The sequence below is a fragment of the Cygnus atratus genome, chromosome 2, assembly GCF_013377495.2.
Source record: "Cygnus atratus isolate AKBS03 ecotype Queensland, Australia chromosome 2, CAtr_DNAZoo_HiC_assembly, whole genome shotgun sequence".
Classification (NCBI taxonomy): Eukaryota; Metazoa; Chordata; class Aves; order Anseriformes; family Anatidae; genus Cygnus; species Cygnus atratus.
This window is the reverse complement of record NC_066363.1, coordinates 17,270,966-17,343,054: the sequence shown is the minus strand read 5'-3', so window position 1 is coordinate 17,343,054 and position 72,089 is coordinate 17,270,966. Positions and strand designations below refer to the sequence as shown.

Here is a 72,089-nt window from a genome sequence, read left to right as displayed (position 1 = left end):
ACTTCATTTCAGAAAATCACCATTAACATCATAGGGATATACATCCAAGAGGAATGAAACAGACTATGAGTTGTAGGTGAACTGCAAAATGTTTGCTCTTTATTGGAGAAGCTCTTCCTCTTCCTTTGAAAGTGTTTACTAATCACACTGTTAATTTAATAATAATAATAATAATAATAATAGAAGGTATCTTTCACATCTCCTTTCTCCAAAGTGGGGGAAAATTTTTAAGGACTTTAAGGGAAAATAAGTAGACATAAACCCCATGACTGCAGTCCTGAAATCTATATTCTGTTCTCAGTGTCTGTGGACAGTATCTATCTGGACAGTCTTTACCAATTCTGCGCTCAGACGACTGTCCTAAAAGAGCTGGAGACAGCATATAAATGCACCTTACTCGCCAGGAACTGTAGTCCCGCTGAGATCAATGTGTCTGGCACCCCCTGTAGGCCACGGGTATGAATTTTATAGCCAGGATTTAAACTGGAAGCAAAGCTTAAGCCAGGACACCTTCAAGACTCGTGAGGCAGAAGGAGTCAATTTTCTGGCAAAGAAGGGTCTGGAGGTGTGAAACCCAGATAGGGGGCGATGTGAAAGAAAAAGAGGAACGGATTTTGTAGGGCCACTAAAGAACAAACGGCAGCACCTGGAGCAACAATGAAAGGGCTTTTCAGACATGAAGAAAAATATGTACAACTCCAGAAACACTACCGAGATGCGTGAATTCTTCTTGTGCAGGGGAATATGCTCCACGTTTGCATTATAAAAGACAGTTTAAGGAGAGCTTGCACAGACTGACTCTTGGAGCCATTTTGACAGAGCAAATGAAGGAGTGATCTGAGCATATGCTCACGCTCCGAAATTGATGTCTCCATCCCAGCCGATAAGCGTGGGCTCCCCTTATAGTCACTTGTGACTGACACTATAAGGCATGATTATCTGATCCAGAAGGGGAGATCTACAATAGGTATGATGACACCCCTCTCTCAGTAACCTGCTTTCCCCACTGTAAGAGGAATTCAGTGTAGTTAGCTCACATGTTTGTTGTTCCTGTGGAGACAGCCAAACTGAATTTGTTGAACATTCAGGGAAATGCAGCCTATGTAGACATGGATAAAATATTTTTAGGCTTATGGCCTGCATTTGGCAAAAATCTAGGCAACTGGACAGGGGATTGTGCATGGGCAATGTCAGACAAAATGCATTATGGTGTTACTAATGTCAAGTCTACATGTGTCAGCCGTCAGCAGAAAAGTCGCTTTATTTACTCGTGACATGTCTGACAACTGAGGAAGCCACTTGGGCCCTTGTGCTGGTTTAGAAAAACATCCTTACATTTCTCAGAGTAGAAATAAAGGAAGACTTCATCCAGGTGTTGGATTTCTTTCCAATAATAAAGATCCGAAGAACAGGATCCTGTGCAGAACTGTAATTTCTCACCATCAGTTCAATTTATTGCTAAGCCATTAGGAAATCCAAATAACGCAGTGTTTCATATCGACACACTAGACCTTTACTTCACTATGTGAACTGAGGAGAAAATCTCTAGTTATTCTTCTTTTTCAGTAATTAATCCAATAGGTAGTGGAACTGACAATTTCCAGAAGCAGACACAATTCATATTATGGAAATGCTATTTGAAAGATTTAACGTCAAAATATTATGATCCAGGTAAGAACTACACAGGGAAAAATGTGCACAATGTGAGCTGTCTTCCTCATGACGAAATCTGTTACTGTGATCTCAAACTCTACATTAGATTTTCAGCATGGAGTGAAGCCTCCTGTTTTAAGCATCTCCACACAAATGAGAAGAAGCTAGAGAGTTTGGGACTGTAAAATAGGATGTGAGGAAACAGCCTCAAGTTGCACCAGGGGAGGTTTAGATTGGATATCAGGAAGAATCTCTTCATGGAAAGAGTGGCTGGGCATTGGAACAGGCTGCTCGGGGAAATGTTGGAGTTGCCATCCCGGGAGGTATTTAAGAAATGTGTGTTTGTGGTGTTTAGGGACACGGTTTACTGGTGGACTAGGTAGTTAGGTAGGCAGTTGAAATTTATGATCTTAAGGGTTTTTTCAAGCCTAAATGATTCTATGATTCTATGAGTACAGGCATGAGCTGTGCTCGGTTTAGTATAAACAATGTCTGAGAATGAAAATACAGGCTGCCCATCCCTCTAGAAAACCAATGGAATTATTTCTCCTTTCTGCACTTCCAGTTAATACTTCAAATTGAGAATAGAAAACACAGCTGAGCAGCTGAACACAAGAAATCAATCACTCGCTCTTGACTTGCCAAGTTGCTTGCCCATGGAAATGCCAAGTTTGCTAGCGCTTTTCAGAAATAATTGGCTTTAGCACTCAGAAAAAGAAATGTCTTTCTTCATTTTTACATGTCCCAGTTGTGTTCCACAACTTGAATCAAGTACTGGAAACTATGGAAAAAGAAAACTGAATTTAACACAACAGAATTGGATTCGATGCTGCCTGGGATGGCTGCAACTGCCGAGGAGGTCAGCAAGCAATGCACAAAAAAATTGAGGTTCTCTTGTTTTCAGACCAGAAATAGCACACAAATATAGAAGGAAAACAGAGAAAACACGTCCTCAAAGAGTGGGTAAGTGATATGTAATAGAAACTTGATGAAAAAAGATTACTCCTCCATGAACACTAACTCTGAATAAAAGAAGTCTGAGTTGGGAGGTAATCCTGATCGGCAGCATGTCCGTGCTCTTTACCTGAATCATTTCTGAGAGTGTGTCAGTGGCCATTCCAATGTACTGCTGTGATCACAAAAAAACTCATGGCCTGTCTGGACTTTTCTGCTGCTGAGGAGGACTGACTGCTGAACTGTCAAAGGCTCTTAGATCACCGGTTCTGGACTTCAAAGGTAGAGGCTGCAGCTGCAAAAATACAAAAGCTAAATAAAAATTGGCATTTTGCTTAACATAAATTCCATTACTGCATTCATCAAATAAAGAGAAATAACAGGTGCAGAACATCTGAATGTCAAAATACAATTTGTTGTATGGTTAGGGTGCTTTTATGGAACAGAAATGAAACCTGAAAATTTTCACTACTGCCAGTACTTGTAGCATCACCTAGATCTGTTTCCTGAAAACCTGATTTCCTCCACAATTTTTTCAGCATTCACAAAATCCTGCAGCTGCACCTGATGGACATAACAATGTGAACTAGTGCTGCCAAGAAGCAAAGTAGCATATGCGAGGCCAAGGTTTAGCTTGGTGTGCCAGGGTCTGAACCATGAAATTCCATGGACAGCACTTTGCTGGGCAATGCACAGGGAAAGCACGGAGATGTGGGAGGGTCAGGGAATGGGGGCTCAAGGGTAAACTGAGACTGCGTTAACATCACATCGTATATCAAACCTGCTGAAATGGTGGACTCAAATCTGGTTCTCACCCGTGAGTGAGATTTGCCTGGGCTGATGGGTTCATTTGACTAAGAACACAGGTATCCACTTCTGAACCAGGTTTCAAAGCTGCCTTCATGTTGATGGAGAGGAACTTCTATGGCAATGAACCACAAAGAAAGTTAATGTACAGAAACAGGCAGAGGGCTTGAAACTAAAACTCTCATTTCTTTCCACTCCACTGAGGAGCATAACGTGACCTGTTCGACCATGCACATCTTCCTTCCTCTTGTGATGCTTTCCTCATTCCTCTGGGAGATGCCATGCATTTTTGCTGTTCTCCTGGACACCAGCTTCCCTGTGTTAGTGAAATAACCAGCAGCAAAGGTGGCATGGCAGTGCTGGGTCTGGTGAACTACTTTCTGCTGAGTTGTCCTCAGCAAAACTGCCCAGAAACCTCGAGGAAAATTACTTTGGTAGTCCTGGAATTCACATACTCCCCATGGCACCATGAGATTTTAATTCCTGCATGATTCTGGACTGTCTTGCAAGGAAAGGCAAATTCTTAAAACCTGCTTTGCATCTGAAGCCTTAATATGTTGACTGTTTATCCATTTAAAATATATTTGGCTAACTCGACTTTGAAAAAGAACAAAAACCACAGAATGAAATGTTCAAAATGCAATAAAAGGGTAGGTCTGAGAAAAGGGGGGAGAGAGCGAGACAGATGAATAGACTAGCTTGTTTTGTGTGCCATGTTAAACAAAGTTAAAACCATCCCCGACTCCCAGCCCACTTGCCTGGAAAGGTCTGCGGGCGGACGTCTCAGCTGTGTGACCACGAGTCTGTCTTCCTCCAGCTCTCCATCTTATCTTTATCCTTGCTTTTTGTTCCCAAACTACCTTTCTGCCTCCTTGTTTTTATTTTTGTTTTGTTTTGTTTGTATTTTTCCTTTCTTTCGTTTGATTCATAGCTGGAGAAAATGTTGCCATCCATGACGAAACAATTGAAAGCTACGAAAGAAAATGATTTTAGTCCTCCTCACAATTAGGGGAGCATGGTGAGAGACTTTGAAGGCTGAGTTTGGGGAGCAGCTGGGACATCCAGCTGCTGACAGTGTGATGGAAGTGCTGAGAGGACACTTGAGCTGCATCATTTCCCCAGGGAAAACTTACAGTTTTGGACGGAAAATGCTGCTTTACCTGTTTGGAGGAGTCTGTTTAGGTCAGGGAGCCAGTCTGCTCGAGGAAAGGTCCCAGAGACGCCATGGTCCCGCAGCACAGCTATCAGGAGGCTGGTGCTTGCAGGTGGCACACAGAGCCTGGGGCTGGGTGCAGGCCGACGCCACTCTGTGAAGCTGCTGACGGAACCTTACCCAGCGCTGAACTGTGGCAATGGGCCAGGCAAACCATTCCCACCTCATTTTCCCCCTTAACTTTCCACTACAGTCCAACTCTTTTGCACTTCTTCCTCACACTAGCACTGGGCAGGCAGCCCATTATCTGGGCGTAAGAATGATGAGATGCTGGCTCGAGGAAACAAAGTTCCTGAAAACATTTTAGCTGTCAGTAGCTTGATTTTCTTTTTTCTTTATTATTATTATTATTTTTTCCATAACCTCTTTTTTCTGTTTTTAATTCACAATCTGATGTTTATTTGCCACTGAGGCCTTGGCAGCGCTTTATCTGATGGCTGAAGCTTGGGGTAGCTGTCATGAGCAGACAAGCCAGATGAAAAGTAAATACTGAAAATGTTGGCTAGAATCAGAAATGTCAAAATGGGGGAAACAAAAACAAGAAGGGAGGCTAGCAGGGCCTAGCAGGAGAAGCAACTATAAAACCTCTAACTAAAAGCAAACTCAGCTCTTGACAGTGTGTGGAAATGTAGGAGAGTTTTGTTCCAGGATTTTTTCTTCTCTTTAGCGTATAGAAGAAAATCAAAGAAAAGATCCTAAGAGAGAATCCAAAGCAGGATGCATTCTCCTGAAACCTTTCTTGACAGATACTTGTGTAGTTGATCCTTGAAAAATTCCAGCAATGGCAACTCCACAGCACCCTTAAGTAACCTGTTTCAGCATTTACACTTAGTGTAAAAACCTTTTCCTAGTACTTTGCACTCCTTCTTGATACCTTTTTGCTGTAATCCTGGCTGTTTTCATGGAATAGTTTAGTTCTTTATTTATGTGAAGCTTTGAAGCTCTGTATTTGATTTCTTAAAACATTGAGCAACTTGTTTTGTTTCATATTTACCACTTGCTGATGACTCAGTTCCGAAGGTCTTTTTTATTCACCAAAAATATTTTGCTAATGTATATTCATTACGAAACTATATGGGTTGCATGTTTCCAGAGCTGCTCATTGATATGAATATCTTATTATGGATCAGAGGCAGCCGTCTGTGAGCCACATTGATAAAATTAATATGGTAAAAGTTGTCCTCGAAGAATTTACATTGGCTGTTACACAGTCCACAGTTGCTTGCATTTTTCCCCAGTGACTTTCCTGATATCAGTTATAAATTCAGGGCTGGGTGAATGGCTTGGCAAAATATTCAAAGCTTTCTGACTTGGCAGACTGGTGAGCACCAAACCCAGATGTCCATCCTGATGTTCAAAGAAGTAGCAAATACACTTATTGCACAATGAGCAAAGGCAGCAGAAATCAAATTCTCCTCATGTACTGTGGATACAAAAACTAAAGTTAGAGGTGGGAGAGGACGTGTCTTCTTTTCCTCAATGACAAAGTAAAATGTTTAGAATTTTTTATTTTTATTTTTTTTCTAAAAAAGGAGCGCAATGTCACTCCCTTTGGCATTCCATGAGAAAAAAAAGAGGGCACACCGGTTCTGTTCACTCCAGTCAGCTCAGCAAAGCAAAAGGTATATGCATGGAAAGGTTATAAATGTCCTGCTTTATGAAGGACATGGAAATACCTGGAAACTGCTTATGGTGGGGATGGAAGTCCCAGTCTGAGATAGGAAGAATCATGACTTTAGATGTACAGTAACTCGCTTTGATGCTTTTGCTTCAAAGGCAGGAACATAAACCACTGCCAACTTAGAAATCAGAGGACTTTCCACATCAGTTCAAATAGGGAATGAATATGCCACTATTTTGTACAGGCTCCCTCTGATTGCATTTCAGGCGCAGAGGGGAAACATCTATTTTGTCTCATCCTCCAGGCTTTGCAATGACTTTGTCACTAACACCTGTAACCACTTGCTACTTAATTTTTTATGCAGCCACAAGCCCCTGGGATTTGTATTCTCTCTGCCTCTTGTTATTGCCAGCACTAATTCTGCCATATTGTTAAGAGATTGCATCATAGTGAATGGCTCTGCTGTATTAAGCACTATAAAGCTTTGCAACCTTCACCTTTCCAAATGGAGTGGTAACTCTTTGGGCTATGCTTTCAAACCTGCCAAAATGACTTGGGCCCTTAGGCCAGAAGTGACTTCGAGATGTATGTTTGTGGTGACAAAATCACTTTTGCCTTCATTCAGCCTCACTCAGTGTCTCTCTGCATCTTTCCGTGCCAAAGGGCAAGAGACAGGGTGACATCCAAACTTTCAGTTCACCCTTCTTTTAGTGCTGTTCAATTACCTTGCATGCACGGTGCGGGACAAGCGGAGAGGGTAACATTAGAAATACACACACATTCATCTCTCCCACACAGAAACATTTAATTCTTTGCAAGATTTACAGTGAGAAGAGCAAACATTTTGGTACAATGACTTCTGGTCTTCTACTGTCTTAATTCCTAGTGCCAAAGTCATTTATTTACAGTGCTGCTGAAACACACACACTTTCCTGCCAACAAAGGAGATGTTTCTCAGAGATGATTCAGCCGACTGGCAGGATGGTGTCAGTAGATGTTTCAGTAGATGTTTCCCAAAGGCAGCCCAGCTAGTTTGGCTCCCTGGCTGCCACACTGCAAGTTGATGTCCCACAAGAAAGGTCTGAGCTCCTCTGTCTTCAGATACCTCCTCCCAGGCCAGGCCATGGTGCATGGCAGGTCCCCCGGTGCTCCTCCACTAGGGCAGCAAGATGCACAGGGATTTTCAGCAAAGATGCAAGCAGACTTTTGACACTGAGTTGATCTATTTTATAAGGGTAACTGAATCTGTTTTCCTTCACAGCTGCACATACTTCATTGTAAGTTTATGTGCAAACACACACTTAGGAGTGAGAATTTCCTATCTTGACTTAATTAAAGCTACTTAAAAAAACCAACAACAAACAACTCCTTAAATTAAGTCAAGCCTCTTAATTTTGTCCTCACATAGATTTGTACCAGAATTGCTGGAAGTGTGAATTAATCCAGATGTAGTCAATTCAGTTCCAATGTGTGCACTGAGGAAACGCTCCTGTGAACTGATCATCTGAGGATTTTGCAATATATTTCTTGTCAGCAGTCGCAACAAAGCACTTCAAGGCCTAAGCTGCAGCAGCATGGTTGGACGACAGAATCCATAAACAGCTCGCCATGGCCTGCAATTAAATTAGAAAATGGCTGATTTAACATAAGGCACAAATCCCATCACAGAAGTTGGCCCAAATCCACACAAGTGTTTCCTGAGATCAGAGAGAATTTGCAGTGTGAGCAGAGGTCACAGCAATGCCTGGCCTCTTGCCATAATATTTCATCATAAAATAATTAAGAGTCAAATTGGTGCTGCTTACAAAGTGCCTTTAAGGACACATCAATTAGGTAGTGTGCTTTTAATGGTAGCTACTTCTGTACACAGAGAGCTGCCGTTTCTCAACCCACTGACAACACATTCTTCTAGACAGAAGCAACTCTTAGTCAAAGGATGTAATATTCCTTACATATTTCACTCTGTACGTAGCAAAAATCCTGCAGAAATGCAGTAATTAATATTTACTAAACTACCAGCAGGAGTTTCTCTCTTTTGGGCTCTAAAGGAAGGAGAAGGCTGAGAGGCCAGCTTCCTCAGGGCAGAATTTAAAAATGGTCATATATGTCATATATGTCTATGCATGCATTCACATGAGGAGATAATCCCATGTTTGCTCCTGAAACATCACATGAATAGCTATGGTATTTGTATCAACAAATTCAGTCCTTATAAACAGCCTTTATGAGTTTACACAAGCATTTTGAGATGTCTGCTCAGCAGGGCAGCTGGTGGCTGGGTTTCCTTGAGCAGTTGATTTTGGGATTGCCACAAATTTATTTGTAAAGCAGCTGTCTTCAGAAACAACCAACAGCTTCTGCAACAAGACTAAAAACATTTGCCATGTCCCTATGGGATGAATTTAACCTCTCCATCCGTCATACCTAGTTGATGACATTCATTTATTATTTGTTTTTCTCATTTATTAAAATATGCCAATCTTGGCCTCTGGACTCCTGTACAGAACCTACAACAAAACTCACATATTAAGTATCTTTTGAAATAATGACTCTGGAGTATTTTAAAGTAACTAAATACGTAAATAAAGAAGTTATTCGTGGCAAATTATCTGGGCTTCCTTTTGACTGTTTGAGGAAAAGTAATCCCAGTCCTCCTACAGAAAAAAAATGGTGGCCTGTTGTTTGGCAGCACTTATCTAGATAGAAGTCCTCTCTCAGTAGCAATACATGAAAATCATATTTCTTTTCATTATTGGACTTTGTGGAAGATGACATTAGATGATAGCTTTTCCTCAGATTACCCATATGTCCTTCCTGTCATAAACAAGCTTCCTCACCTTTCCTCATCATTTCTTGCCTCTCCTTATGATCTGTGCCTCTTCTCAAACTCAAAAGGATTTTTCTTTCTTACTTTCTCCTACCATCCTAAAATTCTCCAGTTAGCTAAGTTGTATAGTGACCTACTGGGACTAAACTAGTCAGCAAAATTTACCAAGCTAAAAGACCTAATGTGCATATGTGTTTTTTTTTTTTCTTTTTACTGTGATTTTCAAGGAGATGAACATGAATTTATCTACTGCCACCCAAAGGTCTAAAACTCTGAAAATAGGAACCTCACTCCTTTTCAGACATCTCCAATCTTCCACCATACTAATTCACCCCTTAGAGGTGCCACAGCCTCACTCTTGCACAGACCATTGACAGTGGCACCTCAAGGCTTTCCATTATCATGTCTTTGAGCTGAAATCAGAAGGTAGAGCTGAGGGACAGAGAAGAAGGAAGAGACGTATGTGAAAGCAAAATTATTTACCCCACTTTCAAACATACAGATGAAGTGTATTTCACTTAATTTCAGGCGTTTCACTTCATTTCAGAGGTTATGATTTTAGGAGGAAGCCCTGCTCCCACATTTCCATCACAGGGGAAAAAATAAAAAAAAATAGAAGTGCTGCTGAGAGTATGGTCAGTTCAATTTCCTGCTGGAACATCCCTTGCAGATGATTTCTAAATGCTTGCAAGACTACTGCACTGGAGACAGGAGATAGCTCAGCTATTACGTTCACATTTAATTCCAAAAAGTGGAGGTCAGTTGGAGGACATCGAAAGAGTATGAAGGGATATTTTAAGTCTTTGTATTTTACTCTGTGTATGTGTGTATGGGGGGTAGTACCATTAAACACTTAAAATACATTTTCATTAAAGGTATGGTAGAACTTTCCAAATCTGATGCTGATTTTTGAGCTTGCTAATTATGTTCCTCAATATTTATATGACTTGTAATAATTGGTATTATCTTTGAACTTCTGGTGGCCATTTTGTCATCTTTTATCACAAATATCATGGCAGTTTTGTTTCATTATTTATTTTATTTTTATTTTGGACAGCCTGAGTTTCTCGAATTGTAATGAATATGTGAGAATTGTAGTTTCTATTATTACAATAACAAACAAACAACAACAACAACAAAAAAAAAAAACAGTGCTTATTACTAAAGCCTCGAAAGCTGAAACGTGAGGACGTGAGGGTCTGACATTAACTTTCCCTCAAGAGGCCTTTCCACCACGCTGCCGGTGACACCGGGTCGGCAGGAGGGAGCCAGGCCTCGGCTCCGGCCTCAGGGCCCTCCCGTTCCCCACCGCGCCCCCCGGACCCTCGCCCCGGCTGTGGGGCCGCAAGATGGCGCCAAGAGCCCGGCGGCGGGCAGGGCGCGGTTCGGGCTGCTCGCGGGGGGGGGGGGATGGTGTCGATGACAACTCCTCGGCCTCTGAATTTACACCTCCGAGTGTGATAAATATCGCGAGGGGAAGGGTGCCGGGGGGGGAATGGAGGGTAAAGAGGAGGCTGGTCGCTGGGTTGAGGTCGGAGGAAGAGGAGGAAGGTGAAGGCTGGCGGTGTTATGAGGTTTCGCAGCGCCTGAGGAGATGTGCGGTGCTGCAAAGCTCCCGGGTCTGCTCCGAGGGCGCCTACGATACGGAGGGTGGTTTTTTTAGGGAAAGGTGGGCTCTGGGGAATTCCCTGCTGTGACTGGTTAGGTCGGCAGGTTTTGGCTTGCCAAAGGTGGTGTAAAACCTTGTGCAGACCCTGCAGCAAAGCTCTTCCTTGGGCAATGTGTGAAGTGCTTGGTTAATGTAAAGCACATATTTATAGTGGCTTCTTAAAGCATACTAGAATGAAGTAGTTGTAGTCTGGGTAGTGATGACAAGAGTGAATGGAGGAGAGCACACAAATATTAATGAGAATATTGTAATAGTCGTGGAGGAATTACGAAAATCCTTAGCTCCTACAGCACAAAGGGAGGGGATATTTCCTTTCATTTTTTCCTTTTTTTTTTTTTTTTCCCACTTTCTGTACAGAAAGTGCAGAATTCAAAGTGGAAAATCTAAGATTAAATCTAAAGCCGCTCACTTACAAGTGCAAGGTGAAAAAGTGACACTCTTCGTAGTAATACTATTCCACGTGGCAATCAACAGTATTTTCCATTCCTGTTTTTCTTTTTAAATGTGTCTTTCTGGTGCTGCTGCACTTCTTGCCCTCTTGAATGCTTTGCTTTCTGATACAAGTAGCACTGCAACTCATCCTTGTTGAAAGGGGCCCTTTATTCAGTGAAGTTTTTGTCAGACCACTTACGTAATTTCAAAACCAATCCCCAGTGCTTCACTTTTGCTGCCTCTTTGTGCGAAGCATCTGGATTCTTGGTTTGAATAGATATTATGTAAATGCTATATACTGGACTGCTATATCAACATCAGTTTGCTGCTGTTGGATCAGCAATGACATACAGCTGCAGAAAGGAAAAGGTCCTGACAAATAGGATACGTAGGATTTTTCCAGTACAGTATTTAGAAAGAGCTGCCACGTGAAATCCCTGCTAGGCAACAGCACTTCAAAGATAAATGGGAGCTGCATAAAGTGCCACAGCAGCAAACGTGAACCTCTCAATTTCTTACTGTATTTTTGCTTGCTGCAATCATCACCATGCCTAAGCAAAGAACACCAGAATGTACTGGATTATCATGCATAGGAAAGCTGATAGAGAACAGCAACTCCACTCCAAGGCATGGATGGGAAGCACATAGTGTCCTGAATTTGTCTGCTCTTCCTTTAGAGAATGACAAGTATTTAGCATTATAAGCCCCCTGGGTATGTATCAGCGTTGAACGTTGAACCACGAACGTTTGCTGCATATAACATTTCAAAGCAGTTGTACTCGTAGCACAATTACAAGTACACTTGATTAAACCATCCTGTACTATGAAAAGAAGTTACAAAAGCAATAGATTTGGGGCCAGTTTTTCTTCTTGGCATAGACCTGTTCAGAAGGCTTCAAGTAGGTCAATTTACTGGCATAACCCAGCAGAGAGCTAAATTGGTGCACAAACTGTGTTGTTGAGTGAGTAAATTATACTTCATTGCTGAATTATTTTTTCTTTTTCCATTTGTTTTCATAGGTACTAGGCAGTGGGCTTTGTGCTATTTGTACAAACTAGCAGGGAGCCTTTGCAATATAAAAGTCCTGACGCTACACAAATATGCAGTCACAGGCTCAGCCCACTCCATGCTCTTTCCACTAAGGATGATGGTACCCAGTTCAGTCAAATAAGCCATGCATGGCCTATTGCTAGTAAAAATACTCTTTCTCCATTAATGTATTCTGACAGGAGGGAAGAGAAGAGTCGGCTCCCAATCTACTGTCTTGAGCTTGCCATTGACAAAACATTTTACCTAAATATGTTCAGGCATTTGATGAGGATCCAGTATCAGATGGATTGTAAAAGGAATAGAAACGACAGGAAGATTGTGAAGACTTTTGGGAGAGACTTGAGAAATGAAAATGTCTTTTCCAGATCTTTCCAACATTCCTCAAGTTGGCCAAAAAAGGGAAGGTGTTTTGCATCTAAAGACTATTTTGGTAGAGAAACCAGAAAGTGCTACTAGGGAAAAAAGTTACCTTTGAAAACATCTTGGCTATCAAAGGAAAGAATTATGACTGTCACTTGGACTGGTAAGTTATTTGAAATATGAAGGATACTATTGAAAGGGGTATTGGAAATGATGGATTATACCTATTTGCTACACAGTGGCAAAAGAGATGCTTAGTAGTGTGTCTTTTTTTTTTTTTTTTTTTAATTTCTAATGATTTACTGGCAGAAGGCCTGTAAAAATGATGGAAAATCAAACAGCAACCAGTTAGTTCATCAATGCGCTTAATTTGTTTGAAAGCCTCATTTGTATTTTAAATAATATTAGTCACTTTTTAAACAGGGTATTGTGTGCTTTGTCTGAGGTCTGAGCAGGTACATGGTGTTTGCATAACTCTAAGACTACAGAGGTCTCTACATTCTAGGGAACCTGACCTGTTTCACATTTCATGTGTGTAAGACAGGAGCTCCAAAGTTTATAGTTATTGTTCCATGTACACACACTAATATTTTCAAAACATGGCCATAACATTTTCTTTGATCCCTGTAATGCGTTTTGCATGCACTTTGTTTGATATACTTCCTTTGTAACCAAGAGACGTTTCCTGAGGTCTCCAAGCAGATATTTCAATAGGCAGAATTAATCCAAGTTACCTCTTGGCTGGAAATTCTCTGGGGAACATGCCTAGGAAACGGCATGGGTGATTTGATATGTTGCATGCTACCATTAGAGCAAACCAAACTGGGTATTTGGTCTGAGGACTATTCTGGGAAGTGCTGCTCTGAAGAAGGCACTCGCTATATTTTAGATAAGGCATGAAACGGAAACCCTCCCTGCTCGTGGTCATCAGAGAGCTCAAACTGCTTTTGTAGTGTCAACACCAATGCTGAGGCGAAGAGCCCCTCATGTCATTACCTTCCACCTACCCAAATCCCCTGGCTGTTTCAGAGGGATTTGATACTTCTCTTTACTTCCGACTCTAAGCTCGTGCTCGTAATAGCTCATTGTTAAGCAGCTACAGCCTTCTCTCTTGGGGTGGCAGCCTCTAACTCTTGGAGCTACTGTATAACATTTAATATTTCATCCTTCAACAGCCCCTGAAGGAAGGAGATACAGAAGGCAGCGTACACGAATGTACGTGCGTTTTAAAGCTTGTTCTGTCACTCCAGAGCTGAGCACCACTTGTGGCTGGAAGCAGTTTAAATCCGGAGCAGAGCTTTGCAGGACACTCATACTAGTGATACAAACCAAAGTTCTGAAACCTTGCTGTTTTCCCTCCCCTTCCCTCAGAAGATAAAATAGGTCAGCTCTAGGCATGAGTGTAAATTTTGTGGTTTGGTCTCTTTGCACAGGAATAATAACAGGAGGTGCTTCCTAGGCCACGGAATCCAGTCCCATGGTGTCACCATCAACCACATCACACAGTCTTGGCTATAAATTGATCTTCAAAATCATCTTGATTTCTTCATTGTAACGCTACTCACAGCCCCTCCTAATTTTAGACTGGTTTTCCATCGTCTTGGGAGTTTATTCTTCCAAGGTCACCATAACCTCTGTGGGGGCTGGTAGCTGGATTTCTCTTACTGGATATGAGAGCACTGAAAGTAACATGCTAGTTCAGTGGCCTTTGGCAGATTGCTGCCAACTGTCTTTGTCTTTTTAAAAATTATTGTAACTTTTTGGATTTTTCAAGAAGAGAAGGGTGGATTGTTGTGGGTATTTTCCTGATTTATGTCATTGAGTTCACTGAGTGTGTATTTCAACTGTATCTTACAGAACTTTTGGACATTGTGTCCTCCAGGAGAACATGATCCCATAGGAAGCTCTTCCAAGCACCCAGTGATTACTGAAGTTTTAACTAGCAGGTAACTGGTATTCAGGGGAAAGCATATTTGCTCTGCAAGTAGATAGAGTTGTTATTTATTTCTAATTCCCCCTTTATTCCCCAATTCTTCTGCCCTTTCCAGTTATTTCTCTATTTCTGATGGAAATAAGCATGGAGTGGCTTTCTTTGCAAGACATCATAGCTACAGTTACGTGGCTGGAAACTTAGATGGATAGTTAGGAACCTTGCTTAAGTGGAATCCACGGTGGAAGACATCCAGGAAAATCTATTGGCTGCTCAGTGTGCACTGAGTAGTGTTAGAAGATTTAAGTCTCTCCAGAGATGCTTAAATCTCAACTAGATTCAGCAACTGCAGCATCTGCTGCAGCTCTTGTTAAAAAAATAATAAAATTAAAATAAAATAAAATAAAATAAAGTATCAAATAAACTTGAGATACTAACAAACCATACTAAACTGAAATATCAGTACTCATGTGAAAGGTAGAACTGGTAGCACAGAATCTAGAAAGGAAATGAGATGTAACTGAAACCATATCAGAAACAAATTTCACCAATGTCTGTCACCAGGCAAAGATTTCCAAACAGCAGAGGTCCTTGTACAGGTACATGAAGTACTGGCAAAAGAACCAGAAATGTTCAGCTGTGACTCAGTTTCACTGGGAGAGAGAGAACATTATTGATATCATGGACACAATGAAAACGGTTATGTTTCAGGACTGTCATCCACGTTTTTGTGCATCTGGAACATATTTTTCTTGGAGCACAAGGAGAGATAAATCCTGATTTGAAGCCCAAAGAAGTCACCATAAGTCTTTAAATTGACTTCAGTGGGTTTTTCACCAAGGCTTTGACTGGCACATCATATAATCAGAAGCCTTACATGAGAATCAAATTGATTCCTTGGGCTTGCACTGTTTTGGACACCTTTCTTAGCATTTTGGATAGGGAAGCAGCAAAATTTTCATGAAAAGTTTTTGCTTTGTTGCAATGCATGAGAGACTAATCCATTGTCTGTGATGAAGACAACAATGCCAGCGCCTTATGAAAAGCAAGAGGCAGCAGAGCCCAGGAGGGATGCAACTACGAAAGCTAACCCATGCGTTTAATTTAAACCCGGATCACTTTCTAATCTGGAGCCAGAGTGCCCAGTGCCAGGCATTAGAAAACCCTCAATGCCCAGTCATCAGGCGGGTGCCAAAGGGACTTAAAATACCAGTTTCAGGAGTTCAGAGGCTCCGTGGTATTATCCACTATAGTTTTACCTCATTCAGCAGTGCTTGAGTTTCTTTTGGGCTTTCCATGAGTAGGCACTGACCCAGTATTTGGCCTTTAATGAAGAACAGAAGCATTAAATGCTCTAAAGTTTTCCAATAAAGAAGCAAGCCATTACTGAAATTCACTCATTTTATCCTAATAACATTGCATTTCCTGCCAATAGCTTAAAATATGCCGTTATTCTCCCTGAAAAGAAAAAGGTCTTAACTCTAAAATAAGACTCTGGAAATGATATAATATAAACATGTGCTGACATTAATTACTGTAATATTTATCTATAAAACAGATGGTAGTGCTTTCAAAAATGTGTGAGCAATGATCAGAATGAATTCATTAGGCATTTATACTGCTGTCATGTACTTGCATAGGTGTTGCCTTGGACCCTGCTGTATGCTAAGGGGCTCTTTCTTTTAAAGTGAGGTTTTACCAAACAGATGGAAAGCATTATTAACTACTGTTTTCCTTTCTTGTCAAAGATGTTTTGTCTAATCATCGCTATAATTACACATCCACATTGTAGTAAATCATGCTGTATAAACATTTAGAACAGAGTGGATTATTAGGGTGAAATGCAAAGTATTCCAGACATTAAAACAAAACAAATATGGACTGGACTGTGCTGAATAATAACAATTTTCAACATCAAGGACAGACAAAACATAATTTAATACCTTTGGCTTTTCTTTTTTCCATTTATGTCCCATTATTCTATGTACAGTGTATCCTGGGTGCTTTCAAATGCCTTCCTCCCCTTTCTTTGTGCGAATGTTTTACTGAGGAGACGTTTTCCTTTATACAGCAGCTCCCTTCAACATCTTGCTGCCAGTGTTTTCTTCTTTTCTTTTAACAAAGGACCACAGAAGCATCCCAGGACACAGTGGACAACAATGAAATCTGACGTGGGTCCTTTGTTTGCTAAGATAGCCACAAAATTTCCATTCTAGTCGAAGCAAGTGTATTTGATCAGGGCAACAAACTCTTTTGGGGCTGGATCTGCAGTACTCAACCTTTCCACCTGCAGGTCCACATCTGTCAAGTTCACGATCACAAAATACTGGCATGAACAACTAACTGCATTTCTGTCAGGCTTGTAACAGGCTGCCGCAGACCCACTTTGGGTCACAACCTCAGTTTGGGAATTGCTGGCACTGCTGGCTGTTTGGTGCAGTGAGTGCAGCCAGAGTGGATCTGATTTAATATCTAAATCACATAGCCATCAGGAAAGATATCTGTTCAATTGCTACAGACAAAATTCAGATTTTATCAGGGATTGGAAGAATGTTTATTTCATCTACCATATGGTTCAAACTTGGGAAACAGCAAATACCTTGAAGCTGTACAATTTCAGGACCATTTTCAGGTCTTCTCTTTTAAGAGTTAGGCTGCATCCACATTTTCTCCTTCTAAGTTAAAGGCTATTGCACCAACTGGTTTTTGGATGATCAACAGTTTATGATGGCTACAGGAGCTATGGCCAAAGCACTGAAATACAAAAAGTTTTAGTTGGGTTTAGACATCTTTTTAAATACTTTTGCATTCACAATAGAATTGTTCAGTGTCTTGCTGTTTCTGAAAGACACCATGGAACAGAAGAACCAGGAGAGCATTAATGATACTGGGAAATTAAAGTTCCTTTATAGGGGAGCTGAAATATTGAAAAACAAACCAAACCAACCAACCAACCAAACAAAAAAACTGAGAGAAATAAGTAGCTTCTATTGAAAAGCAAACTAACTATATTCAGTTATTCAATGGGGGGAAAAATCTGTCTGTACAGAATCAATTCACCAGCCACTAAAGGCTTGATCTGTTGGTCTTCTGTGGTTCAATATCACTATCTAATTAAAGCTTAAAAATGCTTGGGTCTTCTTAAAAACAAACAAGCAAAAAAGCCAGATTTAACATTCATGATATTTCCAAAGAAACACGTTTTTCTTCCCTGCATCCTACTGTTTTCCTGTTTTTAAAAACCATTAAGCAGTACAAAACAGTGTTTTGCTGCTGCAGATTAATATATTTCTATCCACAAACATTTACATATTTGTGTCAGAAGTTGATCATGGCTTAGATCTAATCAGCAATGTTCTCTTTGTTGTAATTCCATACATTCCCTTAGGAAAACCAAGGGTACAGAGCTGTCTGTTTCCAAAAGCTGATTAAAAAGTCTGTGGCAAATTGTGGGAGCTTGGTTAGTGTCTACTACAACATAAAAACTCACACAAATTGTTAGCACAGCAAAAATGGTTGATCATCTGAAAGCCTGTTATACCTTTTCATAGATGCATTTTTTTACAAGTTTATAGGGTATATTGCAAAGCCTACCTTCCCAGTTCTCCTGCATGGATGGCAGAGTGCTCTCCTCAGCTTAGTTTTGCTGTGTTGAGATGACCCCACAGGGCCCCATCCCTGGAGGTGCTCAAGGCCAGGCTGGATGGGGCTTTGAGCAACCCGGTCTGGTGGGAGGTGTCCCTGCCCATGGCAGGGGGTTGGAACTGGGTGGGCTTTAAGGTCCCTTCCAACCCAAAACGTTCTCTGATTCTGTGATCCTACTGCAGTGCCATTAGCTGGCAAGGCAGTAGGTATTTAACGTTGCTCTTTCAGAGCACATTAAGGCCACTGAAGCCTTCCAGGCTCAACCATTTCCAACTGCTCCGGCACTTCCAGGCTCCATGCCGACAGTTTTGCACAAGGACTGCCCCACATGGTCACCCTGTGTGCCCAGTACTGCTCTGAGTTCAGGCTGACCAGATGACAGCTCCCTGATTAAGTGCTGGTGCACGGGGAGGATCAGGCTGTTTCGGTGGCATGCTCTTCGGGTCACACTGGAGCACGCTGTAATTTTGCAGTTACCACTTTTAAGGACTGCCATGCTGCTTACTCCTGCTGACAGAGGTTTGACAGAGGTTTTGCCAAGCAGAGGCTTGGCACATTGTGACTTTTTGAAAAAGTGGATATTCAGGATGTCTTTGTGAAGAACCACTGAAGTCATGAAAGGACAAACTAAGGAACCTGGCACACAGATCCATGCTTCATGAGGAATCTGTTGTGAAGGCTCTCTAGTGCTATGAGAAAACCAAGGACAAAAACAGACCTCTGGCTGCTTTGTAGCCACTTATTTTGTCACAGTCTGTACAATCTGTGCTCACCTTCATGCCACGTTTTATGCTGACATCAGCGAGCCATCAGAGCTATCAAGGGCACCGGGACTGAATGATAGCAGCGGAACCTCACATCTATACCAGAAGGTCTGTGCTTCAAAGCTTATGGCAGGAAAAAGAAATCAGCACTGGCCACCTTAATGGGTAAGTCTCATCTGGTGAGCACCGTTCTTGTGTCATAGTGGAGCAGGTGGTCTGTAGACCCTTCCTGACCACACATCTAGTAACAAGTTTCCTGTTACTGCAGCTGAAGGGTTCTGTGGTGCTGGTGGACTTTTCTATTTATAAGCTCCTAAGAGATATGAAGGTAACAGATGATGTATGATGGTAAATATGATGATATATGACTGGTGTTTAGGGCTAGAAGTCTTGTTTGGGTGCTAGCTGGATGTTGCTGTATTTTGCAGATGTGAGCCGCTGAAAAGCCTTTTCAAAGCTGAAAATGGAGAAGGCAGGAATCACTAAAGGCAGCGCTGGGAAAATGCTGTATCTGGCTTTCCTTACCACAATCCTCTCTTCATTTCTTTCTGTCAGTTGTCAGCCAAAACAAGCCCTCACCACCAAAATGTGCCTGGGGAGGGGGATTAGGAGTAGTTGTGAGGGAAGGAGCAGTTTAGGAACACGGCTGCTGTAAGAAAGCAAAAGCTCTCAAATCATCCAGTTGTGTGTGTCTCTCTCAGCTTCTGACTGCCTTGGGTGGTACAAAATGGCACATATGTTCCTCCTCTCTTCTCTTCAGCGCAGCAACTTCAATAATATCACCTTATACTGAAAATATATGTGAGGATTGCAGTGAGACATCATTTCAACTTGTTCATTTAATTGGACTAGTGTCCTGCTCCTCAGATGAGAAGGACGGGGAATGGCGTAGGAAAGCCTCATCTTGATCTCACAGCTGATCTAGCAAAGATCTTCTGTGGCCCTGCAGAGTGCTGCAGAGGTGAGCTCTGCACCCACAGCTGCTGAGGCCCACGGCTTCTCTGGCGTCTTGGGGTTCTGCAGCCAGCGGCGCTACTTCTACCAGGTGCACAGCTGAGATGTTTACTACTAGCTGAGGACCTCAAAAGCAGTATTCACAAAGGGCAAGTAACCTAAAAGTGATTCCCGTACTAGTGTCTAGTCGATGTGCTCTTTCAGTCATTTTTTTCCCTGCTGTTACCATTGAAAGGGGCTGGGCTAGTGCCACTGAAACAAAATGCTGCAAACCAAAACCTGGTAGGTTTGCTCTGTTGCAATGCTTTTGGCAGACTGTCAAATATATCACTAGAAACTGCCAGATCCAATAGTGTTTTCTCCATGCTAGCCAGTAGGAAATCAATAACAGCCCTAATCATGAAAGTACAGAGAGATCATGAGAGAGCAGTAAAACAAGGGAAATTGTGAGTTTGAGCTATCATTCCTGTTGATTCTGGATGGTTTCTGCTAGTAATTTCATAATGCATCATGAATTTCCATAAGGCAGAGGGCCCAGCACATGCGTAAAAAACGTGTGGAATTTTTGTCCATAGGGTTGAATGCTTAATATAGGGATTTATTTATTTATTTATTTATTTTTATCTATGGAAATACAGGCTGAGACTGCAGTAGGGGACAATTAGCCAGGGATAACAGGTTGTCTGGAAAGCCCCGGTGTGGTGCAGATAACTGTAACCTCTGTACACCCACAGCCTGAGCAGACAGCCCCTGTGGCTGCCCCAGCAGCCCCTTCAGCTGCCCTAACTCTTTGGCTTCAGTTAAATGACTCCAGCCTTCCAGGGCTCCAGGTGAAACCACGCGCAGTTCCTTGGGAGGGCAGCTCAGAGGTGAGCTGTACTTACCCTAGGAGTATGCGGTTCTGCAGGAGTCTAGCCTGATTTACAGACAAAAGGGACAGAAGAGGGGCTAAATTATGCAGGGTTAGGCTCACATAGCCACATCTCCACGTTTGCACCAGTGTGCTGTGATGCACAGGAGAGCCATTGATACTTCCCGGATGCCAGCCGGTGGGAGCACTGCAGGGACGGGACACAGCCTTGGAGAAGAAAGGGCTCCTATTTCCTCTCAGCAGCCTCCTCCAACCTTCTGTGCTCAGCATGAAGTTGAAAGCAAAAGGAGAAGGACTCTACAATGCTTCTCTGCTGGGACAACACTTGTCAGGAGCTGGGGCTCATGCCAGGCCTGAGGAGGAAGCAAAGAGGAAAGAAGCTTCCAGACAGCAATTATAAAACAATCCCGAAAAGCAGACTTTAGACGGATCCGGTCAGAGCATAGGAAACTATTTATGAGCCTATCATGTTCCGTTTCTCAGCAGACTGAGCACTGAGTGCGCCGTACGTGGTCAGGTTACTTCACGAATAGATGCATACATACCACTTGCTGCGAGGAAAGGTGATGTGCCAGGAAGGAGGATTTCTGGCATGCGAACGTGTAGGGTAGAGAAAAAATGTAAGGATGATACTGTTTATACAGCAAAAGGTTTACTGAGCTAGGATTAGGCACTCAAGACTTTGAAAAGGGGGCAAAAAGACACATTATGATGATTTTTGATAAAAGAAAGTAGCAAAGACTTTATAGAATTAGGAGGAAAAGCCCATATTTTTTTAATGAAATATTTTGTGTTGGATTTCAGCTGCAATGAAAGTACAGGAGCTGTGGGAAGAAGTTCATCCAGCCCTTGGCTGATTACTTTGAAGAATTATTATAGAATTTATATGCGATCCCATATCTCATCTCAGGAACTATACTGCACTTCCATTCATTCAGACACACACAGCTATAACACGGCAAGTCCGATCAAAGGCGCATTCTGTGGCATGACCAAGATGCATGTGGAACCAGCTCTGGAAGGAGAGTGCAAAATCCAAAAGCTGTAGGAGCAATAAATAAAACATCGCACTACCAGAACAATTTTGGCTTGTTTATTATTCTTTCCTCAATTTATTCCTCAAGAGTTCAAGAAGTTCAAGCAAATTCTGTACTTTCAACACTTGGGGAGTTCTGTTCCAGCAGAAAATAATCTGTGGTCCTTTATGAATGCTTAGTAGTTCAGAACTTCTGAATTTTGGATCACTGATAAACTTGAAATACTTAAATAGTCAATGTGTTATTTTTCTTCTGACATCTATTAGTAAAAGAATAGTTAATCATCTAGTACATGGTGGTGAGGAGTACCTGTGTTCTTAGCAAGTGGTCAGATTTTATCAGTCTTTGAACACTTTTCCTAAAAACTTTTCTTCCCCTAAACAATCCTGTTTTCACTTGGATTTTATCAGTCTCCATATCACCAATCAGGAAAAATAAATTGGACAAACTTGGAGTTGTATATGCCCCTGAATTAATTTAAGAATAATGGAAGATTATATCACCTGTAGATATGCCATCTGTGTGCTGTGAACTCCCAGGACACTGCAATGAGGCCAGTAGTGTAAATGATGTCTAGAGAGGATGACATCCACTGCCCAAAGCTGCTGGTTACTGTTTCATGTACATGAGGGTATTACTAGGAGATATAATTATGATGATGTAATGTTTGAAATTTTATATCCTCTTTCCGTACATTTGGTGGGTGGAATTTCTAGGCTGAAATTACCTTAGCGTGTTTGAATTAATCTCTCCCATTAAAAGAGGTTATATTTATCACCTGCCCGCAGAATCTAAAACAGAACTCCACGCAGGTGGATATACTGTTTGCCACAACAGAGCTCCTGACTTACAGATGCTATTCAGGAACCAAGGTAGATCTCAGTGGAAACTATTTGTTCACATAAATATTTGAACAAATTTTCCCAGCAATAAAGCTAAAACTAAAAATGGAAGAAAATTAGTGGAGATAGAAGGGTCGATGGTGCAGCCACAAGACTGATGCTGATGCAACAAGAACTTTCTTTTTAAAGGGCTTGTTTTCAAGCTGGAATTAGAGCTTGCCCACTGAACATCATCAGGAGCCAGATCCCCCAGGAGAGTGGGAAAAAATGACAAGGTCCCTGCTTTTGGCAGCACTGGTCTCAGAGAGGCTTCTGCAGCCTGTGGAGTGCTCCCTCAGTGCCTGTGCTGTGGAGGATATTTTAAGACTGTCTGAGCAGCTAATAAAGCCACCCCAGCTTTAGTCAAAACAGGATTTTAGGAGCTGCACAAACTCTTCTTCACATAATAGCACTTGAATCATGTAACTCATTTGCTGTATTGGTAGATATATTTCTCTCCTGAAAAAGTACTGCTGAGGAATAATGGCTTAGAAAAGAGATCTTCAGTCTGAGGTGAGAAAATGATAACCTGTTGTGCTTCCTGAAAAACAGAAGTTCTCAGTCTCAGCTTTCGCCCTAGACCTATCCAACCTCTTGTACAAATTAATAATTAGACCATGCTTCAGTTTTTGCTGATTCTATAACCTTCTGTAGCCTGTACATCCTGTGACAGCTACCTATGACATCCAGCCAGAGCTTACATGCTCCACACGAGTATGCACGGGGGGTGAAGCTTTTTTTGTTCATACTAGTTGATTGATAGGGTATTTTTGTTAATAGCCTCAAATCTTAATTTAGTGCATTTTCATGGGAGGAAGAAAAACTCCTCTAGTTTTATTTCTTTAAAGGATAAATCTTGGGATCTGCCCTCAGCCTGATTACTCAAACTGGTGGAAGCACCTTTACATGGGAGCTGTGGGGAAAAAATAATCTTTTCCTATGTTGCTCCTGCAACATCAGGGCTATATTAGCTTTTGTAACTAATCTTTTGCAATGCCACAGAGCTGCGAGGAAATGGCTAGCAGACATGAGGAGCCCTGCTCTCTCTAGTAGGAATGAAACCAGGCAGGGTGTGCCTCTGCACTGTCCGCTCCCAAAGCACAGAGACCATGTAAAATCTCCTTTTGCTGTTCCTCAGATGTTGCTGGCAGCACAGCAGGGCCGTGCCTTCAGCTTGTGTTGAGGAAGAGGTAGGATGTGATTGAGTGTGACTAGAATATGATCTTAGCAGAAAATGCAATTTTAGAATAAAAGGAAGCTATGAAGAAGTAACCAGTATCGCTTACGTCTGTAACATGGGAAAAGCTTTACTTTTATGTGCTGTCTAGTAGGCATCTGTCAATCTGTCAAGCAGAAGGCTTATGGGGTCTACAGGTCATAGGGACGTTTTCTAATATCAACTTTCTTTGCTTTTGTAACACACAATCCAGCACATGGAGCTAAAGTTTCACACTAATTCTGCTGCACAGTATGGCTCTATAGCACTGTCTAGCTCTTTCATGATGCTTTCCATCACTAGAAATGTTCTGTAAAGGAGCTTATTTTCTTGTTCCAAATTTGCAGGTAAAGAAAGGCAGGCAATAATAACATAAACACATCATGTCATTTTTATAGGTCACCCAGCCAACTGCCTCAAAATTGAACCCTGGCCACAAAATCCCTGTGGTGTGATCTAGCCGCTACATAACAGGGACTTTCTTGTGTGTACTCAGCTTAGCCAGAGTGTTATAGCTATTGTTTGTATAGGAAGTTGTATCTCCTGAAACATCCTGTAGCCGTGCTCAAGGAGAGATTATTTATTTTAAACAGAAAGGGTAAAGTAATAAGAGGTCCTAAGCAATTTTAAGAACTGTTGGCCTCTGCATACGTATTTAAGAAAATGTAATGTTATAGAACCTGTGTTTGCTTATTTGGCTAGACATTAAGTTGTTGCTAAGATTTCAAGGCACAGGGAGTTTTTGATTCTTTCAGACCTTTCCGTTCAGTGGAAAAGCCTCCTCTGGTTTCCTGACTAGCTTCCTCTGCATTACCTCCTCTCCACAAATTGTCCTCTGTGGTCAAACCTCTATCCTGACTCCAGGCCACAGCTCTCTCCATTGCCAAGATCCCTCCAGCTAGGTGAACTCTAACAAGACCTCCCTGAGAACACCTCTGCCCTAATTCTTTCCTACATCCATGTTCCTTTATACAAAGAAGCTAATATTTTCTGATAAATGACATCATCCTTCCTAGAGAAGTGCAGGGAAATACTGGAGTACCTCAAATAGACCAAGATGGTGACTGTTGGTTAACATTAATGTGTTATTTTTGAAAATAAAGAGAAACTTCCAGCCAGTTCTGCCTACACAAGTCCATGAGCACATCCTGAACAGCAAAATATTATGTGAAAATACTTCCCTGGGTAGCGTTGAACATTCTCCATTCAGACACAACACACTGAATCAGATTAAATGAGCAAAAGCTTACTGAAAATATATGCTTGCAATTGCTTGTTGACTGAGTCTTAAATACTCAGGTGATGCACCAGAAACTACAGTTGGAAACAAGTATTTTTTACTTTTATTTTTTTAAAAGGAGACAAAAACAACAGAAGACTGAAAAACAGGAAATACGTGCAAGGAATCACTGTGGAGTGTGAAGGAAACAGGGTGCATGATGTATGAGGGGAAAACATTACGAGTTAGCTCTGCTTATACAGAAAATCACTGTGAGATTTATTAGTAGTTCCCCAGGAACAACACCAAGCCCTGTATAAGTGGGCAGTGAATGAAAACAGGAGGTCTGGTACTGGACTGCTAACGAGTTACATCCTCTCATGCTCAATGTGTGCATTCAGATATTAAGACATACACAGATTCAAAATAGCAAAAGCCCATGATGAATTAGTTCTAAAAAAAGTTGCTAGGTTCCTAGAAGACAATTTAACATCAAGCTTTTTTTGTCCTGTGGAGGAGGTCTAATAATTTCTTAATACCCTACGAAGAATTTGCCTAATTTCACAAACTACAGTTGCACGTAAACACACTGAAACAGACTGTAAATTTCAGAAGTGATCTGCAATTAAAAAATTTTACATGAACCTTGTCTTGCTGGCATTTCAGTCAAGAAGAGACTACTTTCACTGATCTTTACAGGAGCTGAAAAAAGTCTAAAACACGTAGTGATTGTAACTCTTTACATTTACTAATGAAAATGAAAAAGCACCACTGTGTTAGCAGTCTGCTAAGAGCTGAGTAACAAGGAAGACCTGAAATTCACTGAAAAACCAACAACCAAACAAACTCAAAAGCCCATGGAAGCCCAGAACTGACTGTCCAGGGAAAAGCCCCATAGCACATTTGCTGAAATGCAATAGCAACAGATATTTATGCATTGTCAAATATTAGTCATGACAGAGACATAAGCATTGTGCCTTGAAAAAATATTTTGTTTGAGGATTGTGCACAGATTATTAAAAGGTCAAAGCAAATGGGAAATTATTCATATCACAGTGCTTTGGAATCTCCTGCCACTTAAATGGATGAACATACTGTGCCTCATCACCTCCAGTTATGATGGGGATGATTTAAACCCGTATTATCTTATTCAAGCAACTGTGAATGCAAAAGATACATAAGATCAAAGGATAAAATACGTGCTAGAAGATCTGCAAAAGTGCTTCCAAAGCTCAGCATGCTTCTAGGACCTGGGGTGAAAAGCTCAAATGACAAATGGAAACCAAAGGCTTTAAAGTCCTTAGCAAATACTAAATATCGATTTGTAATTGAAACACTTGTGGGAAAAACCACTTTGACACAATGGATGGTGCATGATGGAACAAAAGATCTTAAAGGTAGAATACAAGGCCTTGGAGACTCCAGTAGTATACCCGAAGACTAAATGACAGATCTGAAAACTGTAACTTCATTCAGGCTACCGGATGCAGCACAAACAGAAAGTTGAGCAGACGAAACCAGAGAATCAAGGGGAAGTATTACAGTGATGCAGGAAACCCAGTGGAAAAGTAATATTTTCAAACCCAAGGGAACAAAAAACTATGTGTAACTATATATATTGTATAACAGAGGAGGATTAGGTGAAAGACAAGGAATAATCCTCTCATGCCAGGAAAATTCAGTCATCTAATTCAAACTCCTGATCCAGAAGAAAATATTTTGGTTTGTTTGCAAGAGTTTTGGCTTACATGTTGTCATGAGGAGATGACAGAAGATTATACTTAATGTTGCTATCCAGGACATTAAGTCTGAGCACTGTTTGGAGACAGATGTCACCAAGAAAAACTCAATCTGTTGTAGGGAAAATTCTTGCCTGCAGAAGTAGGGCTGGTTTTATCTTTCAACCATTTCAGAAGTTTTGTGATTTTGCAGAAATGAATACCATTGGACCCAGTTCTAATGCAGGTCTCCAGGCATTAGTGCAGTGGAAATACAGAAATAATTGGAAATCAGTACCTCAGCTTGGTATTAAAGTGGCTTGCTCATTTACTGGCACTGTTTCATATCAATTGAGAGGTAAGGAAAAAGATTATGAACATTAGCTGTAGATTCCCGTTCCAATTTTTGCAAGGGTATAAGGGTAGTTTTAGCATTGTTACATTTTGACTGTGTCCATCTATATTTTGGGTTCAGAGATTGTATTTTGCCTTTTCTTTCTCTTCTAAATTGTTGTTCAAGGTTGATGTGTTACATGGTTTCTGGCTGGCTTCTACCTCAGAGCTGCACTTCAGCTGTTAAAGAGCCTCCTCTGAAGTTTACAGATAACTTTCAGAAGAAAGGGATTATACAAATACATTATAAAATCATTATAATTGTTTATGATGGACTTGCTAGGAAGAAATACTGACTACCTGCGCCTCTTAAAAAAGTGTCAGCGTGCCTCAACAGGAAGTTTTGTAATAATAATACATTCCAGACACTAGAGAAATGTGATGAAAGTGCAAAAGAGTTACTCAACCATGCTACTGCAAATGCTTCCAAAACCCCGATGTAGTGCAGTTTTTATAAGGGACGATCTAATGATGCATAGTGTTTGTTATTATGCTGCCATGGCCACCTAGTGAGGAAAGTGCTTAAAAGAAAGTGAATATAGACGGCACAGTTACACCAGCCTTGGCATCGGTCCTCTGTTGGACACAGAAACAAGGGTCGTTTGCCGAGTATGTTGGTGGATAAAATAAGCTATGCTCCTGAAGGAGCGGGGGACGTCACATTCCTTGAGCTGTATTTATTTTGTAATCTCATGCATTCAGTGATGCCCAAACTTTGGAGACACTTCAGTCAGGTACTCCATCTGCTGGAGGTTCCACCACGGACAAACAGCCCATCCTTTGGCAAATGCCCATTTCCACTGCCTCCCTTTGTCACAGTCATCCTACAATAAAGTAGCTGCTACATGGCTTCTCTCATAGGTTTGCTATATTCCTATCTTATCAGCTGGCTTTTGTGTTGGGTCAACCCTTGATCCACATGGTTATTACCACTATTAGTACTGTGGCTTTTTTTGATTGGAAACTGATTACTTAACATGCAAACAACAAAGACGTAGGACTGGGAGCATGTAATTGACTGCCTGACCAAAGAGATCACAGGAACACTGACATGACGAGCCTCTGAGTCATGGTGAGTCTCTTGGAGAGGCTGAGGGGAAAGGAAACTCACGTATGTAATGAAAACTTCAGTCACCTCCAAGCAGGTTACATAAAATATTATGTCCAGACATGGTGCTAGGAATGAAGGTTTGGATGCCATAAATAACTTCTCCATTAACCAGGTAGCTCGTCAAAAGGGGAAGAACAATTCTTCATTTTGTCCTGAATGTCAGGAATGGTCTAGTTCAAAATGAAATTACAAAACAGCCTTACTGCAACAATCATATTCAATAACAGTGTAGAAATGACAAACAGAAAAAAACAAACAACAACAAAAAAACCAGAACAAAATCAGTAAAAAATAATAAGGAGAGGACTTAAAAAGAGAACTTAAAAGAAGACAAAAAGGTAAACTAAAAGGGTAAAGTGCAGGTTAAATGCAGATTATTTAAAGATGCGCTACTTGAGGATCAGTAGTATAACTGTAAACCACCTGTCAGTAGCAGTTATAGAAAGATACAAAAGACCAATATAGATGAACAGAAAGTTATAGGACATTTAGAATTAAGAAGGCATTCCCTGGGGCAAAGAGGGCTATAAGCTTCCTGGCTTGTATTGGGAAAAGCACTGCCAGCAGGTGGAGGGAGGTGATCCTTCCCCTCTGCTCAGCACTGGTGAGGCCATACCTGGAGAGCTGTGACCAGTCCTGGGCTCCGCAGTACCAGAATGATACCGACTTAGTGGAGTGACTTTGGTGATGGGCCATGAAGATGGATAGGGGACTGCAGCATCATTCATATGAGGTGAGACTGGGAGAGCTAGGACTGTTTAGCTTGGAGAAGAGAGGCTCAGGGGGAGCTTATCAACGTCTGTAAATGCCATGTGGAAGGGAATGAAGAAGATAAAATCAGATTCTTCTCACTGGTGCACATTGACAGGACAGGAGAAAACAGGAACAAATTAAAACACATGAAATTCAATTTGAACACAAGAAAACACTTTTTTTTTATTTTTTTAATGTAAATGTGGTCAAACGCTGGAACAGGTTGCCTAGAGTGGTTGTGGAATCTCCACCTGTGGAGATATTCTAAACCTGACTGGACGTGGTCCTGAGCAACCTGCTCTAGCTGACCCTGTTCGAATGTGGTGTTGGGCCAGTCAATCTCCAAAGGTCTCCTTCAACTTCAGTAATTCTGTAATACTACAGAAACGTGGAGCTTCACTGAAATGAGGAAAATACAAATGAATACAAACTACAGCAAGCATATATAAAAGCAGAATCATACAAAACTTTAAAAAATGTAAGGAACAACTAACAAAACACACAAAACCTGATAATAAATTCCGTATCAAACATGTCAGAAGAAATCTACCAAATCTACCAAATAAAATTGTGATCAGTCAAGTTATAAAAAGGACCTCAGGGAAGAGGTCCTTTCAGACTAAACAAACTAAACAAAAAAAAAATTCAGACTGAACAAACAAACAAACAAACAAAAAGAGTTTTTTTTCTGTGATTTTGTTTTAAAATACTAAAAGTACATCCATAGTGAAGAGCTCTGCTGTGGTTGTTACCACTCCAGAATGAATAAGTGGGCAGGATTTCAAATGCATAAACACTGGTTAAAATGTAGGAATCAAAGGATAGGAATAAAGAGGCAATGGAAGGAAGTAGAAAAAATTACAATACATAATTCTATGAAAATATCAGCACAGCCCTAAGTGGTGGCCAATAAAACAAATAGACCATTAGAAAATACTAGAAAATACCCATAGAATAAAACAGAAAATATGCCATTCCTTGGGGACACTCCTATTTTGTGTACTTTGCATAGTTCTAGTCTTCTCATATGAAAAAGGATCCAGGAGGACAGTCACTGTACAGCAAGTGAAAACAGGATAATTAAAATTATAATGACATCCATATGAGGAACGATTAAATAGATCGGGATTCCTCTGGCTGAAAAAAAACGAAACCATGAGAGGACATGATGGCAATCTACAGGATCAGGTGTGGCATAGAGTAAATTAATAGACAGTTGCTCACTGTCTCTTCTAATATGAGAAGGGAAATCAAATGAAAGTAGCAGGTAGTACACATAAAACTAAAAGAAGGATGTATATGTAGCTAAGCTGTGCAACTCTTTGCCGCAGGAGGCTTTAGATGGTGTATGTTATTATGGGTTCAAAATACCTGGAGGAGAAATTATCTTTGATGAAGAAAAACGCAGCTACTGTTGAAGAGAATTGCAGCTACTATGTATGATGACACCATCACCACGGGCTCCAAAAGCCCTGGGTCACAAACTGCTGAAGGCTGCAGTAACATCCTGGGGAAGTACCATTACCTGGTCTTGCGCAGGCCACTACTGCCTGTCACGGGAGACAGACGGACTTTGATCGGCCCTGACAAAACTGTTCACCATGGTAGGCCTTGGTCTGACCCCATTTGAATTCCAATTTCTGCATGCATTTCTTCTAGTGATTGTTAGAGATTTAATAAAGATTGTTGTTTGGCTTACTTGGCAGTCGCTGCCTTGATATTGTGTCTCTGTCCTTTGCCCACCAGATCCTCTGGTTTGTCACGATTGCTTCATGCAGTGTTGTGCAAAAGGTGAGATACTGACGAGTGGGGTTACTTAATCCACCCAGTGCCATTCTAACAGCTAATCCTACAGGCACATGCAACCACAGGCTAGATGAGGTATGTTAAACCTTCAGAAGGGATTATCGATAAGATGATCCCAAAGCAGAGATGGGGTTATCCCTTCCCTTCCCCCCTTAATGTTATCCGTTACTAAAAGCAATTGGAGAAGGCTAGATGAATACATTATTTCTTAAATGGAAAGTAACTCCATTCCCAATTTTCCTCCCTTAAAATGATCATTTAAAGTTGTGTGGTGCTTAGCTGCTGGCCAGGTTAAACCACAAAAAAAGTACAACCTCTTGAAAAACAAGAACATTCATTTCAGAACAACTATTTTCTGAAAAGGAATGGCAGTTGCCTTTCTTGTGGGAAATACAGATTTTTACAGAAAGGTACTGCACACAGATGTGTGCCTACTTTGCCTCCTGTAGTAGGTTTATGGTATTCATAAAAAGCATCTCTAGCTCTCCCGCCAACATAGGAAGTCTAAAGCAAATCCTAAAGTGGCTTTTGAAAAATTCATGAAGCAATGTGGAAATAGTAAGCTTTGGAAAAGTACTACTACTTTTTATTTCATTAAGACCCAGAGGAAATACTTCATGTGAACCTGGTCTGCCAAATACTCTCTTTTTGTGTGTCTCTTCTGATCTTTGTGGTAAACACATTATACATTGTGCTGCTCTGGATATAAATACATTTGCCATGAACAAAGAACAATTCAGAACACCAACTGCTCAATATGTTCATGAAGTGCACATGAAGTTCAGCTGCAGGAAAACTCTAATATCCAAACTTTGTTGTTCTTTCTGTGTCCTTTGTAAAACGTTGTGTCACTCTTTTCATTGTTGATGTACAGTAGATGGTAGATGTACTTCAAATATCAAAGCTGTTTTCTTCTTATTTAAAATGTAGTTAATGTTTTATAAGGAATCTGACAATCATAATCAGGAATCCACTTCCATATCATTATTATTTATGTTTTTCAACAATTGCTTTAGAGATATCTTAAACAGAATATTTAGGTCATCCAGTCTTAATAGCTGTCCTTGGTTTAAAAGTTCATGACATCATGCAGGAAGATAAACTGTAATTTTTAAGACTACTGCTTGCATTAGTTGGGATTAAATGATTAAGCAATTTATCTGAATAAATTCAAAGGAACTACAAGATGGCTAGCCTTTTTCACCATTTTCCAGCAGGGAAATAAGAGGTGTTGTGTCTTGAATATTACATTAAGTAAAATAACAGCATTTCAAAGCATGCAACTAAGTTTTTCTATTATCTTCAGCAAGCAGATTATTCCAGCACAGAATCTGTAATCTACTCATGATCATTATGGAAGATTCACTTAATGATCTTCAAAATACATGTTGGTTTTCTCTGAAAAATGCTGTTATTATCACTCTTGTATATAGCCTTAGCATTTTGAGTGGCTGAAACGCTATTTTTGTTGTTGTTCTTCCCCAAACTGCCGCCTCCTGTCTGTTCCGACCCCAACGCTGTGTGTAATCCACTTTTTAAAACTGTGTTGACTATAAGCAGTGTATTTTAATTGCCCAGAGCTAATGTGCTTATAGTCTTAAACCCACCTTACTGTCCACAGAAACTGAGCAGGCACTGAAGGAATCAACAGATGGGAGCGCCCAGCTCTAGCTGCTGTTGGAGAGGGAGGCAAGGAGAGAAATGTGCAGCTGCTTCACAAAAATAGGCTGTATTCTTTAGAAAAGGAGAGGCCAGCCACAGCGAGGTCATGTACATTTCAGTGTAGTCTTGAAAAGCCCTGACTGGAGTTCTGGGACTTCTGCTGCACTTTCACTCCTTGCTGTTACTTGCTGAATGTGAAATCATACAGGTGTGCTTGCTTTGTTTAAGGATGTCACACAGAAAAGGAACTTCCCTGAATCTGACGCACGTAATGATAGTCACTCTTACAAACTTTGCACATTACTGTGTGAAGAAGAGCAAAAGAATGAGCATGTGTATGTGCATTATTTCTGCTAGGAGTGACTGATGAGCTTAGCGCTCAGGCTTGTTTCACCATGAATCATAACTCCTGACCCATTGCCAGGATAATACAAATTGTGGGTCAGGCACACGATCTGGAAATGGGATAGCAGGATTTGTCTTTACAACAGGAGACTGTCGATTGCTGTCAACATCTTTCTGAACTGGCTGAGCTTGTTGGCTTCAGCTGGACATTGTGCAGAGTTGGCACAACTGATAATATCCTTGCAGCTATCAATGAATTAAGGACTTGGCACCCAGAGATGTGCATCCTCCTGAAACTTTTGTGTACCTAAACAGCATAAACAGAACCTATAATTTTCAAGGCCTGATTTTACTGGTAACGGCATTAGTGATGCAAGAGACAGGAGGAAAGCCATGCAGTTATGTAGCCACTCTCTCATCACGAAATTCACAGCTCGAGCTAAACTAGGCAGCGCTTACATGGAAAACACAAACCATTGTCTCCCCTGTCAAATCAGTCCTTGCTATTTCTGTTGTCTTCTGTAGCAAATACAATTACTCCCATATTTAAGCCATAGAAGCTAAAGCAGATGGTTCAAGTCAAGTGGCCAAAGGCTCCCAGGCACAGAATTCAGATGCAGGATGAGACCGAGTTGTTTATTCCAGGTTGTCTCTCATGTTACTGACTCATTTCTGACACACTCATCTTTGTTGCTAAGGTTACACTGCAGCTAGCTCAGCAGGGAGGAGCTGGATGGAGGTCTTTCTAGCCCTTACTTGCCCACAGTGGCAGCCTAAGGGCCCCATGCTGTGCAGCTGCTCCGTGGTCCTCTAAGGACACACAAAGTTCAGTGACCCTTTCACTGTAGATCCCAGCCCTAATGGAGGGACTGAAAGTGACTGCTCACCTTTTGAGAAAGGCTGTCACAGTTACTCACTCTTATGGCCTCTTCTCATGGTCAAGGATATGGCTGAAAAAAAAAGGCCTACAACCTTTCTCTTCCTTAAATTGAGAATTAATTAAGCTGAGACTAAGGCGCTTTGGCTTCTTTAGTGAGTTGCACTTTTATACAGGGGAACTTGATACTGAGAATATCATCACAAGAACTATCTTTGTTAGGGTGTTTCCCCTTCTTTCCCTTCACACCCCCGAAGTAATTAAAACCTCGGGAACACTGGTATCATATACTTGCTGTAGCTGAGATGGAGATGACATTTTTCTACTTTTCTGAGTCCTGGATCTGGGCAGGAACTAGGGAGTCTCCATAAAAGACTGTAAAAGTATGAGGAAAAACTCTGAAGTGCAAATTTCATCTCTCTCTCACTATCCATCTCCACATGCGGGAGGAGCTGACTTGGAACCAGTTTTGTTAGTTTTCTACCATCAGCCTGTTTCCCTTAGCGGTGTATAATGAATGAGGAAAGTTATGTATAATTATTTGTAAGTATTATATGCAGACAAGTTAATCTGCTTGGTGCTATTCTGATAGAAATTCAAAGGGGTCACTGGAAGAAAGCAAGAGTAAGCAGAGTAAGAAATGAAAATGCAGTCAAAAGATCTCCAGTGTTCTTCTAGGAAGAGTAATAATCAGGTAAGCCTAATGATGCTGTTATAGTTTGGCCCTCCCACATCTGAGGTCAGGATCAAAAGGGAGAGTAAATGATAAACAGAAGAAAACTTTCAGTGTTATTAAAGAAAAGGATTGGGTTAGTCATCATAACTGGAGACTCCTAACAAGTCCTGAAAAGCAGGCAAGAAAACAGGCAGACACCCATGAATTACAGCAGGCTACATGTCTCTTCCAAATCAGAGAGCTTCCCTGAAAAGACCCTACAGATGTCTGATGGAAAATAAATTAACATTTTGCCCTGATAGTTGTTCAGTGAATAACACTTCATTTGAAGGAGCTATATCTGAAATGCACTAATCATTCAGTACCGTTGGCTCCTGGAATAGAGCTGGTACATGCACAACGGCCTGGCTTTCCAGAGGTGAAGTAGATGACACAGACAGCAAACAGAATCATCTGCTGCAGACAGAGTTGATCTCAGAGTTGGAGGACTACATTGCTTGGTCTGGAGGAGGACAACGAGGACAACTCAAAGAAACACCTTTCTCAAAGGGCATGTTCAGGAAGGTCTAAAACACCACATCCATAAACATGAGCTATGGAACTGTTCATTTAGGGCAAGTTTGGCTGCTTTCTTTTGTCTGCTCATCTTTAAGGTCAAGGATCTGAATGCCATACTGGCCAACCCTTCATTCCAAGTGAGATACAGAATTATAACTTGATTGTATGGCTACAATGGAAAAAAAATCCATCTAAAAAACAAATACTTTTTGACTTCAAAGGATTCAATATCTTTACTAGAATACTTTGCTCTTTGGGTCCACCTTCCGAATTCAAATTCTCATCCTACTACATGCTAAGATCCCACAGCTCCTATACACTGCAATACAAACTGCAGAGTATAGACACACTCTCTTCTTGTGTCACTCCAAAGCATAATCCACACCAAGAAAACTAAATCACACCCTCAAGAAATCTCAGGTTATTACTAATAAACAGTCACAGTTTACACACAGCCAGATATTTGCACACGCTTAATTATAGAATATGCCTCGATAATTTAATAGGATAATTATTATTATTGTACTCATCCTGGGAGTTTATTTTCTGAGGCAAAGGAGGCAGGACAGCAGATCCTGAAGGTGGAAGGAATAAGGCACCAGAGCTGTTTACTTTTCAAAAGCAAAAGTATGGTTACTGTCTGGACCCTGAAACTCAGTTGAATACAATCGCCCAGCAAAATCACTATTCTGCTAAAGAACTATGCCCTCCATAGCCAGCACGCTGACAAAAACAACCACAGTGTCTCACAAGTACACCTGCCTTGTGCAAAATGCTGACGTGGCTTGATATCTGTCATGTGGAGTGACTGCAGAAGAGCCTCAGGCCTTTCACTTAGGCTGCAGAGTCAGTGTTTGGAGACGAGAAGAGGCTATCTTGCTGGCCCAAGAGCGACAGCAAAGACCAAGGACAATTTCAGCCCCACATCAGACATGCGTTTGATTAATGTTAAAGGCAATTCACTTGCTTACACATGGTCAGAGGCAGGTTTTGAGCTGTAATAGCAGGGTAGCCAAATTAGTTATAAAGAGGTTTTCTCATTGCAATCAGGTTTAGAAGAACATTTAGGTGTTTTTAATAGCGGACTCTGCCGGGTATGTTTTTCTGCAAATTATCTACAGTCTTTTTATCTTTCTCAAACCTTCCTCAGCAGCAGCGACCTTAGAGGCACCACCCAGCTTTCATCCCCTAACGCAAACATACACTGCATGTTTGTCTGAGAAACTGCCTTTCAGGGACCACACCTTTTTACTCTCATTCTCATTATTTTCATAATGAAGTGTGTCCAGCAAAAGGATTCACCGTTACCCAAAACCAAAGCACTACCCCTGAGCACGCTGGATGTGTGAGGTGGGAAATAAAAGGTTAAGCTGAGATCACTGGCCAGAGTGTTACTGATATGCTTAGAGGTGGCAGAAAGGATGCAGTGTCATGCCACTCGGCCTGCACTGCTGGACGTAAGAGGCTGGTGATAGCGGAGCCCCTTTGCTGACTGTTTAGGGCTGCAAGTAGCTGGCTGCCAGCCCCCTCAGCCCTGACACCCCCTCAGCTCCCCCCCCTCCACAGCAGCCCCCTCAGCCCTGACCCCCCCACACACCGCGCATGCGCGCCCCTCCCGCCCCTCGCCCCACCCGCTGTAAACAAGCGGCTGCCCCCTCCCTCCCCTCTGCGCATGCGCCATACGCGGGGCGGGGGCGCTGTTCCCCCTCCTCCCCCACCTTCACCACCCCCACCGCTCCCGGCGCGCATGCGCGATGCTGTGGTGGCGGCTGAGGCGGCGGCGGGGGGGGGGACGCGCATGCGCAGGCGGTGCCGCCGCGGCCGGGTCAGGGAGCGGCGGGGCCGGGCAGGGCCGCGCCGTGCGGGGCGGGCGGGATGGACGAGGACGTGCTGACCACGCTGAAGATCCTCATCATCGGCGAGAGCGGCGTCGGCAAGTCCAGGTGAGGGGCTGCCAACGTTTCCCGGCGGGGCAGAGGGCCGGGGGCGCCGCGCTGGACGCCCGGCCTCTGGGCGCGGCCTGCCCTCAGCAGGGCCCGGCCCGCCCCGGCCTCCCTCGGCCCTAGCCCAGCGGGGGGGGGCTGAGGCGCTGGGAGCCCTGTCAGGGGCACCCGGGCCTCCCTCTGCGGCTTAGGGCGTGAAATGGGCGTGTTTCAGGGGCTGGGGGTCGTGTGTGGCACCCTTTTGGTGGCTTTTGTCCAAGCTGCCGCTTTTTGTCTTCGTATTTTTTCCTTATTCTTCGACAGTTCCGTGGTTTTCGCAAAGGAAGTGAGACAAAAATGCAGACGCAATCTGGGAATGTCCTGCACTACTCATGCTTGATTTCTCGTTTTTATGGCAGTAATCCTAGTCTCCTTTCGTGGCCCTAAATAACATATAAATCGTTAATTAGAAGAAAAACAACAAACCCCACTAATTAAAAACCTGTCAGTCACTGCTTTGAGTTAGCTACTGAATCAATAATCTGGTGACAGGTATAATTTCTTTTAATTGACGTGATTCTTTTATGTGTGGGCATGTGACACGGCATGCCCAAATTTTTATATGCCTGTATATATGCTTATTTCTGCAATACAGAAATGTCGTTACGAGAGACTGCTTATGGGTAAAGAGAATAAAATTGCTGTGAAACAATAACACCGCAGTCATCCAGGTAGAGGGAGTTAATATTGAACTGTTCTTGGATTGTCATTGCTTACCTGCTCCTCGAGTAGGAATTGTCAGCTGTTAAACTCACTAGCCTGACGTGGGATGTGGTTGGAGTCCTGACATCCCGTCCAAATGCTGCGTCTGACACCTGGTCCCTACGATTTGTACTGTATTTGTGGGAGATACCTGCGTGTGAAATAATGGTGGGGAAGGGAGAGGTCGGCTGAGTTTAGCTCTCAGGTCTTGTAAACTGATATTCTTATTCTAGTGGCAGTATGAAGGTTCTCCGTTTCACTTAAATATGGCAAAATTAGTGCTGGTTGTACTAAAAATAGCTGCTCTCAAATAGCATCTAGCAAAAAGTAAACAGGGCCTTGCTTTGTTTCTCTGGCCTGGAAATGGACAGAAGCTGTCAGTCATAGGCAACAGCTGTCTGCCACATGGCAATATGCACTTGCCACAGATGAATAAGGTTACTAATTTAAACAAACAAAACCAAACCAACAGTGTACTAAGAAACTCTGTCTCTTGCTGGAGTATTTATATTTGGTACAAGCACTGTGGCTTTATGGGTACTTCTAGGAAGGACCCTCCTACTGTAATGTGATGTGCTGGCAAATCCTGGTTGTGGCTCTTCTGTTGGTAGCAAACATCCATGGATAGGGGGAAATGCTGTGTGTGAAAGCCATTAGATATACAGAAAGGATACAAAACTGTAAAATGGTGTGGAGCTCTTTCCATTGTTACACTTCTGTGTCTTTATTTGTGACGGGTGTAGTCCTTATTGTTCTGCTGCATGCCCAGTACAAGGAGTTATTTCTGGGATAAAAAGCTGGCTTGGAATTTTCTTCTTAAGCTTACAGAAATACTGTGTGAGGCAATACAAAATGAAAACAATCTTACATTTGCACCGAATTCTGGGAGAATAAAAATAGAATAAGATAGAAGCAAAACGCTTTGAGAAGCAGGCCATGGCTCTGTTCAGACAACTGACCTGACAGCTTGAAGGGAAATTTTTTCAGAGAGGCACACTCTGTAATGGGCTCTCCTTTCAGAGTACGGCTACTAGATTTTTTTCCCCTTTCTTTGTTTTCCATCGGATGGAAGGGATGGAAAATGAGGCGTGTTTTTCTTTAGCTGTGTGATCTTGCTGATACTTTCAGACTTGTAATTTACAGGCTTTTGGTTCCTGTGGCTATACTGCAGTAACCAACACTAACTCTTCTTTTTCCTTCATCCCTATCAGCCTTCTGCTGCGATTCACAGATGATACATTTGACCCGGAACTTGCAGCAACAATTGGTAAGTATGTGCTGATGCTACCTGAAAAAAATGTGTACCAGCTGCAGTACAAAACAGTAGTTAGTTCAGACTTGCCAAACCGGTAGCAAAGTTCAGTCATGTCCCTTCTCCTGTGAGGAAGGAGTGATGTGGACGCAGTTTTAACGTGTAGCACTAATTGGCGCAGAGTATTGTCTGTGCTGGGCTGCAGTTGTCCCCTTTATGGTAAAATATCGTCTTGGCTAAGGAAACAGATGTAAATGTTACTGTTCATGAAGGTGGAAGCCCTAAGTTATGGGTAGAGGAAGGGCCCAGTACAGCAATCTGCAGTTCGGAGTTTGCCAGCAATTCACGTTAAAATGGAAATGTAGCAGCAACTGTTATGTCTCCTACTGATTTATCACTTTTATTTACGCTTGAATAGTAATATTACTGTCCAGAACTTGTTCTATGTAACAAGATACTTGGGTAGCTTAAGTGCTAAGAGTACTTAGGACTCTGTTAGAGGATGTCAGCTTTTGCAACTTCCAACGATACTGGAGTGCACTAGACAACGTGTGGCTTCTGCTTTTCTTCTAGAGGGAAGAAATTACAATGTTTTTTTTTCTCTCCTAGTTAGTAAGCAGTTCCTTGGCAGCTAATACTCTTGAAAATGAAAAAATAAAATATAGAGAGAGCCAAGAATCTAGAGCTGCTGGGGAAAAAAGGAGTGACGTGTCATGCTGTGTTGGTGTGATGCCTTCCAGCAGCGAAATCAATTGTGCTAGAGGAAAGTAATGCAGAGTGTGGGATACACTGTGAGATAGCTGCATCATGTTCTTAGAAATTTCATTTTGCATCCTTTGATGACAGTCTGTCCCAAATGAGTAACTGCTGTATTGGAAAATAAAGGTGACTTTTCCGTACAATGTATTGCAGCAGAAAAAGACCTTTTTACTTCTTCTGTAGGAAGAGCTCTGGCTGAGGGCGTGGATTAAAAAAAAAAATCCCTAAGTTCAGCTGCTGGTACTCAAAGTCAGTTCTGCCTAATTGGTTCAGAAGTAAATAAATTGATCTGTTTTTCACTAATGTAGATAGGTACAGGAGTGCTGTTTCATGTGGGGCATTGAGAAACACAGTGATAAGGAATTGAGCAGTGTATTAATGCTGTTTGTTCAGCCTTTTCTTGCTTTGCTTCTCCTTTGCACCTGGGGATCCCTGCTATAAGCGTGTTAAGGTTGGAGAACGGTCGTATGCAAAGGCAGTGAACAGGCATATGCTACGAAGCACTGCTAAGTCTTTCCTGGTAAGGTTGTGTAGTTTCCTGAGCAGACATCAAAGGTGTGTTTTTCCAACTGATGTTACTGATGCAGTACTGCCTGCTGGCCCACTTAAAATCAGAGTGACATCATACACTGCTGACCTCTCCAGAAACCTAAGGATCGTGGCTTTCTGAAGGCTTTTTAACTTCAGGAAAGACTGAAATCCACTCATGGATGGAGATATTTTTAAAGCATCTCTAATCTGACTTTATATATCTGCCTAACAGGGCAATGGCAAAATTTCAGAGTTGGCATTGAACTTGTAAATGCTAGATTTCCTGTGCCATCAAGCCTGAATACAGTGCTTCATCAGCAAAAGAACTATTTTAATTTGTTCCAGAAAGGACACAACACTCATTTAAGCGGCTGCTGTTTCCCTTTGACCAGTGTAGGCCATGAGGAAATAATTGCTGGTTTGTGCATTGAAGATGCAAATTAATTTGGCTGTTTTAAAAAATAAAGTCTTCAGGTAGCCCTGTGTCACTGTGCTCATCCTCAGTTGGATGATGTATAAGATTGGTATTCTCTCTAGTCAGTATTGACCTAAATCTACTGAAGTTAGGCTTTGTGGTTTGTGACAGGTAATAGCAGTTTTAATAACAATTTTGCTAGAAAGTATGACAAAGTTCTATGAGCAAATTAGATAATGTTACAAGGAAAGTTGGTCACGATGCAAGTTTGAGCTAAAAGGAAAAAACAGAGGAATGTATGGAGTCTTTCAGTAGCTGTAACATCTGCTGTTTGTATGGAAGACTTTTTACCAGTGTCAAAACTTGACGTCAGTGGACTTACTTCAGGAAATAGGTACTTAGTTTCTTAAATAATTCCTTCTCTTTGGGATTTATCATACTGCACAGCAGCATGCGTGTTGGCTAGCTGTTGGCTGTTCAGTAGCTGTAACTCAGGGTTACTCTACATCCTCAGGGTAGGGTGCTGCTTCTGGTGTAGGAAAGTAGAATGAACTCATGCTCATATAAAACTTAAACTCTACAGAATACTCAAACGAGCGGAGCTTCGGCAATCCCAACTGTGAATGTAGCATGGCATGTGGAGCACTTGTGGGATAGCACGTTCCTTTTGTCCTTTTTTCATATTAAGTGGGAAAGAAACAGAATTTGGGTTGTGTTTTTTTTTTTTTTTTTTTTAATGCTAGGCTATGGCATTTCCATTTTTCTTGTGATTGTATTACTGAGAGGCAACATCTCAGCTCTCAATTCAAGACAGGATTTGTTGTTCATGTAGATAAAGTATTTGTGAGTGAGTTCTTACTGCTACATAAGGACAGATTCCAGCTGTAAAATTCTGGGATTTGCAAGATGGTGAGATGCCAAAATGTTTTGTGAATCTGGGCTTGGATCTCTCTTTGTGCTGATTAAACACTATTTCACTTTGAGTTCGGGGACAGAAGGGTTTTTAATTTTAAGGTCTGTATGTTGAGATTGCAGAGTACTGTGCTTTTCCAAAATGGGTGTGTTGACTACAAATAATGTCATCTCCATACTCACTGCTGAACTAGAGTTCTTATTTAGAGAAAAAAGTGAGGAGAACGTGTTATGTCTGTCTTTTTTTAGAAAATGAATATGAAAACACAAGACTGGGTTAAGGCTTGACTGCAGCATGACTGGTCCCTTGCCTGCTGAGATGCAATATTTGTGTGTCTTGCACAAACCTACAGCTCCTGGGTGCAATTTAAATTAAACTCTAAACTGATGATTTGTATAGTGTTTTATTCCAGATTTTCTAAAAATCCTGTGTTTCCCTCAGGAGTATGAGCAGACTTTGACAAATATTTTGACTTCAGTAGCTTCTGCTGGATTAACCATGTCTTATTCATCCTACCAGATCGCTGTCGTCCTTGCATTCTTCTGAGGCTAACTAGTTCGCAGGGCTTCATCTAATGGGTCACTATACGCTGATATTTTCTGTTGTCCTTACTGCTCATGCTTGTCTTTACTCGTTCCTTGTGTGAACGATTCTAGATAAATGCTAAATGCAAGCCTTGTTTCATAAGTGAAGCAATGTATTGCATACAAGCGTCTCTTAACTTTTTGGCCTTCCATGCACTTGGAGCCCTGCGACTCCCAGATGTCCAAGTTGTCAGTTACCTTTTACACCAATAATAAGCTCCGGCTGATTTTGCCCTGGGTGTAAACACAGCACTCCTAAAAGGAAGGGCAGCGTGAAAGTGACAGAGCTACTTGCAGACCGTAAGTCCGTAGCGTGCCGGCGTGTAGCGCCGAGTCCATTTGGGAGGGCTGTAGGTGCCAGCACGCAGGAGTGCAGTGGAGCACGGTGTCTTCTTTCTGGCTGCCTTCCAGGGCGTGGTGGAAAGCACCGCCAGCTTTCTGTTGCCAGGGCTAGAAACGTCCCTTGTCTTGCAAGCTTAGAGCTGACACTTGTCACACAAACATGTCTGCGTTTCACTGAAGTCTTTAGAGAACACACATACCCGGCTCATTCAGTTTAACCTGATTTTCTTGAGCTCTGCAGTTTTCTGTGTCCTCCTATAGACAATGGATTATCAAAAACCTACATAGTTAAAAGATTTCTTCTCCTTTAGTGGCTTTTGTGTATGTTGAATTACTCTGTTTGCTAGAATTTTTGCCATGTCTTTATCATCTGAAAGGGTATGTTTTACTGTGCTCTTTGTTAATTTTCACACCTCTTTCAAGAGTCTGTAATATGGGGGATTTATTCGCTAAGTTTCTTAATTTACTCATATTGCTCATGCAAAATTGAAAGCATTCTTTCTTAACCTTGCTGCTAGCTTAAAGTTAACTTAAAGGTGCGCAGGCATTAAATGAAAATTGCAGACCTGCGCAGGCACAAGATGCTAGGGCTATTTATCTAATGGGAGCAGGGTACCCTGGCTTCAAAAGGCAGTTAATGTTTGCTCTAAGGAAGAGAAAATTCCTTCTCAAAACTACTATGAAATGCTTTTGATTTATGGAATGGATCTGATAGACTTATAATACCTACAGTTACAGATTCTGATGTCAGATTTATGGTAAGTGGGCAGTTGGATGTCCTAGCTGAGCAATGGTGATATTTATAGTTCAGGGAAAGAAATATGCCATTGCTGTGGAAGAAGAGATGGTGTTAGTCTGGAGGTTACTGCTAAATGCCACAAAATTGGCGTGACAGGATGTTCTTTAGGATCATGTTGAGGAAACTTGCTAGCATAGCAATGTTCTGAGAACTAGGTAGGGTTCTGAGAACTGGGGTTTAAAAGAAAAAAGTTAATAGTGGCAGTTTTTTTGAACATAACTCTAAAATAAAGCACCATCCTTGTGTGTGGAGTAATGCGTTATGTTACTGCTTAGTCAGAGATTAAGAGTCTTAGCCTCTGAAAAATGGAGAGTTCTGTTCAGTTACTGCAAATGTTAAAGTGCATTGCCAGAATTTTACTTGAAATAAGAGTAGGGGTGCTTCCCAGTGCAGAATGCAGTCACAGTTGACTAGCTTTTATCTGTTCTTGAAACTTCAAGGAAAACTAGTAAGCTGAAGCTGCAAAATGGTGTAATACAAATTGTGTATTTTTTAATGAAGCTCTTTTAAACATCAGCAATAGTGTAAATCTGCTTACAATGTACTGTTTCTTAAGCATCCCATGTCCACTCTGTGGTTTTATAAATTGAGTGCTTTTGGCAGCCACTTAGACTTGTTTGTAATCTGCATGGCCTTGGGAATGTAAGCGCAGCACACTTATCTTGAAACACTACTTAAACGTTCTGTTAGAATAGTATTTGCTGTAAGAATTTGTTTTAGCTATGATGGCCGTTTTAATTCAAAATGCAAAAACTTTATGTGAACAACTTTAACAAGTTTAACAGAAAAGCTGTTAAATTTCCACACAACTATTCTACCTGATTTCAGGGCTGCTGTCTGGTGGAGAGTAAAATGGAGCGTGACCGTACCTAGCCTCTTCAACTCGCTTGTATTACCTGTCCTTTAACTTTGTGCAGTCATTATTTTGTCCTCCGTGGCTTGAGTTTTCTACCGCCTGTCCTTGGGCAAGTGATAGGCTGTTAGCTCCCACATATTTAAAAATAAATGAAAAATATCCTCAGATGCTGAGGTATGTTATCAACAGAAGAACCGTTGTTGTCTGTTCGTTTCTTGGGCGCCGTGTGTGATAGCAGTGAGTCCCTGGTGTTGCTGGAATCCTGATAAGAGGCATACTGCACGTTCAAGTCGTCTGAAGCTTATTCGGTGTGCCTGTTAGAGGAATTGCTGTCGTCTAACATTACTTCTCCCAGGACGGTGGTCACCTATTAGATGGATGTCTAATTCTCTGTCTGTGCCAGTTTGCCTCTGGCTGACCACCTTGATGGGACTTGATTGGATGGTTTGAGATGATGAGGGATTTGCTCCGTTCCCTGCCTGAATAGTTTGCTCCTATATTAAGTATTTTGTTCAAGACCAATAACATGCTCAAGAACACATGTATGAGTAATGAATAGAAAGTTAACCCATTTGATTCAGAACTTGAATATTTGTTCTGAAATATGTATTTTAATATTGAAAATGATTTTTTTTGCCTTGCCTCCGTAAAATATTTGAGTCAATGGCCTAAACTGTCCTTGGGCTTTTACAAAAGCCTTTCATCTGTACAACCTCATGAGCTTTAAGTTTAATCAGTTACTTCAATACCTTGTTCTCACTCTTATTACTCCTGCCAAACCACAACTTGTTTTTTTTTTTCCCTCTTCCAAAAATATGGAGTATATTTGAAGAACTAAAAGGTTTTTTTTTTTTTTCTTCCCTAGGTGTAGACTTCAAGGTGAAAACTATTTCAGTTGATGGAAACAAAGCTAAACTAGCGATATGGGTAAGTCTTGCCTGTGTTCCTAATGTGTTGCTTTGTTTCAGGAATAGTGATGGCTTGTATAATGTCTAAGCTGTATAGAATGCTTTTTAATATGAAGGTAACTTGGAGGAGTGGGAGGTTAATCCTGGAACACTCAGAAGGTGGAATGACCTGTGGACAGTTGACTAATGGGGCAGTTCTGTTGTCTGTCAGCTTCTTGTGTGATACTGATTCTGGGTCTGCTGGGATAGGAGTGGAGAGGAGAAGGAGTAGGATGGTACTGAACCACTCAGACTTCAAAAGTGTAAATGTTGCCATTCCTAGATTTTTTTTTTTGAAGTAATACATTCTTTTAACTTCTAAAGAGTATGCTTACCTGCTTAATGTTATGTCTTTATAGAACATTTGAAAATGCAGGTATTGCCCTTACTGATCTGAGACTTACCTGCATGCATAGTTCTTCTCTGTACTTGACAGCTTTTAAAAGGATGCAATTCTTAACCTAAATGGTTTAGGTGAAATTTATAGTATACTAATTGAGAATTACTGTGTTGTATGCTCAAATTATGCTCAGAAATGTTACCTCTCAAAGTAATGTAGCCTAAAAATGTTAGCTGTCACACAGACTTACAGGCTTGAGTCATTGTTATTTGTAGCAGATGCAGCTGAAAAAGGGAGAGGCAGAGTTTGTTGTCTTAGCCTTAGCGTTCAACATTTGCTTTAGTTAAAAGTAAGGCTTCCAAATTCATGGCAAGTGAAGGAAGAAAAAGTACTTTCAAATTTTTCCCTACATACTCAATTCTGCAAAGCAGTACCATGCTTGTGTGAGTTGAACCTTTTGAGTATTCAAGCTCAAACGTCTCGTAGCAGGAAACAACAAAACCTTGATTCTCAGCTTCCTTGGAAAGTAGTGGAACATGAAATATCCATTACAATTATGTTGCTTTGAAAGGGCATCATATCTCAGTTAAGAAGTGGGACTTGCTCTCTTAATGTGACAAATAGTAATCTTCACTAGAACATAGGCTTGACAAGGAAAAAAACCTGCAACAACTTGCCAGTTGGCAACTATGAAGAAAGAAGTCTGAGGTAAACTGGAAATGCGTGGAAAGCTGTACCATGACACAGAAACAGCTTGAGATGTGTGGGATTCAGTGAGTGACTTGTAGAAACTTGGAAAGCCAAGGAAAGTTACTCAGGTTCTTTGGCAGGGAACCATTTTGAACCCCCACTTTTTCATGTGTTGAGAAGGTTGTGGGGTTGTTTGTTCTCTTGATACAGTTCATTTTTTTATGAAGGTGACTTCAGTTGACAAAAAGTTTAAGTAAGCTTCTAACCTGGGGTAACGTGGATGAAGTTAATTTAAATCTTTGATGCATAAAGTCTGCAGTATGTATAATGCTGAGATAGTGTGTACTATAACTTAATCTCTGACAAGAAATAAGCATTCTAATACTTGCTTTTTTGCAAAGCTGTTGACACTTCAAATTTGAGGTTGTAAATTTGACTTTAATAACAAACAGAAAAGACTTATTTCTGCTTCAGCTCTGTCATAGCATGTTAAATGCATTTACTGTGGCTGTGTGGATGGAGGTGTTAGAAGTGAGGGAACTGCTTTTGTGGCCACAGGTTTTGTCGCTTGTTATAAAATCTTAGAGTGCTGCTTTCTGGCTGGCTTGCTGCCCTGCTAGCTGCACAACAAATGCTTCAGCAGAAATAACTATGTTATTGTTATATAGCCCAGTTATTCACTACACTTAACAGTTTAAATGTGTTTCCCAGAACAAACTACACAGAATCGCAAAGTTAATGTGCAGTAAAATGACAGACAGCCATAAATTCAGTTGTTCAGCTAGTTGTGTGTGCTAAATGACTCCGAATCTTATTTTGTGTGTTCACTAGAAGCAGGATACCTGGGAGCTAAAGTAGGTTCTGCTCAGATTCTGAATAATGGAACTTTCTGAATGGCTTTTCAGGATACTGCGGGTCAGGAGCGGTTCAGAACACTAACACCCAGTTACTACAGAGGTGCACAAGGTGTTATCCTAGGTAGGTATACCTTTGCCTGCTATTTTGAGTAAGTTGGTGTTTTTCTTGTGCATTGGGGCTACACAAATTCATGTTACCTTTATATAATGGCAAATCGGTATTAAAAGTTGTTACATGTGTGTCAAACAGCTCATATACTAAATGGTCTGGAGTTTGATGTCTAACCACTTTCTTGAGTAGTCTTTCTCACCAATTTGAGAACCACTGATTTTTGCAGGAGTTTAAAAGCTGCTGCTTTTCAAAGGGATAGCTTGGAGCTCTCCTTGTACTGCCAGGAATTTGCCCACTGATTGCTAATTCTGTATTATGCCCATGCTTACTAAGCCAAGAGTCAAAAAAAAGACTCATTTTTTTCTAATGAAATTACTGTAAACATGGTGGAATTTAGCTGGGACTCTTTCTTTTTGCTGTTTGAGTCTCCGTACTGCTGTGATCTTATGCTGTCAGAATCAGAGCATACAATTCATCAGTCTGCACAAAACCCATAATTGCAACTATGTAGTGAAGTATCTCTTGTTTTTGTTGTGTGTATGAAAGCCTGTTAGGCACTGACCTATGAAGTTCTGCTGCTCCCCTGTTAGAATTAAAGAGCTAATTAAAGAGATTAAGGGCAGGGCATAGTGTTTTTTTTGTTGTTTTGTTTTCTCTGATTTTAGAGATTCTTGACTGAACCTTTTTCAATTATTGTGTCCAGTCCAGCTGTTTAATTTAAAATGACCCGGGCCATGACTTCGTGGTAGGTTTGGTTTTGTACATTTTGTTTCTCAAGTTTGAGTTCGATTATCTTCCTGGTATAGGAAGACACTGTCAAGGCACGTCTTGTCAAGTTACTTGGTCGCTGTCACTGAACTTGCCACTTAGTGTTGAAAGCTTTAAAAGTAAGCAAGCGCTATTTAGGAGCTAGAGAGCTCTGCTGTTGAGATTAGCCCTCTAACTTTTAAAAAAAAATAATCTCCTACTATTTCTTTACTAAACAGCTCCCTAGAAGTAAGTCTGTTCTTGCAAGCCAAAACATAGGTTTGATTGAAACCAACTGTTTGTGTCCATCTGCACATGGGAAATGAGAGTGAAGGAAAAAACATTTTCATAGCTTGAAATGGCCGTTATTAGATAGTCACTGCCTAGAGGAATTTAGATCTAACAAGGTCTGCTTTCTGTCTGCCCTTTCTGCTCCTGGTGCCTCTTGTAACTTATATCCCATACACGTGATAAGTAGCTTGAAACGCTAAAATGCCGAGGATTCAGTATTTTGTTAGTATTTGTGAGGATTTGGTGGTCATTTTACTTTGTTGGCTAAATGAGGAGTGACTGAAGGAACTGGGGTTGTTTTAGTCTGGAGAAGAGGAGACTGAGGGAAGACCTCATTGCTCTCTAGAACTGCCTGAAAAGAGGTTGCAGCAAGGAGGGTGTTGGTCCCTCTTTTCAGGTGACAAGTGACAGTACACAGGGAAATGGTTCTCAAGTTGTGGCAGGGGAGGCTTAGGTTGGATATTAAGAACAATTTCTTCATGGAGAGGGTCATCAGGCATTGAAATGGGCTGCCCAGGGAAGTGGTGGAGTCCACAGCCTTGGTGGTGTTAAGAGATGTGTGGACATGCCACTGAGGGACATGGTTTAGTGATGGAACTTGGTAGATCATGATGGTGGTTGAACTTGATGCCCTTAAGGTCTTTCCCAACCTAGATGACTATGATTCTATCAGTAGTGTAGCGGCAGCATTGTATAAATAATGCTCTTAGTAATTGAAAGTGAGATATAATCGGTACAGAAGGTCATGACATCTTCTTGGCATATCTTAGGTATACTGGTGTTAACAAGTATCCTCTATCAGGGGTTTGCAAGTGTAGGATTCTTTGGAGAATGATAGACTCTGTCATCTAAACTAAGATGTCTAAACATAAATGAATCTGAGAACGGTAGATACTAATGCAGAGCAACTCTAAGATTGTTATCATCAATGATTGGAGCTGGTGAATGAAGTGTAAACTGGAATTCTTGGGGCTCCTTTGGTTTTCTAATTCAAAAAACATATTTTTTGCACCTTTTCAAATGTAAGCTGTATTTCTTTATGGTGTAGAAAAATATTGTGACATAATATTGCTGATATCTTTCAGTTTACGATGTCACGAGAAGAGATACTTTTGCCAAGCTGGATAACTGGTTAAATGAACTGGAAACGTACTGCACAAGGAATGACATAGTGAAAATGCTCGTTGGAAACAAGATCGATAAGGTAAACTGAATTCAACTGCAGTAAGCATTCTGTTGGTATATTTTGTTAACATTACATATTAATACTGTGTCTTATAGGAAAACCGTGAAGTTGACAGAAATGAAGGTCTCAAATTTGCAAGAAAACATTCCATGTTGTTCATAGGTATGTTACAGGCATTTGCGGAGATTTTACTTGATTTTTTTTGTTACATAATGAAAGTACTATTTCTGTAGGATTCATAGTTTTTATACATGCAGTTCAGTTAGTGGTATTTCTCAGCTGCAGTAGGTACAAAGATGATAGATACACCCATCTTCTTTAAAACTGTCTTTAAATGTGCACAGAAGTCTAGTCTAGCTGTGGATGAATATACTGGAGTGGTCAGTAAGGATTAGGGGTGGAATACAGTATCTACCGTAGTCTGACAAAACCTTTTTTTGTATTGTTTTTCTATTTATTTTTTTGGTCCGGGCCTAGTTGTTGAGTTAATAACAGAAGCAAAATGAAAGAGGGAGAACTAGTACTAATGGCCAGCTTTCAGTATGCAGTGTTCAGTACTTTATTTCAGTATTTCAGCTCTTCAGCAAAGAGCTGGTACGTGACAAATCTGTGTTAGAACTTGGATGTAAAAATAGGTGGGAATATAATTAACTTGTAAATGGTGGGTAGGATGGAATAGTGACATAGTCATGACTGAAGGAAAGATGCTGGTCTCATCTTCCTGCAAATGAGATGGGTTTTGTAGGCAAAGCCTTGTAATGATAAATTAAAGTGGGTGGTGAAGTGATTCTTTATGCACAAGTTTATTACCTATTTCATTTAAGGATCAGCAAGGATTACTTTATAGGATGACTCCAGTACCAAAGCAGTTCACTGACATGTCCTGTACTTCGACTTGTGTTCCTCATCTTTGACTAAGGACATTTCTTTGTCTAGAATCCTGCAGTGTTTCTTTCTGGCTTCATTGTCAGATGTGAAAATGGAAAAAGCTCAAAGTTGAGGCATAAGCTGTTAAGTGCATGGAAGATAAAAAGAAACATGAAACTGAAAATAGATAAATGTGTGCGTGTGAGTTAAGTGTCTGCATAGCTGTATAGAAGAACAGGGCAAGCCTTAGTGGAATTGAACAGTTACAGATGGTATCTGTTTGCTCACATAATATACCCTGTAAGCAATGTTTCTTGGGTTTAATGAAAGAAGACTCCTGGATGAGATTACCAAGAATTATGCTAACTGCAGAAGAAATGAGATCACTTACTGCTTTTTATCAGAATAGTTCTATGGAGGCTGAGCTAGAATCCTACAATAGGGAGTCCTTTGCTTCTTATGATGTAGTAGTACTGCAGTTCTTAGAGCAACCAGGTTTTTCAGACTTTTTTTCCTTTATTGAACTGCTTTCCACAGAAAAAAATAACCCGTCTCCATATACTCTAGTGACATTCAATTTGAAAGCTCTTTTAATAAAGCAGCAGCTCAAAAGACTATGTGGCAACAAAAATCTGCATACTTGCTAATTCTGGCACTGCTACATGTTATAGTATGTGTTGTAGAAGTTGTAACTCTAGGTGGTAGGTTAAGACTTGACTTAAAGAAAAAGTACTAAACAAGTTATTGGAAGCTATGCTAACATTTGACTTCTTGCATCCCTTTTCCAGAGGCAAGCGCAAAAACATGTGATGGTGTACAGTGTGCCTTTGAAGAACTTGTTGAAAAAATCATTCAGACTCCAGGACTGTGGGAGAGTGAGAGCCAAAACAGAGGTGTAAAATTAACAAACAAGGAAGAAGGATATGCAGGAGGCGCGTGCGGTGGATATTGTTCTATGTTATAAACTTTGGGAAGCTTATTCTTTGCATATTTAAACAGATAGTGACATCTTTCTGTAAATAAACTCATTAAATGCTATTTTTAGGGACCTTGCAGTTTGCACATATTTGTTTTGTATCATGGCAGTGAACACTAGTAGGAAAATTGTTCTGCAGCTTTCCCAGTTTGAAAATGTTATGGTAAGCATGCCCAATTTGCGATCTTCAGGTTTTTATAAGTAGCATAAATAACGTGCAAGAACAAATGCACTAAAAGTTTTGACTGTATACATCCATCATGTAACTATTCTAAACAAGTCCATCTAACACATCACGACATTGTCTGCTTTTTCTCTTGTTTTTAAATACTGTTTAAATTACAGAACTATATAGTGTGCACAGATCTTAAAAACAATGTAATCTATGTTACATTTCATCTCTTCTAGTAGATGCTTTTTATGATATTAAAAACAGCACGATTATACAGCTTTTAGACAAATGCTGAATTTTTCTTTCAGCAAAGCTGTCTAAAATACAAATTGGCACAGGCCACAGTTGATATCAGCACCTTCTGGAAGAGATGCTTTGAAAGCTTCTTTTGCAAAGCTGGGAGATGCCCATTTTTCTTTTTAATCATCACTTCAGTTGATGGCTTAACTGGAGTTTTAATCCTGTGATATTTATATACTCAATTTGTGGTACTCTTGCACTCTAGGTTTTTATTATGCAGTCTACTCTACACCTGCTGTAGAAGGTCTTCATTTTGGCAAGGGGTCTAAATGACATCTTTGTTCTTTCATTGTGAATCAGTTTGCCACACTTCGGTACAGATGCCTAATTTTCTTAAGTGTTTGTAATATAACTATCAAACTGTAGCTCACTATGGCTGTGAAGATCTCTATTACATGTCTGCTTTGTGTGGCTATCTGTTCAGAAATATAACTTCCTGTCACAGACACTAAGTGGGAAGCTCTAGGGCTTCTGTATGGAAAATACTATTGCAATGAGTATTCACTTGAATTTACTGTATCAAAGCCAATGGTTTGTTTCAGAAGACTTGTATAGGCTAATAAATTTTTTTCCACAGTATTCAACTTTTCTAACCTCTTTCTATTGTAGAGTTGTATATTTTCCAGCACGTGCAATTTAAACAAGGAATGTCACTTCTTACACAGGAATTGTTTCTGAGTTTTGAAGGACAAGATGAGGATGCTGTGTTGATTTTTAATTTTTTTTAATAATCACTGTAGTGCAATCAGTAACCGAACTATTGGGCAATTTCTTGTAAATACAGTTAATGACTACCTTTTATTACTGCAAGGTTTTGTGTACATGTTAGCATACATGATCTGTATTTTGCAGCAGGTCTTGGCTGCTTCTGTTAAAATACACTTTTCACATGGAAATTTGGTTTTCTATTGTTTGACACTTGCTAGAAAACAATACCAAATTTGAAGACTTAACCGTGCTAGTTGTTTTTACCAAATACTGTATCTATAGTATTGTTAATGTAGTAGGATAATTTAAATATGTAAATGTAATTGATATTAAATACACATACATATTGTATTAAAACGTTAGCTTTGTATTACTGTTTCATGATGCAGAATATGTGGGCTGAGCAAATCTTATTTGTTAGTATTGAGGCCACTGGTTACCAGTTTTGTGTATGTTAGTAGTAGAGGAAACTTGTGGAAACATAATATAAACTTACCCAGTTTTAATTTCAGTAATATTGGGCAAGTATCGTAATAGAGGCAGAGGCCTGCAATTTATTTATATACCTGTTTTTTCCTCTAGTCTGGATACATCCCTATATAAGGAAGAGACTTAATTTTTAGTTTATCTCAGAAAGGTCCTTTTATCACAGGACCAGGATTCATCTTTTATTCTGACTTTGCCAGATCTGACAGCTTCCCTTCCCAAAGGGAGGAACTGCAGGGTACTCTGAATAGTAGGGATTGTTCTGTGAAGAATAAACTCATTTGCTCCTCCTTTCCCTGCAAATTCTTTTGGGGGGTTGTGTGTGGGGGGGGGAGGGAGAGGAGTATTCTGAAACAGCCTGCTTAGTAATCTACTTAGTAAGACTCAGAACACTTAGCAGTCTTGTATTTAAAAAAAAAAAAAAAGGCATTTTCTAATTGAAACAAGCTCTTGACTTGCAACAAGCTTTTCTATCTTTCCCCTTTTAAGCCTGTTTAGCTATGTCTGTGGGGAATGGCTTTTCCTGGAGTTTCACTTCCCTCCTTCCTCAAGAAGCTGTGTACTGGAGGGTGGTAGGTTCCTGTGCTTCCTGTACCTTAGAGCAAATTTAGCATCAATTACTTTAGCTCTGCTACATTCTTTGTTTTGAACCCTTTCTTTTGTTTTTGATTGCCATCTTTCAAATGAAACTGCTACCATACTTCCAATGTTTTCTATGTGCAGGTCAGAATTGTATCAGTGTTTTTTCCAAGTGCAGTTTCACTGTTTTGGCTGTCATGCAACTATGTCTAAAACTACTGCAGGCTGCATCACAATTTCTGCTTAATACCGGTTTAAGGCCTATTTGCTGTTAGAAGTATGTGTAACAGATCGTTCAGTCTACCTCAGTAAGTAGCTGAGGGCTAAAGGGGATAGTAAAGGGGATAGCTATTGTTTTTCATTAGGTAATGAGAATGTGTCCATTTCCATGGCAGATGGTTTTTATATGAAAGTACTGAACTGGAGTGAGATAACTGAGAAGTCTTACGTGATCATGAAACAGAATTAAACCTTAGGTTGTTTCCAGTTCATTTACTCTGTTTTCAATATTAAAAAACGTTGACTAGCAGTTAGGTACTTGTGGCTGGCAGAGGTTTAGCATAACCTCTACACCAGCCTGGAATAATATGGCAGAGCAGTTGGATCATCTTGAATTTACACTTGTGAATATTACCCAGTGTTGTTATGGTTTTGTCTTGGATTATCTCTTCCATGGTTTTTAGGAAGGGAGATGGGACAGGCTTTTGGTGGAGGCTTCAAGATGCTCTTTTTATCACTCTAATATTTCTGCTAGCAGGGCTTTTATCCAAAGGACAGCATCACTTTTCCTGTTCTCCTACTGCAATAATGAGATCAGCAGCTGGCTCAAAGTAAGCCTTAACAAAATGAAAATGTCGATTCAGTAAGTCCCTGAACAATACCATCAACTGTCTTGTCAACCTTGGCAGAACTTCAGGAAGCAGTGGTGTTCTTGCCACCATTACATACTGCAGTGGCAACTGGTCTGTATGCTTCACTTTGTTTTCCTTGTCTGCCAGCTACCTGAAAGATACATAGTGAATTGCAATAATTCTCATCCTGTCCTATGTTTTTGAGTAGTGTAATAATTTCATGTTTTGAGGCTGAACTGGATGTGGTTTTTTATTAAACACTTGCAAAACTTGGCCAGCCTGTGCTGTGAACAGCACGAGTTACTGCTATTTAGCTACTGGAGGGCCGATATAAATGCTCAAGGCACTGCATCCAGCCCGCCTGTGCTGTCTTGTTCAAAACTCCTGTAGTAACTTTTGGTGTCTTGCTGTCCGTGATGAAGGTGTCAAGTAGCTGCATTAGTATGTGCAGGGCTTCTACGTGTTGGCAGGTAATGCATGGTTTGTAGATGTAGCTGAGCCTTCAAGGGCAAAACATAAGGTGTTTTTCCTGGTCTTTTTCCAGCAGTGTTAGATTTCGGGGGACAGGAGAAGCACTCCATTAAAACTGTCTCATTTTGTAAGGTTTCTACATACCTTGCTCATGAGTACCTGTGGCACCTTAATTAAAAATTGAAGGGTTATACAGGCAAAGAACTGTGAAGCTGTGTTTCCAAACTGCTGTGTGCTTGCTTTGTGTGGCTGCTTTTAATGCAAGAGTAAGAAATTTTGTCCCTGTGCTTGTGCCAGAGTAACATCTGGTCCTTTCTGTTTAAATTGAAATGCTCATGGTGGTTAACTACCAAAGATTTCTTCTCATAATACTAGTTTCTGTAGCATCTACGCACATCTTACATGAAGTGATAGCAAAATTCCTATTGGAGTTCCAGGACTATGGGGCTCTGCTTCTGTTATCTTACAAGCTCCAAAAAAACCACAGAAGCCTTAAAAACAACAACAACAAAAAAAAGCGTTTGATTAGAATCTTTTCTAGTGTTTTCTGTGGGATGATCGGCTCAGGATTTATTTGGCTCTGTAAGTGTCTTCTGGGTTGGATCCTTTCAACAAGAGTGTTGACAGCATGAAACTTTAACGTAACTTAAGCTCAAGCCACTTACTGCTTTTTAGGAATAGGAGCAACATTTTAAACTGGGGTTCAGGGATGAAAGGTAGCAATAGTCCAGACTGTGATGTGAAGGCAGTAAAAATATTTTAATAATGTTATCCATAGCTAAATATATTTGAACCTCAACTTTAAATGTAATGAATTACTGCAGTTCATGGTAGATAATGACAACAACAACGATACAAAGCCTGCAGCTAGGTCGCATCCACAAGAACAGAAGCAAGATTGACTGTACTGGAGGCAAGAGTTGGGCTTTATAAACTGATGATGCCTCAGCTTGGTATGAAATCAAAGGTGAAGTTCCTTATTCATGAGGTAATCAGGGTGCTGGAGGACAGAGACAACATCTGCCTAAATGTGACTTGACTAAGATTTCTCAGTCTTGAACACAGCGTGGTCAAGTTTGGAAGGGTCCTCTGGACTTCATCTTGTCCAACTCCATACTCAAGCAGGGCCACCTAGAGTTGGTTGCCCAGCACTACATCGGGACAGCTTTTGAGTATCTTTAAGAGGGGGACTCTGCGAACTCTCTGGGCAAGCTCTGCCAATGCTCGGTCACACAGTTAAAAAAAAAAAAAAAAAAAAAAAAAAATGTTGCCAGATGTTCATAGGGAACCTCCTGTGTTTCCATTTGTGCCAATTGTGGCTTTTCCTGTTGCTGGGCATCTCTGGAAAGAGCTTGGCTCCATCCTATTTGCTCCCTACCTCCAGGTATTTGTATAATTTTTTGAGATCCCCATCTCTTAACAAGGCTGAACAGTCCCAGTTCCCACAGCCTTTTGTCACAGAAGAAATGCTTCAGTCCCTTAATCCTCTCTGTGGCGCTCCACTGTACTCTCTACAGTATGTCCATGTCTCTCTCATACTGGGGAGCCCAGACCAAGTCAGAGTACTCCAGGTGTGGCCTCCCCAGTGCTGAGTAGAGAAGGATCACCTTCCTCCACCTGCTGGCAACACTCCTAACGCAGCTCGAGCCACCATTGGCCTTCTTTGTGGCAAGGGCATGTTGCTGGCTCATGTCCACCAGAACTTCTCCCCCAGGTCCTTTTTTTTTTTTTTTTTTTTTCAAAGCTCCTTTCCAGCTGTGTGGCACCTGCACTATATATACTGGTGCTTGGGGTTGTTCCTCCCAAGGTGCAGTGCTTCCACTTTTCTCTTGTTGAGCTTCGTGAGGTTCCCAGTGGCCCTTAAAATGGGGGCATCGTCCCCGGGTGGGCTCGAACCACCAACCTTTCGGTTAACAGCCGAATGCGCTAGCCTATTGCGCCACAGGGACTCACATTCTGCTATTTTTCAAAGAGCTAAATTCCTGATTGTGTTTGATAACTGCTGAAGGTGGTGGCTGTGTGTGTCAGCGACGTGCACAGAATGAGAGACATCCATGATTGCGACCCCAGGCTTCTCACTGCATTGGGGAACTGGAGGTTGGAGATGAGATGGTTGTTGGCCAGGTCTAAAGGTGAAGTACAAATTTTGTGGTCAATCTTAAGTCTTCATTTTTCAAAGCTTCATAGGTGTACTACCTCAAAGAAACTACCAATAAAATACGGTTTCTAGTTTCTTTTTTGTTGTTTATTTGATAAAGAAAACACAGTAAAATGTTGGCTTGAAAATGGTAGAATTGCTTTAAAAGTTTAGCAATCTCTGCAAGATTGCACTTTGGAGTGCTGCTGACAACATTGCTGGCAAAATCCTCCTGCAGCTCAACTGCAAAAGCACAAGATGATGTGTGGATAACCATTTTAGAATGAGCCTGAGTAGCTTTTTTGGAGGGGTAGGAAATACTAGGTAGGAGAAAACTGTACCTTTAGTAGTAAGAGCACGTAGCCTTCTCCTGATACGGAGTCTGACAGATAGCAACTTCCTATCTCTTCCCACAATGTTTTAATCTGTCCTTAGAGGCAGTCTGTGCTGTGTGCCTCAAAACAGTGGAGCTGGGGTCTTGCTCTGCAGCTGCTCACCCTGAGAATCCAATGGGAATGGCACGGTTCCTGCGTGCCATGGTGTTCTGGCACAAGGCAAGGGTACGGAGCAGTTTTCATCCTGAGCTGGAGCTGGAGGGTGGCTGAGGTCTGTGAGCCTGGGAGCTAAAATGTCCTCCTGAGTGGTGGAGTGTAAACATAAGGAGTGAAAAAAAGTTGCAGAGCAAACCTCGCTCAGTACAGGACCTTCTGTTTTGTAGTCAAGTATTAATAATGGTCTTTCAAATGGTTTCCATGATAATCTGTTGGAGCACTAACAGCATTCAAGCTTTGGCAGTAGTGTTTGAACTAAAAAATTATTGGTTTTCAAGACTCTGCAGGCATTACTCATGCTCATTTTCTGTGACCTAGTGTTTGAGTCAAAGCTTGGAGGAGAGAGAAGACATTAAATTAGCAGGTCGAGTTGGAAGAGACGCGTGCTTAGGCACGGAGGTCCTTTTTCAGGTCTGTGGGCTGGCTGTGATGAAGCTGTTGTCACAGCACGTTGCTCTGCTTCTAGGTGGGAACCAGCAGATGTGATGGGGCTCTTTTGTGTCAGCTCTGAATGCCTGGGCCTCACTACAAATGGAGCAAGCTGGGTGCAAGGATGGTAAATGAATAAGGATGCGAAAACCATCGACAGCACAGGTGTGGGAGTGGGTTCAGACGCTGAGTGCGGGCGGCTGGAGCAGCGCAGGACTCAGAGCTGCTGGCATAGCTGGCAAAGGGAAAAAGGGAAACTTTTGTTATTTCACAAGCATATGCATAATGAAATATGATGGGCTGAGCCAAAAGGTGAGTTTAACCATCGAATATGCAGCTTGCTACTCTTCTTCCTTTGAAGAGGAAGAAAAAGTCATCTTTCGGTCTTCTAATCTCCATTTGCCTGGAGAGGAGGGACAAACTACATGAAGCCAGAGCAATCAGAAAGAAGTGCAATGGGGTTTCTCCTGTAACTTTTAGGCAGAGAGTAGCAACACCTGAAGGCTTTCAGTGATATGCTTCCATTCTCTCACCCTTTAAAATATGAGTAGCAGTCTTGTGAAGCTGGAAAAGACTTTAAGATACCACAGTAGTCTTTCTACCCCAAGAAAGGATCAAGTAAACTCAAATCATTCATGCATTTAAAATATTATTAAGCAAAACCCAATGGTGATGATTTTATTGCTGCCACAGACGACCTCTACCACTGGTTTTGGAACCTCAACAGGGGAACGCTTTTGCTTTTGTTTGACCTTTATTTCCTTTGCTGTAAGGAGAGCACACTCCTTTCCCTGGGGCTCCCGCTGAAAGCGGTGTTTGCCAGGTGATGCTTACATGCTGACTGGAACCAAGCTGAAGATTGTTTCATTCATGAGAAGAAGCAGTTAAATTTCTCACTGGACAAGAAAGCTGCTCATTGCAAAGTGATGCCTTTTCAACGTTTTTCCATTTTTTGTGTAATCCAGTACAGAACCAGTAATGTAATCTCTCTCTGAGACTGCACCTTTCTTTCATGCCTCAGTCTCTGTGGATACGAATAGTATCAAAAAGCTTAAACCTAGTAATAGACTTAATTCTCGGTGCGACTCTAAGGAAAGCAGCTTAACTGCTTTGTACCTCGGTGGCCCTATTTTCTATACAGGGAAACATCTTTAGGGCTTCTTTGTTGTTGTTCATTAGAAGCCGAGTTTTAAGCTCAGTCACCCTGTGGTAGTCTGAATATTTCAGAATGTCTATGGTGGAGTTTTGCATCCTAGCTGAGTCCTAAAAGGCTCTGGCATTGCTGCTAGGGACGCCTGGGGGGAGGCAGGTCCTTGGGGATCATCACTGCCAGCAGCGCCCTGCTGAAGGAATTGAGTCGGTGAACTTGGAAATGCATCAAAACACATTAAGGGAAAACAAATGATGAAGACTCCCTAATTTCTCTGGCAGATGTTGTCTGAGCATTTTTTCAGCCTGTAAACCATACAATTGAAAATAGTTTCACTTCAGCTATTTAACTTCATGTTTTCTCATTTGTTCTATGCTCACACTTCTGTCCTGACCCAGGCCCGTGTGCCAGTGCTCGATGACCCTGCGTGCCTTCCCACAGCCTTTAGCCCCACCAGCACCGTGCTTTAAATCCTTTTAGAGTGGCTGCTATCAGTGTGGTAGCAACCATGTGTAAGTGATGGCCATTAGCATGGTTTCCCTATGCTCGGTGGAAAGTTCTAGGTCTATTGTAAATTTAGGAATAAAAGAATGCTTTAGGGATGTCCAATGTTCTAGGCAAGGCTGAAATTGTGAAGGGGAGAAATGACATGGTGCTGAGACAGCAGTGTAATTTAATGGCTGCTTGTCCTAGGAATACTGTCATATTTTGCAATTACTTGCAAACACCCGATTGCAGCATTGGAAGAAGGATTACTTTGATGTCTCTGTAGGGGAACTATTTAAAGCAAACTGTTGCTATCTATTACGCAAGTGGTTATGTACCTTCTAATGTTCTGCTGCCCCAATCATGCTCTAGAAACGTGCACCATGTTGAAAGAGTACTGCCTCCTCCTGCCATGCTCCAAAATCCACCCTGCACCTTCAAAACCATCAATGATAGGAGAGGGGCTGGCAGAGAAGCACTCTGCTGCTTGACCTACGTCTGTGGTGTGGACAAAGTCCACCTTGTAAGTAGCCTGCCTTTTTTTCCCCAGGATCCCCAGAAATTTGTATGGCATAACTGATGTGGGAGCAAATTAGGAAGAGAAGAAAAAAAAAAGTCCTGTGAGTGTTAAAGACAGAATTCACTCCGTTCTGCCTTCTCCAGCCCCAATTTGCTTGCAAACAGAATTGACATAAAAGTCCATTTTCAGGATTGTGCCATTGCTCAAGTGCATGTGTGCATCATATGAAAAATATCTAATCACGTGTAAAATACCTTTAAGCTGTGAACTTGTGTGTGTTCTCATGCGCTGTAACCTGTGCCTCCCTTGCAGACTTTCCTGTAGGCTTTGCAGGGGTTAGAGGAGTTTGCCACCAAGCAGAACTCTTTCCTCCAGAGCCTTTATCGTTAAAAATGACCTATTGAAAAATTCCCCTTTGCCTGTGCACAACTGATTTTTATGAAGTCCTGTCAAATCTCCTAATCCAGTTTTGGTCTTTTGGTGCAATTCACTTTTATCGCAAAGCCCAGCTCTCCAAATTTGCCAAGGAAAACACTGGGCACTATAGAAAGAACATTTTAAATGGAGCTACTTTGAGGAACCTGTTAGGAAAGTTAAAAAAAAATAAAAAGACAAAAGTCAATGTGTTTTTCATATCTTAAATATATATATATTAAAAAAATATTTTTTCAATGGTCTGATTAGAGACTAAGTGGGCCCTTGAAACCATAGTCTCTTTCCTCACTGAAATTTTATATTTCTCAGTTAATGGGGCAATTAAAGTGCTGGGATTTTTATTTAAAGACCAACATGAACATTGTAATAAGATAGCTGCAGGCATAACTAAGAAATGCTGCAAAATGAGACTGTGCAAACTGATATGAGAGAAGGACGATAGCCTGTCTTGGGCATCTGCAGCTATCCCTAACTGCAGTATGTGAGCTCTCCACAATTACTAGCCCTCTGCAGTGCTTTGAGACTTGCTAAGTCACTGCAAGACTTCTAGAAGCATTTAAGTGGCAAAATTGCTTCAGAGGATTTGGATACAAACTAGTGTGAAATCCCCCAGGGAGACAAAGAATCCTGCAGCTTTAACTAACATGCCTGAGGTCTCACAGGGTGAAGCCAGCCAGTTCTGTTCTTCTAGTATGGTATTGGTAGATTCTCAAAAGTTCAGTGATGAGATATATAAACTTCACTTAGGGGCACTTGGAGTATGGGGAAACAGGGATTATGGCTTGACCCAGGAGCCATTAGTTTTTGTAGCCAAGGGTGGTTGTGTACTGTTGTTATAGCACTATGGTTTTGGGTAAGAGAGAGGATGTTATGCTTCCTCTAGATTAAAGCAGATCCCAGTTACAATTTTGCTCTTGGAAAGAAAGGTGTATAGATAATGTGCTGGATGTACAGCTTGATGTATGCTCGTTCAGTGGGCTCATCTTACCAAATGATCCTAACGTTGATATAGGGTTTCCTTGCCCCTCTCCTCTGTCTGTCTGTCTATCTATCTATCTATCTATCTATATATTCTTGGTGGCTGTAACGAGCAGTGACTTAAAATTTTTACAAACTCTTGATAAAAATGAAGTGTCTGCAGTGTTGTGCCTGCACTACTGTCTGAGGTTCCTGGTTGACATTTACCTTGTAAGTAATGTCAGTTTGATCTACTGAACACAGTGTTTACCGATATCATGTAATTTTGGATTTTTCTTTAGCCTATCTGATGATGATGTGTCAAACTCTTTGAAAACCTGCATCATTTCCCTTACTGCGTTTTTGCCCCAAAGAAGGAAATCAGATTTTCCTCTTTCCAATAAACAGTGTTTAAAAATATTTAATTCTGCCAGCTACCTTCTGGCCAACCTCAGTTAAGGACAGGCTTCTGACTACTCATGTGTAGCCATTTGTCCCTTATTTGATCTATTTTGTACAGTTACATGAAATTCTGAAGGATATAAAATCGTTAGCAGGCCTTTCAGTCCCAGTTCTGCTCTCTGGTTCGTGCCTCTTGGCTGCACATTGATTAAAATATGCTTTCATTCTTTCTCAATGGAATACTGTAGCATCTTTCTACTGCACTGACTTGAACTTGTGTGTGTATAGCTGGCCTCCAGATCTTCCTACTTGCCTTTCTGGATACTGATACAGCACTGTAACTTCTCGACTTCATGGAATTTTGGAAAAAAAAAAAAAGTGTGTGAGAATGTAGGACTCCCACAGCTTCACAATTCTTGTTATGACGTAAAACTCAATAGTCATCTTGAACATTTAAATTAAAAGCAATGTCTTAGCCTTGCTGACCACTGTCCTCTCACAGGTGTCTGAAATCTTGCTTTTCTATCATGCAGTAACACAAAAGCTTGTAGGTTTTCCCTTTCATAAGCTAGACAAAATATCTCAGCAAAGCTCCCGGAAGTCCTGCACATGTAGCTGTAGCTTATAGATGGAGAAATTAAATTCTTGTATACTTGTTGGCTTCAGGCTTACACAAGCATATTTTCTTTATCTTAGTAAGCATGTTAAAAATTACACCTTTAGTTAATCTGGTTTAAGCAGACCATGTAGAAAAGGCCAGGGATGGAGCACAAAGAACGACTTCCTTAAGACTGAACAAAAATGATGACTTTATCCTGTAGTGACTGAATGGCTCCAGCTGGCTTTTGTTGTGCAGTACAAGAAACCTCTGTGTGAAGCGGTGTCAGAACTAAGAGGCTGGCTGGTGTGTTCCCTTTCTCAGTGCACTGCTCCGTGTGACTTCCTGGATGCTCTGAAAATTACAGTAAAATCGTAGCTGAGAAAGTGACTTCCACAAAGAATAACTTGCTACAATAGACAGATCGTTACAAAGCAAGGGAATTCTGGAGGGGGAAAAAAAAGTCATTATTAATTACAGAGTAAACTGAATGCCATGAAAAAAGCAGCAAGGAAGAGAGAGCAGGACTGTTTTTAGACCAAATGCTTTTCGAAGTCTCTTCCATAAGATGGCAGCAGCTTATTTTGTGAACTTGGCTGGGAGGCTGATGTGAAAGGGGAGCTGCAGGAAGCCCTAGCAACAGGCATTCATTCTTCTTCTTCATCTCTACTTGTTTGGTACATGTCCGCTATGGTTGTCTTCATAGATTAGTCAGGAACCTTGCTTCATGTGATAAAATATTTTCTGATATTTGATGCAGAGGTGATTTTATATACCTATATTTATATACTTTTTAATACAGGCAGGGATGCTAAAAGACAAACTGCAAGAGACTCATTAGTATCAAATTACTCTTCAGCATGCACAGCAATGAAGTGTGCAGAGTGCAGGGGAAAGTTACTCTTTTGCCCTATTTTGGATTGTTTTTGAAGTGTTCCACTTCACGTGGTTATTTTGTTAATAACTGCGCAAAGCAGCTTGAGCTTTGTGAGCAGGAGAGGTAGAAGAACAGCTGGGATTTTCTCCCTCAAAACCTGGACATCTGTTTAATGCCACAGTCAAGCCAAACACATTTTCTTTTGAAGGAGGGGATTGTGGAGAGGTGGATTATTATTAATTTGCATAACAGAAGGCAGTTGAAGGGAAAATATTTAAGAGGAATGATTTTCTGAAATATTTTTACATAAAGAATTTTATATTTCAGGTATTTTCATTTTCCTGTCTAAATGTTTTCCATGTTTTCAGTGACACCCCCAATCGCATGTGCAATACATTTTTATGCAGGTTGGCTCTCTCCTGTTCTTCTGATGTATTTTTACCTCTGCACTTGGGTATCAAACACTCCTCACATTAGTACCAAATATTTAATAGTCATACACTGCTCCAATACCCTCTAACAGAAGGTTCTATTTAAGTGCAAATTATGATTTTTTTTTTCTCAGTGTTTTTTCTTGTTCTGAATTGCTGGATAACATGGGAGGAGCTAAAAGCAACCTATTTTTGGCTTTCCCTGGTGCTTACATTTACTGGCTAATGTTAGTCATCTGTTTGTGTTTCCTGTGTCCCATTAGAATCCAATCCATCAAGGGCACAGGCATTGCAGTAACAAAGTTGTAAGCTTGAAAAGTGGGAGGAATAAAACTCTGTGGTATTTGCCTTTCACTCATTTGTAAATAGAACTGCCTGACTGCTGTGATTCTGATTTCTGCGTTGGTGGAATAAGACGTTAGAGCAGAGTCTGGAGGGGTCCATCACAAGCCAGATCCCACATTGATCCTTCCTCCTCTCTTTCAATTCACCTCTAACTTGCTGAGCACCCCAGGACTGGATCTTGTCTGGAAGTAAATGGGCCAAACATAGCAAGTGGGAGTGGTTTCCCCAGGCATCCTGGGAAAGAGATGCACCCAAATTACGGATGATGGGAGTATGATGACCTAATCCTGGAGGAGAATCTGGGAGTTTAGAGGCTGAGAGTATCTCTTAAATCTCAGACCTGCTTTTCTACTGAAAATAGCAGCCGAGATGGGTTGCTTTATTCCTTTTTCCTTTCTCTGTGCCTCAACTTCAATTGTGCCTCAACTTCAACTAGGAAAAGACGGACTTTCAGCTCTCAAATTTTGGCCAGTGGTAAAGTTTAAAGTGCCTGAAGAAGTTATGCTTGGCAAGAAATGCAATACTTTAAGGGGTCATTTCATTGTTACTGGTCTGCAGTGTGTGCTGCCTGATTTATACCAAGGAGACTCCTGGAATGTGTCCTGGTGACTTCTTTCTTTCTTTCCAATTAACTTCAGGGAAATAAAAAGAGAGATGAAAGCAAGTTATTTGAATAACATTTAAGATGTTTTATTTATTCTAGAAAGGTTCAAATTCTTTCCAAGAGTTCTCTTCCATTCTCAGAAAGCAGCCTTTTTCACCTCTAATTGTTTGTATTGTGATAGCATCCAGAGGCTCTGGTCAGGGTGGCTCCAGAGGGCTTGGGGAAACAAACTGGGTGAAATGAAATGGAAAAGTAAATGAGAGCAGTTCAGAGTGTACAGGGAACACTGGACGTACGAGGCTGGCTTGCGGCACTGAGCACAAGAGCAGATCAACATGGGGCTGGAGGCTGAAAGGGGAGGACTGAGTTCAAAGCGAAGTCTCCGGTTTATCCAGGTTAGATGGAGTGGAGGAGGCTGAGGAGCGTGGCCCAACATCTAGCTATGTGTTAGCCTAAGGATGGGGCTTTTCACGGCTGCCTGAAGCACTTTGTCTTTGTGCAAAGTTGTGTTACAGAACAAATTAATGATAATGATTTTGGTTAGCAACTAATTCCTTAGGGCAAATGGCTTTAAGTCAGTTGTGTATCAGATGTTGCCACATAGTACTTCGATTTGGTGTTTAGCCACAAATAACTCATGACAATATTTTTGTATTATAATACACCATAATTTACTCCTAGCAAGCATGTAATTCCTAAGAGACAGAGCGGCATTTGGCCTATATGTTCTTTGGTCTGCTTTTTATTGAATCCAACACAATGGGTGCAGCTGAATGATTTAATGTCATCCTGAGAGAATTTACACAGGCTGCTGAAAAAGAAAACAGGCCATGGAAGTAATTTGTAACTAAATGTGTTCATAAATATAGGGCCACAATGTACACAGAGTTTGTATAATGCTGTCCCCTGCTGAACTTTTCAATGGTCTTGGATACTTACCCCCCGTGCAATAAGGAAGAAAGCATCCTGTAGGGTGAATTCCGTTATGTAGTAAATTCTGTGAAATGCTCTCCTCATGTCAGGCAGGTGGAAGCTCAGCATTCCAGGACAGCTCAGGAGAAAGAAGAAATTCACGCTAAGCATGAAGGTATTCTGTTTATTGATATGCTGGTTTGAAGCACAAGCGAGAAATCCAAGAAATCTGCTAAGATCTCCCTCCTAGGTGGAGGTTTCAAGACTCCTGCCTATCAAAACAAGCAGTTTGCTTGTTCACTGAGCGTTCTCAGGGGGAAAACGCAGTCACGGAGCTATCGATAGCTTTTCTGTCCGCTGGCCTGCAGTGATGCATGTTGGGACTTGGTACAAATATGAGTATTCCTGTGACAAGATCCCGACGTGACACCAGTGCTAGGGACTGACTTCATTGCAGCAAAATCAATACAAAGCCAGGGTTTTCCTTGATAAGCCCAGTTATATGCTGGACCATGTAAAAGGGTGGTGCTTGCTTTATTAGGGTATAGAAATAGCTTGCTCGGTCACCCCGACTTGCATCACTTCTAGTAAACTGACTTAGTTTTGATTTTGAAGGGATTATACTTTAAAGTTGTCAGTTTTCAACTCCAAAAGTTTAACTTTTTATTTACTGAAGAAGCCATGTGGTTCCTTGCATTAGGATGCTCATTAATTCTGCTGTATTTTAGCTGTCAGAAACCTACTGAAAAGGGTTCAGAAAATTTCCTTGCCAGCTATTTCAGTGTACTTTAGACAATTTATTTTATTATGCTTCTAGCTTATTTTATTTAAACTTATACTTGAATGATTTCCTGAACATGGGCCTAAATAAATCATTTTTATTTCAAAAACAATGCAAGCAACTTCAACCAATACTCAGAAAGATATTGCTAAGCAAGTGTAATGCTTCCTGTATGGCTTCTCTCTTGAAATTGTCCCTACAGCAATGCTAAATAAGATTTTTTTGGGGGAGTAAAATTGTCCCTAGAGCTGTAATAGGATCTGCCAGTTAGCAATCTTGTAGCCCCTGAATCCCAGTCAGTGCCAGGGGGCTTGGTGTGAGCTTAAGGATGTGTATGGGGTGGATTTTGCTGCAAGGTGGAGGCTGCGGTCAGAAGTCAGGGACAAAATGGACTTAATGAAAGGTGAGATCTCTTGCAACACATCCTGCCCGGGGTCTGGTACTCACATCTGTGAGGGCTCAAGCAGCTCACTGTCTGCTGCTGTTCTAGTGTTTTAAGATGGTTAAAGGCTGGGCCAAAGAGACAAAACACAAACAGGAGTTTTCTTCCCCTGGTTGCATCCATACAGGCGGATGCTGTTTAAAATGCCTGTTCTTTGAGAAAGTGGTACCAATAAAATACGTCCCAGTAAGAAGCCAATTTATGTACCAGAAATGACTACATGTGTTACATAATTAGAATACCTGCCCCGACTCCTGAAATCCATCACCGTTGGGCCTGCTTTTAATCTCGTGTCGTCTCTCCAGCTTATGAGATGAAATGTAGCTGGGGAGCGTTATGAGAACCAGATGGAGGGCCTGGCTGGAGGGCTGGCAGGCTTGGAGACTACCTTGGCCTGTTCAGATCACAGCATGCTGTGTACCCTTGAATGATACCTTAATCCATGATAAAGACAGACAGCTCACTTTTCCAAAATCAAAACCATATCCATCAATGGTAACCCACTTCCAACGCAGCACAGGCTACTACTGCTTGGATATAGGTAGTCTGGAACAGCTTGACATAGGCAGAGCTGGATGGCTACACATGGATAAGATAAAATCATTCAGCTACCTAATAAATAAATTTGAAAGATATTCTAAGATGATACAAATTCAAGTAGTAACTTGATCTATTATCCCAGAGGGATGTTTGCTCCACCTTTCAGTCACTGGATCCTGATTTATGGTACACATTTCTAGGCTTTATTTTTTAAAGAAAGAAAACGTTTAAAATATAGCTGGTTGACCTATATCTCTCTGCCCAGCTAGCTTCATGCTGCTTAAATTAATACTACTTGTCCAAAAATGTAGTTGAATGGATAGGTTTTTAAGTCAGCAAGGATTCAGTTTAGGTAACTAAATGTTATTCCTACATGGTAAAATACCAGTAGAAGTAAAGTCAATAAACTCTAAAGGCAAATACACTAAAGAATTCTTATGCATCACGATTTTCCTCTTGCCATCGAGGGAGAAGATTGTATTTTATACAGGAACTGAGATGTTTCCCTTTCTGTAGTCCTGTGTGGATTTAACTAAAGCAGCAACTAAGAGAAACAAGACGTTTCATAAAGAAAGCCTTGTTGATAATTATAGAGTGGTTGTAAGCCTATGTTCATAGCCTTTATTTTTCTTGTTCAGAACTTTATTATGAATCTTTAAGTTTCAAATGACTTTTGATACTTTGCATGTGTGAGACAGGTTTTAGGTAAATAAACACGACTTATTATTTTGGGATAATACTTCAAATATATATTTTAAACGGTGTGTTCTTTGTTTGACCACATATGACTCTTATAAATCTATAAGCTAACTGTTCTAAACCAGATTATCAGATTGTAAATACGAGAGGACAGAGCAAAAGAGAGAAATAAATGCTGTTTCTAGTGATCAGTTCTAACTCTAGCAAATCAGCCTTACGTTAAACAGGTGCAAATTATTTATTGGTTATTCAAAGTTTTCATCATGGTCAGAGTTAGAAAAATTAATCATAACAGCATAAAAATTGTGTGTTCATTTGTCTAATTACTTTTATGCAAACATAAATATAACCTGTAAGAGACTTTGACAGCTCTCTTTTGAGCAATCTGCTGTGTTTTTTTTTTATCTTCCATGTGTTTGATTAGGAGTAGAAATCAGTTGATGAAAATGTGAAACTTAGCTTACCAAGTTCTGTCCTTACAAAGATAAAATATCTTTTTGGCTAGGATTTTGCCTGCTGCTTTTTTAATATCTCCTGAACTCCAGTGGTGTCCTTGTTATAATGTAGCCCTGCAGATGTGAACAATTTTCTAGTAGTAGCAACTTTCAAATGTAAGGCATTCATTGATCTGGAAGAAAAAACGTTAATCTGTGCAATGGCTTTTCTTTACAGGTAGTGTTCTCTTTGGTAAACAATTTACATTAAACAATATATTCTGCTGAACACCAAGCATACGACTCATGCAAGCCTGTACTCTGTGTTATATATCATAGTGTTTGAAGTACTTTGCGTGCTAGGGAATTATTTTCACGAAGCATTGCTTCAGAAGGCTGTGTACCTCAGAACAGCATGTTTTGAAACTTCTGAAGGCTTAACAAAAGACCCTCAATCCACCAGAAGGGTGTGAGCTGACCGTAACAGCTTGCAGTGCTGCTACTTATAGCATTTGATGGATATCCAGATATAAGCTTCACAGATTTTTCTTTGCTACAATCTTTTATCTTTTTTTTTTCTCTCCAGAACTAGTAGCAAAATTAATCAGACCAGTCTTAGAGTTCATATTTAAAAATTTTAAATTTCAGAGAGCCAGGCCTTAAGCAGTATTCCTTCTGTTTTGCACTAGTAGTATCTCCATTTGCATACGATATTGTGTATTTTTCTGATTTACTGTTTTAGTCAAGGAAGGAGAAAAACATTCAAAGCATGTTCTAAGTTATAACAAGTAAGGTTACTAATTTTTGACATGCTGAAAAGCCAAGAACCTGTAGTCTGTCTGGTTCAGATTTGCTCTATCCCAAGGTGATATGCTGCTCCTTATTCACACTTTATTTGGAATTCCAGACATTTAAACTATGTTATTCTGCTAGTGTATACAATGCATTTATTTTATTAGGCATAGTTGCTTTGTTATTTAATGCCACCCAGCATTTTCAAGGTGGCTTAGACTATAAGCAAAAGGGCAGTGTCAACTACTAACATCTACAACTTAAAACAGACACGATACAGCAAAGGGAAAAACATTAATCATCAGATGCTTGAGTACCAGCAGTGAAAGTTGCCCTTGCATGGTAAGACAAATCTAAAAAGCAGTCATCTCTTTGTTTCAGTCTCACCTCTTGGTAAGCCTTCAAGCAGCAGGTGGCCTTCTGATAATAGCTTTGCACAGAGGAAAGTGGTAGCAGAGTACCTCTGGAAGGGTGGCTCATACCCAAACCACATGATGTTGTCCTACCATAGAAGATCTGCCAGCAGGAGGCAGACCCCTGGTAGCAATTTATATTGTGCTGCCCGAGGAAGGGGAGCTATGAGTGGCATCAGGTGTGGAGGCTCACAGGGCCACAGCTAAAACTGGTCTCGTTTTATATTTGCAGCTGCACTGTCTGTGCATTGAAGGGACATTTTGTATGTCTTAAGGCGACGCTGAAGGCAGAGATGGTGGGGATGTGGGTGTGTTAGCAGTCTCCTCTGAGTCTGTGTTAATGTTTTCTGCCTGTCACTTGCTTCATATACAATATATTTCAACGTGAAGAGCCTAGCTAGAGTAAATTGTTCCACAAAGAAGAAAGCAAAGCTTTTCACCATCTAATCAATATTTCCTTAAGACGTGCCAATGTTTACTGAGCACAAGTATGGTCTTTCTGCTATAAATCATGTCATTTCTGACCCTAAACCTTCCCTGCCCAGATGGCCTCTCTCCTGATGAGTGACGTTTAGGACTGGAATATTTGTGTTTAGGACAGGGACAGTGTGTGTGCTACAAAGCACATACTTGGGTGCTGTGCAGATAGTAATTGCTGAGTTACTCATGATGGTAATTCTTGGGAAATTCAGAATGCTTCAGTACATATGACAGATTCCTGGATTTTGACCAAGAGGGTATTATTTATAATAAACATCAGTATTTTTGCCATCCACTGCAGCTAACTACTATCTTGGAGGAACATTAGTTTGTGCACTTGTGTTGCACACAGACATATACAAAGTCTAGCTTTCTCTTGAAAAAGCTTGCTGTTTTGGTAACTAACTAAATGAATAAACATACAATCTTTCAGGAGCTGGCAGAACAGCATCTAGTTCTGATTACCCTCTTTGTTTCCCTCCACCCTCTGGCTCTCACCATAATTGAAGACAACTGCTCTGGCCACTCAGCTCAGCATCTGCAAGATGAAGTTATACATCTCAGAATTAAGGTCTCCAGACATGGCACCCAGTTGCCAGCACATTTCTTACTCTCTGGTATGCTTTGGGCCTCAGCTTTGGCCTCAGAGCTGTCTACTTGTCTCTGAGACTGCTGCTGATGCTCTTCTAGCCATGGTGGATAGCTCTGGATTCCTGTGATGATCTCTATAATATTATGCAGAGGAAAAAGAACAGGGAATGTTGTGAGAGACAATTATATGGAGGTAACAGTAAGCTCATTTTACTTGCAAACTCATCCAGAGCAACCAGATTATTCTCAGAGCTTATGCCCCACATTTTTCTGTGACATAGATGTGAACTGAAGAGCACTCTCTGCCATTGTGCCCTGCTTAAGAGTACCTGTTATTTCTGTAGCAACAGCAATTTATATTTTATTTTATTTTATTTTAGTGGAACAGTATTACCAGAAAATTGTTAACATTTGCATGGAGAAGGTTAACTCTTTTAAGTGGCTTCATGCCATTAAGTAGGAATGTAACCACTCCAGTATAGCAGTTTGTCCATGGAGAGGAAAAATAGCCCTTCAAAACCCTGGCACCAGTTCCACATTAGAGCTAAATTACTGTAGCAGATTGAAATGACAAGACTCACATTTTTAAATGAGCATGTAAATGAGGCATGTGCCCAGATTGGCATGGGACAGGAATCCTAATTTGCACATACGCCTTGGGATTTGTGCACACACACAAAAGCAATTAAAAAATAATCTGGCAGAGCATATATAATACAAGGCTGAAGGGCTGAGTTTAATATTCTTACACCAGGGGTGTGTGAGAAGACCTAAGCAGTCTTTAAATATTCAGTGTTTTCTTTAATAGGCAGCACCAGGACAGCTGAGGACAGCTGATCACAAATAATCAAGGAAGCCTGTTGCAGCATCTCCACTCTGATTACTTCATATACTCAAAACTTCGGTAATTGGCCAAGTTGAAAACTTTTTTTTTTTTTTTTCAGGTGAAATCCATATATTTCTCAATGAAAAGGAGGGGTTTTATTAGTTCACTAACATCAGTCTGTCTGACATCATTATATTTTATTGTTATAGAATCTGACTTCCAAATATGATTGCACAGTGAAATAATCATATGTGTGATTTAGTAGAAAGCTGTGAATGGAGGACTAGAGCTTCATCAATCTGTGTATGAGCACAGATGAAGTGACTGACCCCGATCCAGAGGCCTTCCGGTTGTGCTCTGTTGCTGCTCAAGCCCAAATTACATATCATATTTTTTCCTTTTTTTCTTCTGTTTTGTGGAAAGCTGCACTGTGCTGTCAGTTATGCTCTCTGTGCGTGTGCAGATACTCACTTCCAACCCAATCGCTGGCAGTGTTATAGTGCACCAAATAATCACTTTTTTAAAAGTTGGTTTTAAAG

General features: G+C 40.9%; 1 protein-coding gene and 1 non-coding gene across 2 annotated transcripts; one reads left to right on the top strand and one right to left on the bottom strand.

Annotated features, from left to right (window-relative positions):
- Positions 1-36,785: 36,785 nt before the first annotated feature.
- Positions 36,786-53,105, top strand: RAB18 (RAB18, member RAS oncogene family). The gene is made up of 7 exons (XM_035545425.2): positions 36,786-36,946; positions 38,899-38,954; positions 45,004-45,065; positions 47,021-47,093; positions 49,208-49,326; positions 49,404-49,470; positions 50,964-53,105. The coding sequence occupies exons 1-7, from the start codon at positions 36,879-36,881 to the stop codon at positions 51,137-51,139; spliced, it is 621 nt and encodes a 206-aa protein (XP_035401318.1). The 5' UTR covers positions 36,786-36,878; the 3' UTR covers positions 51,140-53,105.
- Positions 53,106-56,593: 3,488 nt separating this feature from the next.
- On the bottom strand, positions 56,594-56,667 carry TRNAN-GUU (transfer RNA asparagine (anticodon GUU)). Its single transcript has one exon. It is a non-coding gene; the product is annotated as a tRNA-Asn (tRNA).
- Positions 56,668-72,089: the final 15,422 nt, after the last annotated feature.

What these genes read in the sequence shown, in the direction of transcription:
- RAB18 (XM_035545425.2), top strand. Translation starts at nt 36,879, where the DNA reads ATGGACGAGGACGTGCTGACCACGCTGAAGATCCTCATCATCGGCGAG. An exon ending in AGCGGCGTCGGCAAGTCCAG is followed by an intron (nt 36,947 to 38,898) that starts GTGAGGGGCTGC and finishes CATCCCTATCAG; the next exon opens with CCTTCTGCTGCGATTCACAG. An exon ending in TTGGAAACAAGATCGATAAG is followed by an intron (nt 49,327 to 49,403) that starts GTAAACTGAATT and finishes TGTGTCTTATAG; the next exon opens with GAAAACCGTGAAGTTGACAG.